The sequence below is a fragment of the Ammospiza caudacuta genome, chromosome 16 (genome assembly GCF_027887145.1).
Source record: "Ammospiza caudacuta isolate bAmmCau1 chromosome 16, bAmmCau1.pri, whole genome shotgun sequence".
NCBI lineage: Eukaryota > Metazoa > Chordata > Aves > Passeriformes > Passerellidae > Ammospiza > Ammospiza caudacuta.
In genome coordinates this window covers 12,185,174-12,252,946 of record NC_080608.1, presented here as the reverse complement: position 1 = coordinate 12,252,946, position 67,773 = coordinate 12,185,174, and the positions used below count along the sequence as shown (strand labels likewise).

The following is a 67,773-nucleotide window of genomic DNA, read 5'->3' as shown; positions in this document are numbered from 1 at the left end:
CTCTGGAGGACCCCCCCATCCCATCCCATCCCATCCCATCCCATCCCATCCCATCCCATCCCATCCCGTCTCCTGTGACGCAGGCGGCTTCACTCCCAGACGGGCGGCGCTCGCCCCGAGCCCCAGCCAAAGAAAGCCCCTTTGTTCAGCTGAGCCAGCAGGGCTGGCTGACCCCAGTGACCTTCACCACCCGAAAACACAGTCCCTGCTGTCCCATGGGTCAGGGCAGGCATGAGGACAGGGACGGGGACAGCCCCGGACACCCCTCCTGGGTCAGGGTCAGTGCCCAGAGACACGGGCATGGGTCATTGAGGGTGCAAGGGCATGGAGCTGCTCTGTCCAGCCAGGAGGGATGGGCGGATGGATGGAGGGATGCTGTACAGCCAAACCTTTCATCTCATGCTCTTTGAGACGGGCAGAAATCACTGGGAAATAGTGGAGCTGCCAAGCTCACCAGGGTGGGATGGGGAGCGGAGCTGGCGCTGAACAAGCTGCTGCTAATGAGAAACAGGTGGAGAGCCCAGCATCCCCCCCTCCACCCAGCCTTTCTCAGCCCTCGGGGTCAGCCTGTATTTTCTTAAGTCCTGATTGCAGAGAAATTGGAGGTTTGTGTGCCAGTGGGTTCTGTGTGCTCCAAAGCAAAGGGAGCCTGACAGGACCTGTGTTTATGTTTGGGAATGATTGGAGACTGTTCTGGCACTTTGCACCCTGGCTGAGCAGGGCACAGGACCCATGGGACGATGCCTGCCCTGATCCTGCTCCAGCAGGAGCATCCCAGCTGGGAATGGCAGCAGCCCATCCAACAGCACCCAACTCATCCCCGGTTTGCATGCGGGAGAAGAGGAACCCTGAGCTGCTGAGCCAGAGAGGAAACGAGAGCAGAAAAATGTGATAAACAGCTGTAAAGCCCAGCCCTGGCTCTGTGCTGCTCCCGCCGTCGCGGGTCGGCCCCTCAGACTGTTTATGGAAAGCCCAGTTTGCCGAGAAATCCATCTCCCGTTTCCTGTTGATCGCTGGGAGCCAAGGTCCCTCCGCCAAGGGCCGCGCCGCCCGCGCACGTCTCGCTGTGAGACCGAGCAGGGGCTGAGCACGGGGCAGTCAGGAGCTCAGGGAATGGGGAACCACTCCTGGGGGGCTGCAGAGTCCCCTGGGAGCTGATCACAGCTCTCTGGTGAGACACAGCAACCATCTCAGACAGAGAATTGGGAATTCTTCCTCCAACTCCTCAGCACCGAGGAGTGTGGGTGGGATGCTCATGGCCACCTGTGGACATGCAGGGCTGGGAGTGCCCATCCCGTTTCCATCAAGGATTCCTTCACCCTCAGTGCTCACCAGGAACATCCAAGGCCCCGGGCTGGGGACGGGTGCTGGGTCCCCCCTTGCCTCCCTCCCTTGCTGCTGGTGGGATCCCTCTGGAGGCCGTGCAGGAGCTGCAGCTCACTCAAGGCCAACCCCATTGTCGGTGCAGCCGTGCCGGGGGGAGCGGAGCCAGCCTGGGACGGAGCCGGAGCTGCAGACCCTGCCACTCATGCCTGAGTCATCAGCCCGCGGGAGCTGAGCAAGGCAGGGCCGGGTGCTGACCTGAAATCCAGCCGGTTCTTTTCTCTGAATCAGGGCAGGGAGGGAGGGAAAAAGGCTGGGGGAAGGGGGGAGCAGTGAGTGGGTTTTGGCTGCTCAAATCTCCCCTTTTGTCAAACTGCTCCAGGGCCAAGGCGGTGCCACAGAGATGGAGAGAGGCTGCAGTGAGTCACAATGGGGACAGACACAAGGAGATGACAGCCTGCAAGGAAAAGGAAGGGGCTGGGAGATGTCAGGCGTATGTGTGCCCATGTTTTCACTGGGCTCATCCCAACTAATCCTTGGAAGAAGAAGAAAGAGGGGAAGAAGCAGAAAGAGCTTTCCACCCCCGGTGCCAGGTCCCCTCCCTGAGCCGCAGTTCCCGCTGGGCGGGGATGGGGATCTCGCCCGGCATGTGCCTGCTCCAGCTCCAGCACGGGGCCAAATCTGAGACAAGAGACATTCCCCCAGGGACAGCCCCATCCCAGCAGAGCTGCGGGCCAGGGGCAGATCTGGATCCTGCTGGCTGGGGAGGATGGCTGCACACCAAAACTCATCTCTGAGTGGTCGAATGGCTCAAAACAAGCCCATCCCATGGGCAGCTGGACCTCCCCTCCCCACACCGTCCCCTCCTAAAACCCCATCAGCAATCGCTGTTGCAGGAAATCCTGACTCCAGCCCTTCCAAGGGATTTCACAGACCCCCCAGCAACCCCAGCACCGGATCCAGGGAGAACACCCACCCCAGGCCCACCCCAGACCCACCCCATCCCTACCCTGGGCTGCTCCCCACGAGCAGGGGGGTTCCCCCATCCCAGCTGGGGAGCTGGGGACCGTCACCCATGTGGTCACCAGCTGCTTGGAAACATTTCCCTGGCTCCGAGTTATGTGAACAGATTTTTATAATTATTAGCCTTGGTAATTTACCGTAAAATATTTATTCTGGCTCATTCCAAGGCGTTTGATTCGTGTTGGGTCCGTACGGCTTGGGGGGGTGTGCGTGGGGAGCCACGCGGCTGCGCGGGGCTGGATGCTCGCTCCCTTCCTGTATAAATATCCACATGGATGTGTGTGGCCCGGGGAGGAGACCCTGGTGGCAGCCGGGACTGGGGGTCCGGCTCACTGTGCACCTCCAAACCCCCTCCTACTGCAAGCCCAGCACCCCCAGCCCTGCCGGACACGGGCCAGGGGAGGGTGCAGGTGATGTCCTGCACGGAAGGATGAGGGGGGAAAGCACCCGCGGTGAGGTGGGTGGAGGTGGCAGGAGGGACCAGGGGAGGGCCCGGGGTGGCAGCGGCGACCCCAGCACGCCTGGGTGGTCGGCAGGGCTGGGCTGCTCACGCCCTGGATGGGCTGGGAAGATGGAGCTGAGATGGGCTCTGTAGCCCCCAGTTCGGGAGGAAAGGACACCCCGAGCCTCCCCTGCCCGCCCCGGCGCTGGGACCCACGGCACGGCTCCCCAGGCCCCGCGGGCTCCGGCAGCGGCGCCCCCCGTGATGCGCGGGAGGCTCCAGCGGTGAAACTCAAGCCAGATGTGCAGCAGCGGGAACTCTTTAACATTTCCCTGCTCGGTGCCTGCAGCTGGAAAGCCCCTCCAGCAGCCCTGGCTCCCGAGCTTCTCCTCTCTCGCTCCCCAAGTGTGCCCTGAAAAGGAGCTGCAGATGCTGCCCCAGGGAGGAACAAGGGCAGGGACACACGGGGGATGCTCCAGCAGCTCTGGGCAGTGCTGGGATCATTGCGGGGGGCAGCAACCCGAAAGCACCAGCAAACAAAGGCCACCGAGTCCCCACGGGGCTTAAAATGACAAGGAGAAGTATTAGAATGGTTGAAAATTACAGATTGTGTGGGCTGAGTTCCACCCCCACAGCAGTGCCAGCCCCCTGACAGTGGGAATGTGCTGGTACCAGCATGGGATTTGCCTCTCTGTGAGCTCAGACAAGTTCCATCTGCATTGACGTGGCCAGAAGCTGGATTTGCTCAAGGAAAAGTTGCCAGGATGGCCAGAATCACACACATCTTGTCACCCTTTGCCCCCCTCAGAGTCTGGGGCCTTGTTTAGTGTCTGCCTTTGCTTTTCTTTAGGGCTCAGCATCCCCCCACACCCTTTCCTCATCCTCGGCCTCCTGACGTGGCAGGACACCCCAGCCTGCCTCCCAGCTGGCCCCTGCATTATTAAAGTAGATCCTCCTTATCAGCCTTTATCTTTTTCCACTCATGCAAAACCTGCCTGGTTCCAGCTTTGCCAGCCATCAGTACCTCCAGCACTGAGGACTTCGGGTCGTCCCTTCAGTGCTGCCCCTCAGTCCATCCCCTTGTGCCCTCTGGGGGTGACAAACCCAGTGCTTCCCTGCCTCCAGAGCCCTGGGAAGGAGCCCCTGCTGCCCCAGGCTGGAGCTGCTCCCACACCTGGTTCCAATAACAAACAGGGCAAGGGACAAAGGCGCCTTCAGGAGGGCAGGGGGATGCAGGGAGAGGGGCAGTGCAGGGCTGGGATGGGGGGCAGGCTGAGGGGGCACCAGCCCAGCAGCTCTGGGGGCTGGAAGGGCCCAGCTGCCCATGAACACATCTCTGAACAAACAGCACTCACACAAAGGGGTTAACCACAGCACCGGAAAGCTGGGATTAATGGAAATTGGTTATAAGAATTTTCCCAGATGGAAGAAACATCTTTTTGTCATCTGTCCTTTGACATTTCAAGTCTATTTTGCATCCCCAGCATTTTCTGATTTGGGCTGTGACATTTAAAATGGGCAATTTGTGTTTACAGTCTTAGGCGTTGTAAATACCTTATATATAAATGGCTTTGCATGTATAGGAGACATTCTATACATTTGTATCTTTGAAACAAGAGCTATAAATCTTTACAGGAAAATGTAGATCTACAAAACCATTTATATCAGCTTTGTAGTCAAAGGGTAGATGAACATGAACATGTAAACAAATACATTGACTTTTTCAGACACTGGGATTTAGTCTTGTTTTATCACAAAGTGTAAATATGTCACTTTAAAATCATGAGAGGCATTAAAAGAAATATTTTGCATGGCTTTTATTCAAGGACTTGCTGACTTGCACGGTTCCCCCCTTCCAGGCATCATTCCCCTCCAATCACAGGTCCCATGACAAGGATGCAGCAGGGTCAGGGCTGCAGAGCCAAGGTCACATCCCAGCAGCTGTGGTGGGGATGCAAAGGGACACAGCTCTCCAGGGGGGCCTGGCAGGGCCACAGTCCCCTCCCAGCACACAGCACTGTGTGACACCACCTGGGGCCTCAGGAGGCTTTCAACAGCCCTGAATCTGACCTTCCATGAGGGTCCCATCATCCCAGCAGGAGCATGACCCCAGACAGAGCCTCTCCAGCAGCACCTCTGTCACCTCCCTGTCCATGACAAGATCCCCTGGGAGGCCCCCAGCTTGCAGCAAAGGGCTGTGGAAGGAGGTGAAGCCATTGCTGTGCTCACAGTCCTGCCACAGTATGAAATATTTGCAGTGTCTGCTTTACCCTCACCTGGGCTGGGGACACCTTTCTCAGGGAGCTCCTCATGGTCAGGGATCTCTGTTACTGACTGGGTGCACACACAGCCTGTGAGAGAGCTGTGTCCATGGCCTGTCCTGACTCCTGCATGGATTCCAGAGCCAAGTCTTGGACAGCCCAGTGCTGGCTGGGCTCTGGCCCTTCTGTGTGCCTCTTTGGAGGAGCAGGGATGGGGGAGTGACAATGACATGCCTTCAAGCTAAATCTGTGGTTTAGATATAATTTGATTGAAATAATTCTGATTTCTGTTGAGTCTCATTGTAAAGCTTGATTTAAATGTCGAGGCTCAGCAGGCTGAGAAGGCTGGGGAGAGCACAGAGTGAATGGAGGAGGAACCCATCCCACCCATAAACTGCTGAGCACCCCCACCTCCATCTGCTTTGGGGAGCAAACACAGGAGATGGCTTTCAAGTCATCCAAGAGTTCTGTCTCTTGTCCCCCCACCCACCCTGCTCACCAGATGATGGAAGGCACAATATCCCTCTGCAGGGGTTTGCATCCCAGCAGCCACAAGGAGCCAGGGCACTGCTGGCAGCAGGCAGGAGGAGCTGGCTGGGTGAACATGGACCCCAAAAGCTGCCACTGCCACCTCATTCCCTGCAAAACCCCTCTCCAACCCCTCCTTCCCACGGCTGGGGGTCTCAAATCAAGTGAGGCACCTAGGGGTGGGATCCTGGTCTGGTCTGTTCAGCTGTGCTGGGGACAAGGAGAGGGTTAGGGGGCCACAGGTCCCTGCATTCAGTGGCACATCTCTATCAGTAACCCCACTGCCTGCAGCTGCAGCCTCCAGCCCTGAGCCCAGCCAGGTGAGCTCTGCACCCTGCTGCCACATCATCACCATCATCATCATCATCATCATCATCATCATCATCATCATCATCATCATCATCATCATCATCATCCCTTCCCAGCACTCTGCTGCCAGCATCCCTCCTTCCCTGCATCCCTCCTGCCCACATCTCTCCCTGCCCATGTCCCTCCTGGCCCCTGTTTGGGCTGTGGCACCACCAGCACTCCCTGACCCCCTGAGAAGAGCAGCCCAGGCACAGCTGTGCTCCCTGTCCCTCCTGCAGACATTTCCAGCAGGGATTCCCTGGCACATCCCAACAGCCAGGAGGACACAGGACACGTTGGGGCACGGAGGTGGGATGTGTCAGGACGAGGATATGGGACGTGTCAGGGCACGCTGCAGGATGAATCAAGGTGCAGAGTGCAGCCATCAGGGATGAACTCAACCTCACAGCAGTTTGTGGGCTGGAAAGCAGCCCTCATCATGGCCACTGCATCCTGCCTGCAGGCTGGGGCTGCCAGGAGCATCCTCATCTGCTCCTCTGGGAGCCCCAGGGAGCTGCTGACTGCCACAAGTGCCCCATGCAGCTCGTGGAAGCTCAGAGGTGGGCAGGGGCTGCCGTGGGGTCTCTGGTAGGGGGCTGCAGGACAAGGCTGCAGCAGGGACAGCCCAGAGAAGCCCTGCAGTCCAGGGGCAGTGAGGGTTTGAGCCTGCTGGCTGCAGCTGCCCAGCCTCTGGCCCTTGCTCAGCCCAGAAAGGATTTTGCCAACTTTACACATTTTTGGCAGAAGCTAAAAAACATCACTGGTGCCAAGGCAAGGGGAACAGATCCTCCCTCACACAGTGCTCTCCTGTGGCTGTGGGAGGGCAGAGACCTCCTCATCCTCCTGGACACCCCGGGGCCATGGCATGGGGCTGAGCTGTGCTTATGAACCTGTTAATTAACAAGCAATTAATTCAGGACTAAGCTGAACACCAGCTGGGCCCACCTGGGGCAGCCCAGGGCCAATATGTAAGTTTCCTTACACATCATCTGGGGCTGGAGAATGCTTCTTCCTAGGCATGGGGACACAGGAATGGAACCGTGGTGGGTGCCTGGCCAGGATGTGCTCCAGGGAATGAGCTCAGGGAATGAGCAGCCTCCTCTCCTGGGCAAGCAGCTCCATGGTTCCCCCAGATCTCCCCCTGCAGCCCCCTCTCCTCCCTCCATGCGGCTCCTGCGGCACCACACGTCGTTTGTCACTCGGACAGGTTCAAACACAGCCGTCTGGGATTCATTAGGCTCCGTCTTGGTTTCCTGCGGCGCTCGGCAGGGGCCGGCCAGGAAGGCAGCGGGGAGGCGGCAGCAGCAGAAGGGCGGGCAGGCTCGGGCAGGCAGGGAATGGAGCGTGGGGCAGGGGGGAAAGGCAAGCAGGGACCCCCGGCCCCACAAATCCCTCCCCAGTGCTCAGGCAGGCGGTGCTGGATGCTGTCCCGGGAGGAGGAGGAGGCTGTGGGAGCTGAGCAGCATCCACGGATCCGGGACTGGAGAGCTGCTGCCACCTCGTGCATGGAGAGCTGCTCCCACACAGCCCCTTCCAAACCCCACAGAGATGGTCCCAAAGGCAGCCAGGACCCCCAGGGGCAGGGCGGGATCACGCCAGCGAGCAGAGACACAGGCAACAACAGCAAATAAAACCAGAGCCCCCCCATTTATTAGCAGTTGGTTCAAGAGGACCCTACAGCAGTGCTTGGGAGCCTCCCCAGCACAGCCCCCGTGGCCCCAGGTGGGCTACAAGGTTCCTGTGAACGTCCAGGTGGGAATGCTGCTGCCAGCAGGGCAGTGAGACATCCACCCCACTGCCCTGGCCCCACTGGGGCAGCACTGGGCATGGCCTCCCTCCCATGGAACTGCTGCCATCCCCATCCACCCCACTGCCCTGGCCCCCTCGGGCAGCACTGGGCATTGCTCCCCTCCCATGGAACTGCTGCCATCCCACACCCTGCAGGGCAGCTCTGTCCAAGGGGAACTGTGGGCCCACATCCCAGCAAACCCGTGGTGGCTCAGTCTCCTCTCTCTGCCAGCAATCCCAGGGCGTGGGAGAGGCTGCAGCTCTGAGCAGCCCCACTGGCATAAAGATGTGTCTCCCACTGGGAAATCTTCCTGTTTCCCCTCTGACCTTTGTCCTTGTCATGTCTAACGACCAAAGAGACCATGTAAAACCCTCGGGGTTTAGGTACAAATCCTGGCACTGAAGAAAAAACACCTCCCTGCAAAATGGGAACCAAATGAACACCCCCCCACCCCACCCCCTTAAAACCCAGCATTATTAAAATACTTTCGTTTTTAATATTCAAGAGGTTTGAAGTTCTCTCAGCATTCTTCTGATTGCCTTTATCCCAATGTCTGCTCTGTCCCCGAGCTCTCCTCCATGCCAGGGTGTGCTGGGCACCACTTGGCTTTACCACAGGAAACACCACGTGTGTACAAGAGTACAGGAAGGGCTTGGGGGTCATGAGCAAACTGGGACCAGTATGCCCAGATCAGCATGCCAGCCCCTTCTCCTGCTAGGCCACATCCCCACCACACTGCCCATGGAGGGGGAGCCAGAGGCTGAGGAGCTGGAATATGATGACAGAGATGACAAAAGAAATTGTGCCCCAGTCTTTGAAAGGAAAATCCACCTTGTTCTCAGCTTCTCCAAGTAGGTGCTGGGGGAATCCAGCAGACTCTCCTGTTTCCTGCCACGAAGCTGATGGCAGGAGTGGGTCTGGTTTCCCCTGTGCTTTGGGTCTCCACCAGCTCCATCCCTCTGCTCCAGCTCAGCAAAGTCACCACAGTGCACCCAGAACAGCTCCTCCACCCTTGGACCAGGAAGTGAGGGACAGCTCTGGTGCTGCTCTCAGGCCCAAGGCAGCTGGAACCCATTTTGAGCAGAGAAAGGGGGGATTTGTGCCACTTCCCTATGCCAGAACAGGGTGGGAAGTGACGAGGAATTAAAAAGGAAAAATAAAATGAAAGAGATACAGGTGTGAGGCAGGCAGAGAGGTGGGAGCACAGGGATTGCAGAGTTGGATCACTGCTCAGACAGCCTCCAGTGGAGCCCTGTGCTCCTGGGGGTCCTCTCCAAGCCTCTGGTGCAGCCATACGCTCCTGGGGATCCCCTCCAAGCCTCCAGTGATGCTGTGTGCTCCTGGGGTCCCCTCCAAGGCCAGGTATTGCTGAGAAGGTCCTGCTAGCACAGGGTCAGCCCCGCTCAGGTATTGCTGGGGGTGGCAGCAGCAGCTACCTGGTGCTCTGCAGCTCCTCCCGCAGCCAGGTGGGCAAAGTCTGCCCCATTTTGTACAGGAGCTTGGAGAGCTCTATGTTATGGTCCCTGTAATAGTCCCGCAGGAAGGAGCGTGACTGCAACGAGAGAGGAAAGAGGAGAGTCAGGGGACCCGCCTGGAGCCCACCAGCCCAGCACAGCCCTGCTCAGGGCCAGCCCAGGAGGCTTTCTGCATACTCACATCCGAATCCATCTCGGGGTACTTCCTCCCTTTGCTCTTTCCCAAGCATTTTGTTTTTCCTCCATCCAGAAGCTGACACCAGAATCCTTTCTTTGGATCAAACCTGCGAAGTGAGAGCTCTGCCTTAGCCCTCTTATCCCCCTCACACCTTCCATGGACATCCTGTCAAGCAGGTCCCACTGCTGTCCAGCCCTGCACAGGGCACTTCTCCACCTCTGGAATCCACAGCCCAACTAACATCTTGTCATCAACTCCCTGGTACCACAGGACCCCCCTGCAGCTGTGCAGTAAGCAGTCCACCAAGGCTCATTCACTGCCCTGATGGAGCAGAGTCTACCTGGGTTTAATTACCATTTTCTGTGACACTTTTGTCCCTGGATGCCCTCAAGTGCCCTACAGCACCTGAGTGGACAAATACATAGACAAGCCATGGCAGAGGTAAATTATTATTTCTCTCTGGAGGCTTCCCACGGTGGGGTTTAATGGAAGGCTCAGAGCAAGGTGGCACCAGCAGAGGTGCCACACAGCCAGCAGCTCCTCTCATGCATTTATGAGGAGATGGAGTGCCAGGGCTCAATACCATCATCTGTGTCACAAATGCTGAAACCTCCTCCACGAGCCCAGGGCTGCTCTTGGGCTGCCTGCAGTGACTTTACTGTAGTGTTTGGATAAGTCTCAGGTGAAAGCTCAGCCTCATGCAGCTCAACAGCAGCTCTGTGGAGAGGCCAGGGCTGGGGGCTGCTCTGGGTCCGTGTCCCCAGGGCATGCAGTGCATGGGAGCAGTGGCAGGGTGGAGGAAGGAGAAGCTGGGGAAGGACTCACGCCAGGGTCTTGTGATAATCGATGAAGTTGGTCACACCGAGGAATTTCTGGACTGTGTCCATCACTTTGGCGGGTTCTGTTCGGAGCAGCTTGCCATCCAGCACCAGGATCTGCAGGGAGCAAGGCACAGGGGTGAGGTGTCACTGGCTCCAGCCCTGCTCTCCTGAGGCAAGAGGACACCTTTAACACACCTTAGATCACCTTGGAGCCAAATCTGCCACCAGAACACCTGCTAAATACCAAAGTGCCCTGGTGCTCCCTTACACTGGCTGCTGGAAAATGAAATGCAACTAAAGCCAGGGCCAGGACACACCCAGGACAACATCAGAGCTTCTGCTCAGGGCTACCCAACCCACAGGCAGCTGGGATTGCAACACAGCAATTACACTAGCAGCAGGCAACTAATAAGACTTTATAAGGTTAATCAACAGTGGAAAAATCATTCAGGGATTGATCCCATGCTCTCCAGCAGTGCTGCACTGTGTGGGTCACAGCAGGGCTGCCATCCAGCTCCCATTTTCCCTGCAGACAGCCTGAACTATGGGCATCTTCACCAGCTATTTTTGTCCTGTTCAATGCCATGGTGCCACCAGACAGGGCAGCCTCAGGGCTCTGTGGCCAAGAGTGAGGGTCAGTGTTGGGTGACCCTGCAGAGCCACCCACAGCCTTCTGCCCCCACTCCCTTTCAACCCTGCTGTGGCAACCCACACAAGGCCATCACTGTGTGCTATCCATCACCAGGCTCCCTTCTTGCACAGAACCTCTCCTCTGCCCCTTCTCCAAGTGCTTTTACTCCTCTCCCCGTAGTTTGAATGGTCTAAGAAAAACAGCTCCCAGGGGAAAGGATGCAAGATCTCTTTCCCCCACATCCTTGCGTGGGTGAGGGCTGTAGGACTGGTTGCTGTGACAGTGTTCACAGGGGTCTTAGGATGAGGGAAGAGAGGAGGATCTGACTCCATGTTTCAGAAGGCTTGATTTATTATTTTATGATACATATTATATTAAAACTATATTAAAAGAATAGAAGAAAGGATTTCATCAGAAGGCTAGCTAAGAATAGAAAAAAAAGCAATAATAACAAAGGCTTGTGGCTCGGACAGAGAGCTCACTGTGATTGGCCATTAATTAGAAACAACCACATGAGACCAATCACAGATGCACCTGTTGCATTCCACAGCAGCAGTTAACCATTGTTTACATTTTGTTCCTGAGGCCTCTCAGCTTCTCAGGAGGAAAAAATCCTAAGGAAAGGATTTTTCATAGAAGGTGTGTGTGCCAGGTCGCTGCCATCCCTACCTGGTTGGCGTGGTAGCTGCTGAGCCAGCGCTCGATGTGGGTGGCGTACCAGCCCGGCACCAGGCAGCGGCTCTGCAGCGCCCGCAGCCGCGGCCCCGCCTCGGGCCCCGCCGTGATCACCTCGTGGAACGTGTACTTCAGGGCAACCACGTCGTCGTGAGCTCGCTGGTGCTGTCACAGAATCACAGAATCAGAAAATCACAGAATTTCTAGGTTGGAAGAGACCTTTAAGATCATTGAGTCCAACCCATGTTCTAACACCTCAACTAGATCATGGCACCAAGTGCCTCATCCCAGTCTTTTTTTAAACACATCGAGGGATGGTGACTCCACCACCTCCCTGGGCAGATGATTCCAGTATTTGACCACTCTTTCTGTGAAAAACTTCCTCCTTAATTCTAGCCTGTATCTCCCTTGGAGCAGCTTGAGACTGTGTCCTCTTGTTCTGTCTGTTGTTGCCCGGAGAAAGGGGGCAGGAGCAAGGCAGGTTTGTCCCCAGGGTAACCCAATCCTGGGCTGCCCATGAGGTGCAGCAGCTCCCAGGCCACCACGATGTGTCCTCATTCAGCCACAGTCACCCCACATCCCAAACCAAACCCACAGGGCTGCCCAACCCAGGGGAGAGGCAGAGGCTGACCTGATACCAGGAGTAGGCTCGATCTGCAGGGTTGATGAGGATGGTGATGATTTTGGCCTTGGACAGCAGGGCTGCAGCTCGCCGAGGAGCCACTTCAGAGTCAAAGTAGTTGGCACTTTTCTCAAAGTAGAAGTCAGAGGTGGTGTTGGAGGGGATGGGGAAGAATTCCATGTACCTGGGGAAGGCACAGAGTGAGGCTGGCAGACAGGCACCACAAGATGGCCCTAGCACCGCCCTCACAGGTGACATCTCAGACACTCAGAAGGGAAATCTCACAGCACCACTGCCCGCCTTCCCAAAGTTATGGGCACTCCCCTATAGCACAGTCCCCACAATGCAGAGACCCACCAGTCAATGCCCTTGTGATAGTTGTGTCCATTGAAGAACTGTATCTCCTCAAAGGTCTCTGAGCTGGGGTAGTTGCTACTCAGGTCCGGGTGCATCCCCAGGAAGAGATAAAGGGCAGTGGTTCCTTTGGACAGAGAGAAATAGGGAGCTGACACAGGCCAAACCTCCCTCCAAGCTCTGCTTCAGGGCAGGAGGGCTGACAGAGGCTCTTTGTGGGTCCTGCCAATCCCCCCAGCATGCTCACAGAACTGAAGGTGAAGGGAATCACCTGTTTTTTGAGGCCCAATGATGAGAAGCTTTGGGAATCGGTCACAGGTCTTTTCTTTGGACCAAATGTCCTTGTGTCGTTTGTCTTCGCAGGGATCCTGAAACAGTGTGGAGGATCAGATACAGAGCAGCCTGGATGGGACCCCACACCACTGCTCAGCCCCTCCAGTCTCAGCAGACACAGGGGAGGCCACCCTGCTCAGCAGGCAGGACAAAGACTGGGCTTATCTCCAGGTCCACAGGACAAACCCCTTTCTGGCACTGCCTGCAGAACCAGCAAGAGGTGAAAAGGCACAGCTTACAAAGGGAACCAGAAAGAAATCCAGGTTGGAAGCTACCTGAGGCCCAAAGCAGGGCCAGCTGCACCCCACTACCCTCTCCCAGCACAATAAAAAAGGTCACCCCCCTATTATAGGCACAGGGGTACCTGCCACAGTGGGTCCTTCTCCTCGGAAAAGATCTGGAAGTATTTCTGTGCCAGCTGCACAGGGGGCAATGTCTGCAGCTTCAAGTTGGTCCAGGAGTTGAGGAAGCGGACCAGGTGCTTGAAGGTGTACAAGCCCAGGCGGTCGTTGCCATAGTTGGACAGGTGGGTCATGAAGATGCTGATCTGAAGTCAGGACAGAGCAGGGGTTAGTGGAGCCTCACCCAGCAGCCATCCCACAAATGGCCCCACCCTGGCTGAGGACACTGGGGACATCTCCCGCAGCAGGGCCAGAACAGCTCTGCAAGACATCTGTCTTTCTGTCCCTGGGCAGTACTTACAGGGTTCAGGAGGACAGTCAGGAACAGTTCACCCCCGTTGATGATTTTGTCCAGTTCACTGGAGCCACCAGGGTACTCATTGTAGAAAATGGTGTGTGTGAACAGGCCACAGGTTTGCCGGGGGAGTACCTGAGGCAGGGAAAAAGATATGGATGGAACAGGTGGGAGAACCAGGGTAATGAAATGGCCACATGGCCTCTCCCAGGCTTTGAGAGCTGGGTCTCCATCCCTTCCCAAAAATAAGGGGGAACCTGGCTTCAATCCCTCAGAGGCCAGGACCAGTTCCACTGCCCCACACTACCCTTGACTTGAATCTGTACACAGAAAGGAAGGATGTGGACAGATGGAAACACCAAAAACCGTCCTCACACAAGCTTCACCCATGCAGGATGAGCAAGGGGGAACGACCCCCTCAAACTGGAGCTGCACAGAAACCACGTCCCGAGGTGCTGGTTCTGGTGGGGGAGGCAGGAGAAGAGAGGCCCCAGAGACAAAGGGCAGCACCCACCATGATGCCATTGTGGATGAAGCCACGGCGGTAGCGGGCGGGTTTCAGGTGTGGATATTCCTCCGTGCTCGTCACCCTGATGGACCAAACCTGCTTCCAGGCCTCGTACAGCTGCACGTGCACAGGGTACACGCCCGAGTGGTGGGGGGCCACAGCGTACCCCATGTCTGTGGGGATGCCATGCTCCTGCAGAGAACAGAGTGTGGAATGGGTGACTGTGGAGACCCCAAAATCTCAAACCAATCCCTCTCCATTCCCAGCTACAAAGTGTCTATTTGTGCTTCTGCATCCTCTCCTAAGCCTGGCTGTCTCCACAAAAGGGAGCCCAGGAGCAGCCATGCTGGGTGGACACCCACTCCTCTGCTTCATTCAGACCATCCTCATCCCTGTCTTCTGCTGTCACCCACAGAACAGCCACAGCCAAGCTGTTGTGTGAAGAATGAGGAGGTACAGCTATATAGGTCTGCAGATTGGTTTGTATCAGTAGACACAAAACAGCCTGGAAATTCTGAGCTGGAACATTGCCCATCCTAAGTAGGAAAGGTCTGGTCTCTCTCTAATTAAGCACTTGTAATTATCAGATAATAAATTCAAGTTAGTTTGAAGATCCCTCTCTTAGGCCACAGGATCAAATTATTAACAGGTCTGGCTTTACCAGTTTGGATTCAAGACAGCTGTCAGTCAATCACAGCATGAACTGGTGTCAGTGTCACACAAAGGACAGCACAAGACCAAGCTGAAGGTCAGAGGCTCCCTTTAAACCAAACATGTCCCTGACAGTCCAGCCTGTAGAGGGAGTTTCCACCAGCCAGAGCCTCCCAGCACAGCCACGGCTCCAGATCCCACATCATCACCAGCACACATTCACATGGTGCCAGGCTGAGCATCCCCCTGGGCTGCACCTCTGCATCCCCACAGTTCCAGGCCAGGTGAGCACAGCTGCAGAGCACAGCCCTTGAACAGCCACTGGGGCAGCTCACTGCCACAGCAACAAGTTGGCTGCTGCAGATAAATCCTTTAGCTCTAGTTACTGGAGTACAAATGGATTTACCCACACAGCTGCAACATGGGGGACATGACTTAATGTCACCAGGTCCCTCTGCTCCAGCAAGAAGGGGGTATTCCCTGGGAATCTTCTTTGCTCCTCTTCTACCATCCTCCCCTCACCACAAGCAACCCCACAGGAAGCATTTTACTCACGACAGCGAATTTCTTGTTTAAGGTCATCTGCTCAGCAAGAACCGACTGGTTGTGGAAGAGGTGAGGCTGCATGTGGCTCCACATGTGGGGGAACCACCAGAACTCCTTCACGTAGGACAGCAGCAGGTCATCACCTTCGTCCTCAGCATCAGTACCTGTGGCACGACACTTGCTGTCACCACTGAGCACAGAGAGCTGCGTGAGCAGCTGGGGCAGGGGGAGGGCCAGCCCCTCTTGGTGGCCAGGTGATGGAAGAATAGGGTGGGATGCCTGAGGACTCTCCTACAGCCCAACAGCATCCTCTCTGAGCACCAGCTGTACAGCACCCAGGAGAAGCGGTGCCCTTGCCCTCCTCACCTGTGTGGAAGAATTTCCCTGAGTATCCCAGGTTGAAGGTGAAGTTCGGGATGTGGGTGCGCAGCTCGTTCTGGGTGTCAAAGAGTGCCTGGGACAAGGGGAGAGAAAGCAAAGTGTCTTCAGCATGTGGCCTCAGGGACAGCTGCCACATCAGGGCAAGCACCAATGTCCCTGAGCGCTTTGCAGAGGGACTCTCAGAGGGAGAAGGGAGAAGGAAAGTCCATCTCTGGAGCACCCCTGAGCAAGCAGAAGAGTCCAGCCCTGCCCACCCAGCCAGGAGAGCACAGACACACCTTGACATCCTCCACCTTCATGCGTGTGCCCTCCTTGCCCACAAAGATGTCATCGATGTCCACCAGGATGTAGCGGTCAAGGGGCAGAGACAACCTCTTGCCAGTCAGGAAGGAGACCGAGTCCACAAAGACCAACTTGTGCAGCCAGAAGTTGAGGTTGTTGCCAAAGAGCACCCTCTGAATGCCATCGTGGAGGCCCAGGTCCTGCATCACGGTGGTGTGCAGGGCAGCATCCACGCTCATGTGAGGGATGGACTCAGCTGACTTGGTCTTGGCCAGGAGGACGGGCTCGTAGGTGGAGTGGTTGGACTGGAAGACAGTCCAGTCCTCCCCGGGGAGCACACCCTTCTCCACCTCACTGGGCCGCGTGATGTACAGCAGGGGCGACTTGGGGTTGATGCTGCAGTCCTTCAGCGCCAGGTTGGAGTGGAGGAAGAGTGGGAAGCCCTTCAGCTGGGCACTCAGAAGGCTGTTCTCGTTAGCCTGATGGGGAAAATGGGAGCTACAGGAGATGGGACACTGGGGACAAGGCAGGGGCTCACCTGGGGTGAGCTCACCAACAGCCACAGCAACAGAGGCAGCAGCTCACCACCCCTTGAGATCCAGGTTCTGGGTTCTCTCTTTCCTCTCTGGAGAATGGGGTGCCCTCATCCCCCTCACACACTCAGTCCTGCTCATGTCCTATGTGCAAAGTGCCCCAAGGCTAGGAGCCCTGCGCAGGAGAAGGGCTGCTGAGCAAAATATCTATTCATGCTTTTGGCAAACCCCAGCAAGGGTCACTGCTAGAAAACAAGTGCTAAAAGCAACTGGACTGATCCCAGAAGTGTGTTTTTTTCCTCCCAAAATCTCCAAAGGCTACACAGCCCTTCCAAAGGGAGAGAGCTTCTCTGCTAGAAGCCTGTGCCCCACACCAACTCATGCTGCTTGTAGAAAGCATGGGGAGGGCAAAGTCTCTGTGGGGCAGCAGGACACAGGGCTCACATCAAGCCTGGCCATGGGATTTGGTTTGCCCCTTGTGCCCCCTTACCTTGAAGAAGCCGATGATGCCCACGCCGTACTCCACGCAGTACTTGTCCAGCAGCTCCCGGTTCCAGGCGTCCAGGTTGACGTACTTGAGGATGTTCTCGTAGATGATGAGCGCAAAGCGTCCCCGGTCCTTGTCGGTCAGCGTGGGCATGTCCCCCTTGCCCGGAGCAATCTCTGTCCTGTATTTGAAGCGACTCGACTCCAAAATGGCCACAATCTCCTGGCCCAGCTGGGAGTAGAGGCTCTCCACGAACACCAGCACCAAGGGGTCCGTGCGGGAGGAGTCGGCCACCTTGAGGGTCTTCAGTGGCAGCAAGCGGGAAGGGGCGACCTTGGGCTCGTCGCAGTCCGGCCCCGCCACGTCCCCAGAGGGCTCCAAGCCCCTTTTCCACCCATATAAATAATAAGCAGAGACGAAAACACTGAGCAGGCAGAAAGCAAAGAGCAGGAGCAACACCACCTGCGGAGAGAGCTGCCAGATACCCCGCCGGGCCCTGGCCAGCACAGTCATCCTTGCATCCGCTGGGTGAGGTGGGGTCCCTCTCCCCTGCCCGCCCCCTCCCCTCACGAGCCCCGGGGAGGGGAAGAAGCAAGCAACCAACCAACAAAAAATCAGGTAAAATCAAATTGAATACTACTAATAAATTAAAATACTAGAAGGCTGCCTGTGCAGGCTCTCCCCTCCAGCAGTCCGGCGTCCCTCGCCGTCTGCTTCATGTCACCATGGCAGAGGCACCAAGAGTCCCTGTGCTGAGCCAAAATTCTTGTGGTGATGGCAGCAACAGCAGCAGCAGCAGCTCCATGGCCTCAGTGGGGCGAGGGGGCGGCGGGCGGCCTCGGCGTGGATCCTGCTGGGAATGTGGGCATGGCGGATCCCTGCTTCCCCGGCTCCACACGGCACCCTGAGAGAGAGAGAGGGGTGGGATGAGAGGGCAGGGACAGTGCCAACCTGCTGCTGTTGTTTCTGCCAGCCTGACAGCCCCAGAAGAGTTCTCACAAGCTCACTGGCGTGCCAGGGCTTGCACAAGAATGCTGTGGCACCAGGGATGCAGCAGGAGTGCGGCACACAGCCGTGCCGTGGGATCCGGGCTGTGGGTGCACCTGGAGTGCAGGTGCATCACCAGGTGCTATGGAGGGGAGACCCCAGACCCCAGTGAATATCTGGTACCTCAAGCCATTCTTCCCTGTGCCCAGCAGGAGCTGCACTCTGCTGAGGAGAATGGGGGGTGGTCTGAGCCCCCATGGCCCAGCTCGGCTGGCAGGGAGGGACATGGGAGGGACATGGGGAGCCTGCCAGTTGGGTGGCTCAATGCTGAGCCACGAGCCGCCAGCCAAGGTCACCGAGATGGGAATGCAGGAGTGACCACATGGAACCAAAGGGACCTTGGGAATATTTTTGTCTTCCCTGTGAAAGGCTCATTTGAAAAAAGAAAAGGAAAACAATAAGCACTGCTTGCCAGAAGGTGAAGCCAACTAGGGGACAGACTGATGAGGCCAATGCATTTAAGGAAAAGAAGTGACTCACAGCATTGTCCCCAGACGCATTACCAGTGTTGGGGACAAGGGCAGGAGTCCCTGCTCCTCTCAGGGAGAGCTCCCTGTGCCCTGCCAGCACTGTGGCTGAGCACCCTTCCTGCTGACACCCTGACCAGCCGGGCTCCTAACAGGATTAAATGTGGCTGGCTGAGCAGCACTGTGGATTACAGGCTGGGGCTTGGCAGGGTAATCCTGTCATCCCTGCCCTTCCCAGCAGCAACTCCTGCTCCAGGCAGTGCTTCCCAACCCTGCCAACATGGCACTGCTTCAGCCAGCCCTCTGTAGGTGCTGCTGGCAGCCAGTCTTCTTGCAGCCTCCATCACTGTCTCCTCCTTCACCATCTCCAGGACACACCAGCAATCTCCCCTTGTTGTCTGTGCTGGGCATGGTGGAACACTTGGGTTTATTGATTTGTAATTTATTTTTGTGCACATGGATGATGTCCAGGCAATCAAGAGAGATTGCACCTTCTCTCCTTAGCCCCCCTGAGGTGCATCCTGTCTATTCCGCCTCAGTCCTTCTGCCCCTCCAGCATCCCTGAGACAACAGCACTGCTGGGGTTTTGGGACAGGGCACTTCTCCAGGTCTGCTGATTTTAGGGATGTGCTTGTGCAGAGGCTTCCCTGCACCTCCCTGCCTAGGGATGCAGTGAGCTGGGAATGCATTATCCAGCACCTGGCTGTGCCATCCCACTCCCTCTCCATTTCTTTCATCTGCCAGGAGGAGAGGGTGCTGGCAGCTGCATTCCCACAGTGACAGGCAGGCAAATGGCAGCAGTGGGTTTGATGCCAAGCACCAGAGCCAGCAGCTGATGGACAGGACTGTGTGTCCATCCTTGCTCCACCCTCCATGAAACAGGGAAGAGGGCTCTGCATCTACATCACCTGCCACTTCCAAGAGCGCTTCATTAGTCCATTCTCTCCTAAGAGCTTTTAATTACAGGTACTTAATGATCAGGCTTTGGAGACAGCATCCCTGGCCAGACTCTGGTTGAGTCTCCCCAGGCTGCCACGTCAAAGCCTGCCCAGGCAGGGGGCCAGCACTGGACCCCCAGAGCAGCCAGGTGAGAGCTGGGGCTGGGATTGGCAGCATCCTGCCCCAAGGACCTGCCAGTGTGGCAGGAAGCAGGCAGGAATCCTGCTCTGCCAGTTCACTGCCAGAGCAAACCCTCCATGGGGAGCATGCCAAGGGCTCTGGGGTGATGCTGCAGGGTGGGGATGCTCCTGCCCAGGGCTTTCCCCTGCGCAGTGGGTGCTGGCTGCATCCTGCCCAGCAAACCGCTGCACAGCCCCAGCAGTGGTGGGAGAGCTCATTGCCAGAGAAGGAAGCAGGTTCATGCCCCAAAGCACAAAACAAGTCCTTGAGACCAACAGCTTTTCTAAAACAAAAACAGAAACAAGATGGTAAAATTTAAAAAACCACAAGACCTGGCAAGGTGATAGCCAGGGTCAAACTTCCTTTTAACCTGATTTTTAGATGCGGCTAAGGTGCCTTTTAAAACCACAGTGGTTATTTAAAAGGCACCAGCTGGAAATGTCAGCCTGAGTCTCACACACAGACCTCAGGCCCCCAAAATCGGTGCTGGCAGGCTCCCATCTCCAGGCAGGTGCTCAGCCACAGCTGCACATCAAGGACCCCCGGAGAAAGAGCCCTGGAAAATGCTCTTTTCTCGTGGGTCTCTGAGCAATGCCCTGGCACAGACTCCACTGGAGAGGAGGCTCAGTGAGGAGGCTTAGCCACTGTGCTCTTAATCCGGCTGCCCTGACAAACACAATCAGCATCCAAGCAGCTTCCCGGCGTGGCTGGGAGCCCGGAGCGCCCCGCGGAGCCGGATCCAACCCCAGGGCGGGCACGGAGCACAACCAGGGGACAGGGAAACCCTTTGCTTTTCAAATCTAAGAGAGCTGCAGGAGGAAAGGAAAAATGTTTTAAAAGCTTTTCAAAACACACCCCCTGGTGCAGTTTGGGGATGGTGGTTTCCCCCTGCTCAGAGTTATTTTCCACAAATGCTGCCTGGGGAACCACTGCACCCCAGAAAGTCAGGGAGGCACCAGATGGGATGAGAGGGAATGAAACCATCTCCATTAGTGGCTTACAGCACTCTTCCTTTAAATTCCAGTGAGACTTTGCAGAGATGCAATGGAAGGATTGAATATAAGCAAGGAAGTGCAAACATATCTGGAGGACAAGGAAAGGTCAGTGATCCCAGAAGACAACCACAGCAGGGTTTGATTTATTGGGAGTGGAATAGGTCTGACTGCAGGTGCAAGCAGTGAAGATCAGGCAGTTCACAAGTCCCATATGTTGGATAAATCAACTGTCCCAAGCCCATGGCTCATAAACAAGAGGAGAGCTCAAAACCATGGGTGTGACAGAGCAAGAAATTGCTCACACATTTCCTTTGTACTACTTTGGAAAGGGTGGAAGAGGAAGAGCAGGCATCCACTGTCATGCAGAAAATACTTCAAGATTCTGTGCAAGAACCTTGGTCCACAATTCTAGGAGCTCCAAAACCTCCAACATTCAACCCACAAAGATGAAGCCACATCCTAAACATCCCAGCCAGATGGGTCACCCTGCTCCTCTCCTGCTGGCACCCTTTGGGTGGGCATCCCTGGTTCTCACTCCTCATCAGTGCAGGGAGAGGCCCACCACCGCTGATTAATCACCTCCTCAGCACCGTGCCAGCTCCACTTCTCCATGTGAGCCAGCCCTGGGGGTTAAGCATGGATGGAGGAGGATTTAGAGGCAGGATGCTAAATTGCATTGCACAGCTCAGCGATTTGCAATCACTCCTGCTCGCTCCAACACTTCCCTTCCCCTCTCCGACCACTGCAGGGAATGTGGATGGATGAGCCTCACCTACACATCTGCTGCGCTTCCCACTTGAAAGCAAAAGGCTACTGGAAGGTCTAAATTTGGCCAGGCTGGGGATCAGGTCCCCAGCAGGTGGATAGTGCGTGTCCAACCCCATCTTCTGTCTCTCCCACATCTCAGGAACCCCTGCCAGCATCCCCAGAGATCACCAAGTGGTGCCCTGCAGCCCTGGGAATAAGCACTACCTGTAAAAGATGCACAAGAGGCAGCTAAATTATTATTAATAGGTTTAAGTTCCCTCTAGAGGGAATCCCCTTCACTCACTGGTAATATTTAGAGGGCTACAGATCTAAAACCACTGAGCTAAGCATGTCCTTAGAGAGGAGATTAATGCCATCACATTATTCAGGAGACAACTGCAAGCTCAAGACAGGGGAGGTTGCTTTGAAAATTAAAAAGTAACTGGCATGGAAAAATGGCCTTTAAACACCCACCTCTGCACTGCTGCCTTTATCAGCTCTAAATGACAGTGATCCCAGCTATGACTGGAAATATTTGCAGGCAGCTGGAAGCACTGGCAAGGGAAGAGAGCTATCTCAGGGTGTGAAGGACCACTGGCTGTCCCTGTCCCCATCTCCTCCCTCCCCAGCCACAGCTGGACCCACTGACCAAGAGAAGGCACAATCAGGAAATGATCTCCTTTATTGTGGTGCATGGTGGGGTGATGATCCCACCAGGATGCCCCTGGAGCTGGGGCACAATCCCTGGGTCACAGGAGATGAACCATAGCAGCCCAGGAAGAGAAACCCAGCATAAAAACACTGCAAAACCAAGGTGATTCCCATGTTCTGACAGCCTGGATGAGCCTTTAGGACGGGCCCAAGAGACCTGGACAGCTGTAGCGACATCCATTTGCCTCCTGCCAAGCTGCAAAGCCTGGGTGTCTGGGCAGGAGCAGACAGAGAGAGGAAAACACAGAGAAGGACACAGAGGAGCAGAAAAGAGCTTGTCCCAGTCACCCACTTGCCAGAGGTTTTGTAATGCCAGATAAGGAGCATCTTAGTAGTAATTACACAGGCTGCTTAAGTGCTTTGCAAACAGTAGTTACAACCTACCAGGGAGAAAAACACCTTGCTCTGGGAGAGGGACAATCCCTGTGCTCCTTTCCTGAGGACACCAGCCTCCCACCAGTCCCCAAGAGGTGCCAAGTTAAAAATGGACAAGGGCAGCCCCAGCAGCTGCCCCTGGGATAGGCAGTGACAGGCAGCCACTGGTGCTGCTCCCAATGCAAACACACATGGCTCAGCTTCTCCCCTTCCTGCACAGGCTGGGTATGACCAGACACAAGGCAGTATCAGGAAAACTCATCTGTGATTTATAAAGTCTGAAGAATTTCCACCCCAGGAGGACTTCAGCAGGAAAATCCTCCCTTTTTCTCAGATCTTTTTTGTTAAGATCTGATTTATAGAGCCTGGTCAGAAATGAGCAGTTGGACCATTCACCTGGATTGCCAAATTAAGCTTCCCCCTGACACTCACTCTGCTCTGGAAATAAACCTCTGGCTTTGCCTGCCCACCACCTTCCTGTTCCTGGGGAAAAGAAACCAATATGAGCAATGAGACCAGTGAAAGTGGTTAAGAATTTTCACTTTAAAAAAATTTATTTTTAGTCAAAGTGTCCAGCTCTGGAAGAGGCATTTTTTTTCACCCACAAAGCCCTGTTAGCACTTCAGTTTTACTGCAAAAGATAAAAGTAATGTTTTTCTCAGGTTTTCTTCAAAAAAACAATCATGAGAACAGCTCATTGCCTGCAGAGGGATGAAAAAGCAAGGTTCAGTGTGTGTGACATGTATATGCTGAATTTTTAGGGGAGAAAAAACCTGATTTTTTTTTTTTTTTAATCTAAATCCCTAAAAACTGGGTTGTTTATGGAAGCCCATGATTAAAACTTTTCATGGCAGAACAGCTGGTAAGCCTAACTGGTGGGTTTCTAAGACTAGTTCTAGCAAACCCCACATCTCAAACCCACATCCCAAGGTCCTGTCCCTGCTAATCCCCATCTCCCACTCTGTTCCCCAGCCCCAAGGTGCCCCAGCCCCATCAGTGAGGCTGTACAGAGGAATCCTCTGCAGAGGTCACCCCATTTCTGATCCTGGGGCAGCAGTGGCTCCCACCCTCCTTGTCCTCAGCACTCTGATCTGGACCAGCACTCACCATCTCCCAGTCCCCACATTAAATCAGTCTCCTCCACAAACTAGGCCAGCAATTAGTAGCAGTCATTAGTTTTCCTATGCCCCAGGAGCACTGGGGTTGGGCAGCTGATCCCTCAGCACTGATGATCCCCAACACCACCCCAACAAAACACCCCAACACTCCTCAGCCAGGTTATGGTTTGGGTTGTGCCACTGCAGCCCCCCCAAAAAAGCAGAAGCCCTTCACAGGTGACTCCTCCTCAGGGGTGTTTTTTGTCCTTGAATCCTCGCGAACAGCCTCGGAGCAGAGCTTGGGGAATTCTCCCAAACCTTAATTGAAAGAGGCGCTTAACGAGGAGAGTTTCTTTTGTCTGTTAATTGAAACAGGTTCTTACCGACAAAACTCCCCATGAATTTTAAGTGGGTTCACAGGGGGAAAAAATCCACTCAATGAATTGGGTTTTCCTGCTCCGTTCCTGTGGCTTTCCAAGCACCCAAGAGCCTTTCTGGATAATCGGGGTCTGAATCCCAAGCATTTTAAAAGGGAAAAGAATGAGGGGAAAATAATCTCACATGCATTTTTATATTTCACTGGAGTGGCAGCCTGCCCTCTCACAGGCAGGTCGCACAAGGACTCTTACCTAAAAAACATGGACTGAAAACCCCTCGATGCCACCTTTTGCTGCCTCTGACACTTGGCTTGGGCAGACTTTCCCTGCAGAGATGCTGGTCCTGCCACGAGCGTGAGGGTGACACTGGATCTCAGAGAGCCTTGAGGCAGCAGCGATTCCCTGTGCTCAGCCATGGCAGCACTGCCAGCCCCACAGGATGGGCCAGCTGCTTCCTTTTCTCGACAGCTTCCCAAGCTGGTAGGAGAGCAAGGAGAGCAGAGCCACCCTGCCAGCTGTTCAGGGGAGCACAGGCTGCCCTGTGAGTGCTAACCCAGCCCCAAACCAGCACTTTTGCAAAGCAGAATCCATAAAACCACAGCATGGACCAGCTCACACAGAGCAACCCACCCCCTCTGCCAGTGCCCACATTCCAGAGAAATCCCTGCAAGGATGGAGCTGCTCCCTCCTCCCAGGGGCTCCCCGGGATGCTCCTGTCACACCACATCCATCCTGCCTGATGTCCCAGTGCTTTGCTGAGCTGCCTCTGACCTCCACTTTGCTGCAGACACCGCCAGGAGCCCAAATCAGCCTCAGGGCCCTGTGCTGGCAGCCAGCATTGAATGAGGGGTCAGGGCAGCCCCTGCCATGCTGTGGGTGTGTTCCAGGGGGGGCTCCTGGGGTGGCAGGTCCTTTGGGAAGGGCTGGGCAGCACACACTGACGCACAGGCAGCAGCTTCCAGGGCCAGCACGCTCCAAGGTCATGGCCAGGACAGGCTGGAGGTCAGATCTTTTATTAGACCAATGGACACAGTTGGAAAAAGCGACACATTTTGGCCGCTGAGGCATTTCTCAGCCCCAAGAGCACATCTGTTTTTTCCTAAAGGTATTAGTTAGGCTAATAAAAGACATTACCTCTGCATGTAAACTTTGTCACCCTTCAAATGTACCAGAGGCTGCAAGGCTCAGCAGCTCAGGGAAAACACAGGGAGCAGGAACAGAGCACAGGGGACACTTGTGAGATTTGTTTTGTTTTCACCCCCTAGAACATCACTGGCAAAGGCAACACTTGCCCCCAACAAGCAACTGAGCTGCCTCTTGCCTCTCCTATTTCCAGACCCAGGTCTGAGGGTGCAGGAACCTAATGGCATGTCCAGGATAAGTATGTTGCTTTGGTTTGGTTTCTGCTCTAGCATCAGCCCTATCCTCTCCTTCTCTGCAGGGGCTCCAAGGCAAGTGAATGCTCAACCTGTCATGCCCCACCTGCACCAACTCCTCCCCTCCTGGCCTCAATCCCACTCTCTGACGCAAATCCATGAGACCAGCAGCGCACCAGCACAGCAAGGGATGGATCAAGCCCGATGGAGGAGACTGAAAATTACCTGAGCCACGTGTCCAGGCATTGACAGCACTCAGCCATACTTCAAAACTGTGGCTAACACTCTTTAATGCATCCCCTTTCTTTAGCCTAGGGCTGTAGGCCTGTACAAGGCTGTGAAGATGCAGATAGTGTTGGAAGGAAGGGGAATACTTGGTGGAGTGCTGACAAGTGGCTAAAAGGTTACTACTTGTAGCCCTGTATCTGGATACCTGCACCCAGCTATCTGGGTTTTGCCAGACATGGGAAGCAGAGCCAGGACAGCAGCAGGCTACCCCAAGGAGCAGCAACATCCTAGGGGCTGCCATCCTTCCCAAGCATACCCAGAGCTTTGGGGTGAGACACACATCTCCCCATGAGGCAGAGGGAGCTGAGCTGGACATCCCTCACTACATCCAACCCTCAACATGCCCAAGCTCAGAGACAGGAGACACTTCTTCCCACTTTACATTAGTGAATGTAAATTCCAAGATATTTTGGGTTCCCTGGCAGAAGCAGGGCAACAGGACAGAGGTCCTAGAAGAGAGTCCTGACCTTTCCAAGACAACCTCCAATTCCACAGCTTTCACCAGACCAGTAGCAGGGCTGAACTCACGACATGCCCACTCATTAATACCAGAGCAGTTCCTCTTGGGATACCTCCCATTTAGGGATCTCTTGGCCTTACTAAACCCCTTTAGGAAGGCTTGTGCCACCTGAAGGTTGTGCAGAAGGTAGTGTCCTGTTTCTGGAGGCTGCAGCAAGGTCCTGCTGGTTTTGGAGAGGGCATGGAAACTGAGGTGCTCCCAGTGGCAGTCCCCTGTCACTGCCCACAGTCACACAGGGATTTACAGCTCAATATTGATCAGTCTTCTGCCATTACAGACAGTGGCTTTTGCAGGAAAACAACATGAATCACAAGCTACAGGCCACCATCTCTCCGTGTCTGCAGGGTGAGACCCATCCAGCCCTTCCAGGGGCCTGGCATGAGGGCTGTCCAGCTCCTCCACACCTGGGGACAGAGGGGGCACAAGGGCATCATCTCCCATTGGCACCTGCAGACTGGGCACAGCCCTCAAGGCTCACAGGATGGTCTCCAAGAAAGCAGCATCCTATTTTCCCTTCACTGAGGTCCTCCTGCCCCTGTGTCAAGTTCCAATACCACCAACATACATGTGACAATGGCACAAAGCAATGCCACCACCTCAGCCAAAAACACACAGGGAAGTCAAGGGCTGTCCTGAAGTTGGAAGGGTTGGAAACATCAGTGAGAGACTGGCAACCCCTGTCCTCTGAGGCCATGAAGCAAAGACAAGACACAGAAACGTAGTATCTTGCTTCTCTTGTCTGGAGTCCTAACCTTATTCTGGCAAGCTCTACCTCAACAGCCAAAAATAAAAACACAACTCATTAACGTACATCTAGAAGGCAGAATTACACAAAAAACCCCTTTTAAGTGAAACCCTCCATGACTCTGCCCCAGAGTACAAAGAGCCAAGAGAGCATCTCCATCTCCAGCATGCAGTCAGAAGCTGGCCAAGATGGGAAACTTGGTGAGACCACAGCCCTCCATCCTCAGCCCAGCACCCAGAGATATCCCAAAATCAAACCTGCTTACAAAAGCAGGCACTGATGGTGACACTCTGCAGCAGGGACACACTCTGCAGCAGGGACACGCTACTGAAGAAAATATTAATCATTGCCTCTTCATTCCAGCCTGGGTTTTGACTTACGAGGTGTCTTCTTCCTTCAGTTTAAATTACCACCAACAGCGAATTAAATACATCCTGTTCTACAGTACTGACAGAGACACACAGGAAGGGGGGAAAAACCCAAAACAACCTGTCAGGAAAAGTCTGTTTGCCTGGATGCTGGTGGCATGGATTTTCCAATGGATTTTTTTTTCCCAAACAAAATCATATCAGAAAACCAGCTTCCCAAAGGCACAGGAAGCGGGAAGGGCTTTGTGTGTGTGAGCTTCCCCAGCAGCATCTGTGCCCTGTGCCAGCAGCTCTAGGTTGGAAGGGGCAGATTTGGGGGGCTGTAGCTGGTGAGGTGTCATGGCATGTACTGGGGCTGGGCAATGGGTGGCATGGGGAGGTCCTGGCTTCCCCATACCCACACATGGATGCCCCAGCCATGGAGGGGCACTGGGAAACATGAGCTTCGCCTTCACTATCCTTGCCCAAAATGAACACTGACACAGGCAAAGGGAAGATGCTCAGTCATTTTGCCAGAGGCCACCAGCATTGGGGTTTATTTTCCTGCCATATCAAGCCCCGCACGTTTTTTCTATTGTTTAATTTCCTTCTTCTCCACCCACGGCAAGTTCACTCAGAAGAGAGGAACTTATTTCCTATTGAATTTGTCCTGCTTGTTTTATTTGGAAAAGGGCAGCTTCCTCAGCTGTGGTCCCCATGTGCAGCTGAGAGGAGCAGGCACGGGGCTGCTCACCTCCCCATCTTCACCAGCCCAGCCCAGTAAAAACCACAGTCGAGATGTGAGTAACAAAGGTGCTGCTTTGCTGCAGGAAGAGCTGCTGTTCCAAGGCTGCCGGTGACAAAGGGGCACTGCAAGGCGCCGGTTTCCCAGCCCTGCAAGCACCGTTAGTGGGAAGACAACCATCCCATGGTGTGCTGGGGCAGCAGCTGGCTGGGATCATGAGATGGAAGAGTCCCGGTGCTGGGATATGACTGCAGTGCTGGGAGGGAGCACCAGCCTCGATAGAAAGCCAAGTCTTCCAGGTGATGCCAAAGGTCGCCCAAGCTGGTGTGGCTTCTGTGCGGCCGGGCATCAGGGGCTGCCCCCATCTGCAGGGGACAGCCTGGTGCGGTGGTTGAGGCAAACCCAAAAGACTTGGGGAGATAATACACACAGCAATGCACGAGCGGCCCAGGAGCTCACCAGCGGGGGAGAAAATGCCAGGACCTCTTCAAGAGGGGGTGGTGTGGTGCTCCACAGGAGCGCCAGCCAGGCTGGGCCAGCCGTGCCATGCGCAAGGTGTGCACCTCCAGGTGTCCTGGCCGCGCTGCCCTGGCTCTCCGCTCCCGCACGGTTTTATCCACCTCCACTCGCACTGCTCGGCAGCGGGGACACCCCAGGCCGAGCACCCGCGCCTGGCACCGTGCTGCAGCCTGGCCTCGGCTGCTCCCGGCGGTGCCCGGAGCGGCGGGGCCACGGCAGCCCCGGGCACGGCGCGGCCTCGCCGCCTCCTCCGAGCCCCGAGACCCCTCGGCCTGGCGGGGCCGCGGTTCGGCTCGGGGAGCTCCCGCCGGCCCCCCGCTCCACCCGGGCCGGCTCTTCCCGAGGGCACCGGGCCGTTCCGCCGCGGGGCCGGGCGGGGTGTGCCGCCGTTGGCGGGGGACGGGAGCACCGCCGGGCCCGGTTCCCGGCGCAGCCCGGCCGGGGCGGTGCGAGGCCCGGCGGGCCCGGCCCGCGCTGCCGCCCGCCCGCTCCCCCGCCCGCCCTTTGTCTGCGCCGCCGCCCCCTCGGGCCGTACCTGCCGCCGCCGGGCCCGCTCCGCTCCGCTCCTCTCCGCTCCGCTCCGCTCCGCCAGGCCGCCGCCGCCCGCTCCGCCGGCCCGGCCCCGCTCGGCGCGTCCCGCCCGCCGCCCGGGCAGGCACCGCCCCCGCCGCCCCCCGCCAGCACCGCCCGGGGGCCGCGCGGGGCTCCGCGGCTCGTCCGGAGCGGGGCTGGCCCGGGACAGCGCCGGGGGCAGCGCGGGGCTCGGGGCTGCCCCGCCCGCCCAGCGCAGCCCCCGCTCCGCGCCCCTCCGGGCCCTGTGGCCGTGAGCAGCCGGGCGGTAATCCCCCGGCGGGAGGGCTCAGATCCCCGCGCCCCGGGTGCCTGCGATGATCGTGGTGCTCGGCGATGCTCCCGCCAGGCCCTCACGTTCCCACTGTTTGCCGGGATGAGCACGATGGGGTGTCCAAAGGGTATGGCCCAGGCTGTGTTTGGTGTAGCTGGGGTGTCAGGCTCCTACCCAGAGCCTTTTCGTCCTTCCCCCAGTGTGCACACACCCTTTGTGTCAGATTTCTAAGGCCGGTCAAACCTGAGGTTGTCCCCAGCCTCCTGCCCATCTGCAGAACCCAGGTATCATTTCAGGGTGCTGGGATCACATCGTTTCAGCTTTTCCTCCCTGTCTTCAAGATAAGCTCAAGGGCCACATCCAAGTTACTGGCTGGCTGCCCCCAACTTGCATGCACACAACACAAAATTCCCTTCATTCCTCAGAGAGGGGGGAAATTAGCTGCTCCATTCCTGCCCTGCCCTTGGAGGCTGCTGGCGACTGTGCCGGCATGTGGAGACACGCTCAGGTCCAGAGTTAATCACCCACTTGAGCCGCCCAGGTCTGCCTCACTGCCCACGTTAGAAGGGATGTGGTGCATTAAGACAACCCTGTCCAGCCCATGGGGACAAGTTTCATGTCCAGCCCGTGGGGATGATATGTGGCAGAAGGTCTGCTCGGTTTGGTTAAGGCAGCATACCCTGGGAGAGCTTCCGACTGAACAAGAGTCGAGGAAGCAATTTCAATCAAATGCAACAAGCAGATAAACAAACAAAAGGAAAACAAGAAAGGAAATTGAAGGGAAATAGACACAAAGAATGGCAGACTATTATGGTTGGAAATTTTCTAAGTGTTCATTGAAGTCAAAGACTTCTTATCCTTAAACATTTCACTTCCCTCACAAGCATTTTCTCTGAAGATCCCTGAATATTCTTCAAATGCCAAAGTTACTTGAAAGCTCAGAAAACAAAAAGGGACAAACAGCAAGTTTTTCAACTGTGAACTGCTGTAAAGGGTATTAAAGGGATTATTTTTTTTTTCAGCCTTAAATGATTTGCAAACTCAGCCTGAAAAAAGTATCTCCCCTGGGAACAGCATCCTGAGGCCACACTAACCTCCGCCAGAGGAGATTCATGCACAAATCATTGAGCAAAAAGCCAGCAATGAGTAATCAAAGGCACGCACCAAACTCCAAGAACAATCTGCAGAATCCACAGTCTCAAGCGGTAAAGTTTTCCACTGAATAATTTCTTCTGAGAAAAAGGAATTTGTTGAATTCTAGGTCTTCTAGGTCTGGCATTTGTGAATACCTTTTTTTTTTTTTTTTTAAGAAAAAAAGACTCACTGGAAACAGAAAACTGCTCAGAAACGCACTGGGATTTATTAATACCAGCTTTGCCATTTTACATGAGTATCAGGTAGCTTTTTTTTCTTGCCTGTCTTCTGTTTGCAAACACAAAGGAAACCAATTCCTTTCCTGCGTGCTTTAAGCTACAGGCTCTTCTTCAGCACATCTGTCAGAAAGCAGTTCAGCAGCTTTCCTCTGCATTGTTTCCAATTTATTAATCAACACTTCCAGCTCCCTACTGAGTTACAGCCACATTATGGTCCCCTTGAAGTCCATGGCAGCACTTCCACCAACTTCATTAGGACCAGAAACTCGCTCTTGAAGTCTCTGCCAATTCCTTAAGTGCTTTAACTTCAGTGTTAGAGATTTTTGTTTTAATCTTCCTACGCCTGTTTCTGACACATCATTTTATATGTGTGCATGCACCAACTGCCCTTCTTGAAACTAAAAATGGCCTTAAAAGCAAATGGAAAAGTTTGGGATTTTTTTTTCACCTGTGAATGATGGAATTGGGACCCTGAATGTTTCTTTGCCATAGCTGTTAGAGGAGAGATGCCATCCTGAGGGGTCTGTTAGAGAGCCCCAACTGCAGACTCTGCTCCCTATTAGGCAGACAGCTGGGGTTCAGCCTGCTGCAGGGGGAATTTTGGCCTCTTCCAGTTCCAGTCTCTGTTTCAAGGCCACCAGTAAGGCCACTGGTCCATGGCTCATGGGAACGACTCACAGCCATGGAAGCAGTGATATCTGAGCACCAAAAGTTCTTTCTTGTGGGAAGCCTGGAGCTGGGGCCTTTGCAGGTCAGGCCAGTCACTTGCCACTGACCCCACTCAGCCTGAACCAGTTTACCCCAAGGCCAAAGCCCGGCAGGAGAAGATGTTAGGAGCAGCATTCCCCTTTGCCTGCCCTTTTTTGTTTAGTCACCAGCTGAGTTATGAAATCCGCCTGCAGCGTCACCATGTCTGTGGGTTTCCCATGGGCTGGAGAGGCTATTACCAAGGAGCAGCTGGAATGTTAATTACCCATTAAGGAACTAAATCTGGGGGATTTCTCAAAGCAAATACACATCATCTCTGGCACTAACCCCACAGTGGCCTGAGCATCCTTCTCAGCCAGGCTGGAGGACGCAATCCTTGCAGCCCCTGCTGGAAGCCCCTCCCTTCTCATCCCAGCCAGGGAATGCTCTCAGCGCTGTCCTCAGCAGCAGGACGGCCTGGCTGGAGCTGGCGTTCCAGCCCCAGGAACATTTTGCAGGGCAGGCAGCTCCCTTGCAGACACACCAGAACTAGTGCAAGGCAAAGTGAAAGGGAAGAATGTGTCCCAGGGAGTGGAGAAAACTCCATCCTGCACAGTGGAGCAGTCTGTCTCCCAGCAACTTTGGGGCTGAGGGAAGCACAGGATTTTGAACCAGTGGGTTAATTCTTTTAGCAGCTCATATGGTTATTTCAGCCTGTTGCCCATAAGCTGAGGCTTGTCTCTTTGCCTCTGGCTTGCATCTGTTCCAGGGGGAATATCCATAGTCTCGTACAGTCCTCTTGGAGGACTGTCACAGGCAGAGCAGCACATGTGGCTCCGTGGGGACAAAGCCAGCCTGCCTGGCTGCCTGTGCACACCTCACCAGCCCCAGGCTCCTCCTCAGACAGGGCACCCACAGCACACATGCCCTGACACAGGCTGACCTCTGCTGCTGACTCTTTCCTTCCCCTTTCCTCCAAATCAGGCCGCTGCCACCAGAGCTCCTGGCTAGAATTACAGCAGCTCTGCTAATGTGTATTTTAAAAGCCTCTCCTTCAATATCCAAACAGGAAGAACCCTGATGCAGTGGCAAAAGTGTATCGAGCACAGGAGCAAGTGAAGGTGTTCACAGGGTCAAGACCGGGGTTACAGTGGCATCCCTGAGCACAGAGAGCTTTCCCAGGGAAAAGTCCCAGCAAGAGTGGGGGCGGTGCAGCCGGACAAGGAGCCTTCAGAATCAAATCTCTTTTTCCTGCTGGCAGCCCAGAGGTTTGCATCCTGGAATGCTTGGCCAGAGGAAGGAAAAGGTATGGGAAATCTGGATGAGCAATATGGGCAAGTGGATGCTACCCTAAAAACACATAGCACCCCACAGCTGCAGAGGAGATGGGCATGAGAAGGGAGGCAGACATTTCTGATGGGCCAGCACCAAATGCTCTCAGTGATGCAGAGGTGCTGGACCCTCCCTGCAGATGTTTCCAGGCCTTTGGACTGCGCAGCCTCGCTAGCAGTGCTGTTATAAGGAGCCTCCCTTGTCCAGCTGCTTCTCCTCCACCAGCCCACTCTGAGCACAGTTCTGGATGCAGATCTGAAGCTCTGTCAGGCATTCCCATGGAGGGACCATGGGTGCTCCTGCTCTGTCACTCACACCCCAGCCCATGTGGCTCAGAGCTCTGTGTTTTCCAGAGGCAGCCCAGCACCAGGTGGAGCAGCTGGAAGCAGGGCAGGATGATGCCCAGGAAGCATTTCATCAGCTCTATAAATTCAATTTTGTTGTGCCTCTGTTCTGAAGGTTTTTGGTGTTCCCCATCCTTACCCTCCTGAGCACTTATTAAATCACTTGGAAACAGAAAATATTGCCTTGTTGGACTACCTTTATGTAAAATTTTACAAACTGACATTCTTTTTGAAGTTGAACAAATCCCCTCCATCACAGCTCAAGGGTATTCCTGCACCATCACTCATGGTTCACAGCTGCAGTCTCTGCTTCTCCCATCCGCTGCCAGAGCTCCTGAGAGAATCACCGTGACTGAAACCTCTCCCATCAGCTCCTTGACAAAATACGCCACTCACACATATTAAACCACCACACACATCCCCCTGTGGGTGAATTCCCCACCAGCTCCTCGCAGTCAGGGCTCCGGCGGGGACAAGCAGCTGCCTGCAGACCCCCAGGACCCCTCACCATGCTCAGCCCCGACAGGGAGCGAGGGAGAAAGGCCTGCGCCCCAACCCGGCTGTAGCCGAGCCGGGGCACAGCCGGCTGCAGCGGCGTGGCCGGGGGGAAGCAGAATGCTTGCTGGAGTTACACACATTTCCCTCCGGTTGTTTTTTAAACCGGTTCGTTTCCAAAGCTCTCCCGGGCCGACTCCGTCTGGAGCGCAAACACCCCCGGACCTGCCGCCATCTTGGGGAGGGAGCCGGGCGGGACGCCGCCATCTTGGGGAGGTCGGGCCGGCGGGAGAATTGATTGTGTGCGGGGCAGAGGCGGCCGCGCTATACCGCAGAGATCAGCTCGGCCCGGCCCGGCCTCGGGAGGGACGGTCACGGTTTGGCCCGACCCGGAGAGATCGGGATTGGGATGGGGACACAGCCCTGCGCCTGCGGCAACGGACACGCCGCCTCCCGCCATCCCTTCCGGGTGAGGCGGTGACCCACGCCCCCTGACCCCGCCGCTTCCTTTCCGCGGCAGCCGCCGGAGCAGACGGGCAGGTGAGTCCGGGCCGCGCCGCATCCGCCGCCATCCGCCCGCCCGCGCCTCGCCGCCGCCTCCGCGCCCGCCGCCCGCCCTCGCGGGACCGGGGCTGCGCGGGGCAGCGCGCTGGGCGCGGGGCAGGCGCGCCCGGTGGAGCGGGGCCATGGGCCGCGGGAGAGCCGCGGGCTGGAGTAGCGGAGCGCCCGGCTGGGGCTGCAGGGCCCCGGGCCGGCCCTCCCCCGGATCCTAAGCGGTGGGGGCCGCGGTGAAACGCGGCGCGTTCGTGGCTCGCAGCTCGATACCGGCGATACAGCGTGTGCTGCGTGCTCGGTGCTCCTTGCGGGCCTCGCTGGGCTGGGGAGAGCGCTGTCCGTGGAGCCCGTGCGCCATGGATGGGTCGAGGAGGGGATGTGGTGCTATGGAAGTGGCCGCGCAGATATTGCTGTAAATCGATGTTATAGTGCTCAGGGCAGTTGGTGGAGAGGGCACGGCCGAGGGTGATCTGGGTTGTGTTTGGGTTGGGTACCTCGGTGCAGCGGCCGGACATGTCCCTTGTGCAGAGCGCCGGCTGTAGCAGGAGTTTGGCAGGAGAGGGCAATAGGGAACCGTTTTTCTGCGCTTGGGAGCGGATGCACAAGATCCGCGGCCATCAAACCGAGCACAGCCGAGTGCTGCTCCTGCTGTCTGCCAACTCTGAGGGTGGGCTTCGGGAGCAGGAGACTTGGCTGGGCTAGTCCTAATGATGTGGTTGGGAGACCAATAATATGGAAAAACCCAAGCTGGTACTTTAAAGGTCTGCAGACTCAGGGCTTACTGACAATACCGGGTCTGTGTAATTGTTTGTTTTGGTGTTTTCTTCCCATAAACCCACTTAAACAAAGGGAAATGCTCAGCATTGCTGGTTATCAAGGAAATGAGCTCCCTTGTGCACTGCTGTGTTGGGACTTGGGGACATCAGCTGCCATGGCAGGAGAGATTCCACTTAACAGCTGTACATGATGACCTGCGTGCCAGGATACAGCAAAGCTGGGAATTAAGGGGTTTATAAGAAATGTACCTGTGTTTTGCCAGTGGTAACTCATTTTTTCTTGCTTGGTAAAAGGTTGAAATAGCAGGAATTTCATAAAATTCTTGAACAATGCTGAGAAACTGCTGACACTCATACATGTCTTTTGTTGTTGCTCAGAAATGGCACCTCGCAAGGGCAAGGAGAAGAAGGAAGAGCAGGTCATCAGCTTGGGACCCCAGGTTGCTGAAGGAGAGAATGTGTTTGGCGTCTGCCACATCTTTGCCTCTTTCAATGACACCTTCGTCCATGTGACTGATCTGTCTGGCAAGTGAGTATGGGACAGGCATCACCTCCCTGCAGTGCCCAGCTACTTTGGGTGTGAAAGCAGAAAATGGGTTTGGCAAGAGGTTCCACCAAATCCTTGAGTTTCTGCTGAGCTTCATGCACGGTGCATATACATGAACTGGGTGGCTTGGTGAGCTCATCTGATCAAGGTGGTGTTCAGGGTACTGTGTGGCTTATTGATCTGGTAACATTGGAAATAATAGGTTCTGATTTGGGGGAGGAGCAAGGAATGGCTTTGTTTTGAGCATCACCTTTTCCTTCTGTAGGGAAACCATCTGCCGTGTGACCGGTGGGATGAAGGTGAAGGCAGACAGAGATGAGTCCTCTCCCTACGCAGCCATGCTGGCAGCCCAGGACGTTGCCCAGAGGTGCAAGGAGCTGGGCATCACTGCCCTGCACATCAAGCTGCGTGCAACTGGGGGCAACAGGTACAGCAGCAGGGCTGGGGCACCGATGGGGATATGGCTGTGGGGGCTGGTGGTGAATGGGTGGGGAACACCAGGAGAGTGGTTTGGTATGGGGAAAGTGTGGCTTTCATATTCCTGGCTGTTTGTAAACTGTGTTCAGCTTCTGGGTCATTAAAGGGGTTGTTGGTTCTGACTCTCCTCCAGGACCAAGACTCCTGGACCCGGTGCTCAGTCAGCCCTGAGAGCTCTGGCCCGCTCTGGAATGAAGATTGGCCGCATTGGTGAGGAAAAAAGGGAATATTTAGTGAAATGATGGCTCTGCTTGATCTTAACTTCGGGTCTTTCTTCGTGGTCACTTAGATGGCGTCAGTGAAAGAATTTCATGTAAACAGATCCTTAAATTGACCAGTAGGTGGTGAGAGCAGCACTCAGAACCCAGGTTTCTGTGTGCAGTGCAAACCCCAGCTCGGAGCAGGTTGCTGCTCCTCCTCTGATGTCACATGGCTGTTCTGGCACCTAAAAATACCTTGTTGGTCTCGGTGACTTAGTAATAATGGAGTTCTCCAGCTGTTGTAGGGAGACTCCTGAACTTTGTGGGGAAGTCACAAGATGCAGTGGTGGTGGTTATGCTGAAAATTCTTCAAACGTCCTGTGTTTCTTTTGAACTGCTGTGGCTGCGTGGTTTAAGTGGGATGGGAGATGGGACTTTTTGCTTGCACAGCGTCAAAGCCCTCAGTACCCAGCCTGTGGCAAGTTCCTAGATCCCTTCGCAGAGAGTTCCTTCTGCACATGTGCAGCTCCTGTGGTGTCCAGGTGTTGGGTGATGGCTGTGCCCAGGTGGTGTCTGGGGTGCCTCTGGAAGGTAACTGTGCTCTGGATTCTCTCCCTGCAGAGGATGTCACCCCCATCCCCTCCGACAGCACTCGCAGGAAGGGCGGTCGCCGTGGACGTCGTCTGTAACCAGCGCAGCACCTTCTGTTATTAAAGCTCTCTTAAACCTCGGTTTGGCTCTGTGTTTCCTTACTGGGGTGTGCTCAGAAGCCAAGGGGCTTCAGGTAATTCCATCCACAGATGGCTTGTGCTGTGGAGTGAGGCCTCTGGCTTGGAGGGGGAACCAGGCTGGCTGCTCCAAAGCTATAGGGGTCTTGGGCTTCATATAGTAAAAGCTGCTTTTGAAATGAGTCATAACCTCTTGCATCTCCTGGAAAAGAAAGCTGGACTGGGAACGAGCAACTGCTGCTGGATTTTCTGCAAAATGTTGCTTAATGCATCACTTCCCCTTTCTCTGGAAAAAGTCCTTTCTCTGCCTGGATATCTGTTCCTAAGCCAGCATTTCCCTTGGCACAGCCATAGTGATTTATTTGTTATTTTATATGTGGCCATGGAAAATATTAGAACAAACTTCCCTTACTGCCTTAAACATGCACCATTTGCCATTCAGATCACTTTTCCTGTCCTTAAAGTGGTGGTTGAACTCCACAAGGAGAAGGTGTCAAAAATATGAAACCAGAAGCAGCTCAGCCAACATGGAGCTGAAGGAGGAAAGGGCAGGAGAGAGGAGGGAACAGGGAATGGGGCACTGTTACCAACAGCTCCAACTCTTTTTTTTGATAGGCTTTGTATGCTGTGAAAGCTGTTGCTGTTCTTGTTGGCCACGCAGGTGTGGCACGTCTGAGGGCATGTGGGGTTTTTAGTATGTTTGTTGCTATTTTGCTGGTTGGTTGGTGTTGGGTTATTTTGTTAGTAATGGTTTTTACACGATGAAACGCCACAGTTAGTACAAGATTGGATGTGGCACTCTGTCATGGTTAAGTTGAGGTGTTCGGGCTGGGTTGTACTCAGTGATCTTAGAAGTCTCTTCCAGTCTAGTGATTTGTGTGTTCCATGTGAGTTACTCTGTCCCAGGGGACATCACCATGGCTGTTTGATGGGGCACATCTGGGGAGAGCTCTATATCAGAAATCCAACACAGGACCTTTGCTGCAGCAAAAATTCAGCAGGCTCTGCTCATCTGTCAGTGCAGGGGGACGTGTTTCCACTGACTCCCTCTGCTGCCCGCCCTGGTCCAGGCTGGTTCAGCCTCTACCACATGTAGAAAGGGGAAGGTGTCTGCTCCACAGGAAGGTGGATTTGCTCTATTAACCCTTAGTCCTTGGAAGCTGGATCCGTGCAGGTGCACACGGGGCTGGCTAAACTGAGTTGCTGTGCATCCAGCCTGTGCCATGTGCTGCCCTGGCAGTGCTGTGCCATGGGCAAGCTGGTGCCTGGGCTCACTGCACAATTAAAGGTTAAAATTGCTTTGACTTCTTAGTTGACCTGACGTCTTTGAAGCAGTTTCCTGTGTTGATGCATAACCCCAAAGAGGAAATGATGAATGAGGAAGAGAAACCAAAGCCCCAGCAAAGAGCAGCTTCCTGGCTCATGTCCTGGGGCTTTCTGTAGGGAAAGGCCCTCCTGTCAGAGTGGCATGGATGGATCTCCTGGCTCTGGACACTCCCTGGTCTCAACCAACTGGCTTGTCTTGAGTGATTGCCTGCCCACCCTGTGTCGCCCTGGCAGGGATGCTCGTCCTGTGGAGGGCATGGGGCTGTTCAGGGGCTGTGCTCCCTCCCCAGACACCGTCAGTGGTCACTGGTTAGCCCTGTGGCTCAGCCTTTCCCCTCAGGTTTGCCCAGGGCTGGTCCTGTGCTGCTGAGGGTATCACCTCAGGATTGGTGGGAAATGTGGGTGTGTTCCCCAAACCTTTGTGCAGGGTCTGGGGCTGAGAGCTGTGAGATGAGGCCCAGCTGGTGGTGAATGGCTTCCTGTGAATGCCCACTGGGTTATTCCCCCTCACTGCCTGAAATAATTACTCTGCTGGCCTGGTCCTCATCAGAGTCCTGAAATCACTCCTTGCTCCAGATGGCTTTTTTGTCCTCAAAAAAGACTTGTGAAATTTTTGATGGGCAGCACCAAACACAAAGCCTTGGGGTAACAGGGTGGTGACAATTCATTGCCAGCCTCAGGCAATGGGAGAGTGAGGAGGGTCAGACAGGATGGAAGCTGCTCTCTGAAAGTCTTTGTCTTCCCTGGAAAATCAGTTCACAGACTGAGAACCCACCACCCTGTGGCTATCACAGCCCTGGGCAGAAAGTTGTGTGTGAGGCATTGAAGAGCTGACTGGAAATGTCTGTGTGTGGAGCAGGGGCTGACTTGGGGCTGGCATTCCTCCTCCAGGCTGGGGCTCAAGGGGCTCAGCCTGCCTGGGAGGGGATGTTGCTCACCCCCAGGTTGTCACCCACGTTTGTGGTTTGCACAGCCGGCCCAGCTCCATGGAATTGCTGGGGTTTTGTTGGTGAAGTTCCTGTTCTGACTTTCTCTGGTTCCCCTTATGGCTGAGGCTGGTCACGGAACGCACCAAGAGCGTGGCCTCCAGGCAGGGATTGTGGCCCAAAAATGAGGAGCTGAGTGTGGGCTGGGGCTGTGAGGAAAACCAGTGTGTCCCCCAAAAGTCCCAGTGCCCATGATGGCAGAGACAAAAAATGTATGGAAGGCTTTTGTGTTCTTTCTTCCCCCCCACCCCTTTCTTTTTCTTCCTTTTTTTTTTTTTTTTTTTTAACTTCTCTTTCTTCCATTTTCTCTAGATATCCTCTCCCATTTTATTTTCTTTTCAAACCCCTCTGATGGTTTCTAAACACAGCTTTGCTACAGCCTGGGGTGAGGCTGATGGACACCCTGGGGCAGTGCTGTGTGAATCCCTGGGTGCCCAGGCCTTTCTCAGCTGGGTTGCAGGGTCAGGACCAGGCTCCAGGCACCAAAACCCTTCCCCTGTGCGGGGCTGCAATTTCCCACCTGCAAAGCAGGAGCATAGTCTCACCACGTTTCCTCCAGGAACAGCATCTGCCAGGAGACCCCACCCTACCCCTCTAAGTGCTTTGAAATGATCCCTTTGCTTGCGCTCCTGCCAGCTGGGAGGCTCAGCAGTGAATCGGGAAAAGAAATGGAGTGTCTGAACATGTCCCTGCTCGCCCCAGGAGATTTGCCAGGTAACCCGTGGTGCCTGTTTAGGTAGGGTGTGGCAGGACTTTCACCTCCACATTTGCAGTTTCACTTTTGGCTGAGCTCTGGCCATGGTTGTGCTGAGCCCTGATGCTGGAGCCAGCTTGGTGCTGGGCTCAGTGTGACCTCAGCCCAGCATGGACATGGGGGTCTGTTACCCTTGGGTGCTCTGGGACATTGTGTAACACCTCCAAAAACAGCATTATGGAGTGGCTGCTCCTGCCCATGTGGCCCTTGTGGGGCTGTGGGGGGCTGGAGACCCTCATTGCCCCACTCCCACTGGTGCTTTTGCATCGCTCACATTGAGGGGCTGTTTCTTCTCTCTTGGCTGTGGGAGTTCAGCCCTGGAAGCTGCTGCAGGCAAAGCAAAGAGGGTAATGCTAGAAGGAAGGAGGGCTTGAAAGCCGTTGATCCTTTAGTCACCATCCCCTCAGCCTGAGAAGCGCTGTCCAAGAGCCCCCACACAGGGAGGGTCCAGAGTGACCCTCAAGGAGGGGCTTGAGCCCAAGTGCAGTTTTTCCCCAGCAGCAGGGGAGGGGGCCAGGAAGGAGGGGTGCACCCTGGCACTGTGCCCCCACGGAGGCTCCTGCTCAGCTTTTGGTGCGGGGGGTCCTCCCCATGGTGTCCCACCCCCCTGTCCCAGCTCTGCACCTCACTTCCTTCCTCACACCTTTCCTCTCACCCTCCCCACTGCCACCCCCCCTTTTCTCACCTCCTGCCCCCCTGGGGGTACCAGAGCCTCTGGGCCCCTGGCACCGGTGTCACCAGCGGGGCACGGTGACCTGCTGGTGGCGTGGGGTGGGCAGTGAAGCCCCACAGAGCGGCCGTGGAGCTCAGGGCTGTGTCCAGCATCATCTCTGAACTGGAGACCTCTGCAGCAGAGCTCTGCCTGACAACGAGTGATGCAAGTGCCAGCAGCCAATAGGACATTTTTTTTGGCTTCCCCCCCCGGGTGTCAGGGCGGGGTGGGGACCCGAGGGTATTTCCAGAAGCCTCTCTCGGGGTGCTCATTCTCTTCGGGGACCCCAACGGAGCCATGGCTGAGGAGCAGAGGGACCTCATCTCTGACCGCGCCAGCGGTGTGCTCAGCGTTGGGGACACCCAGAGGTGCCACTGCTGGGACACGGGGATGGGGCACACGGGGAGGGCAAAGTGGGCACAGCGAGGACGTGGAACAGGGGGGTATTGTGTGGCTGTGGGATGGAAGGGGATACAGTCGGGTCAAGGGGACACAGAGTGACTGTGGGGCAGGGGATGGGGTGTAGGCTGTGGGAATGGGGCACTGTGGAGCTAAGAGGGCCATGGGAGGGTCTGTGAGGCAAGGCAGGGGCACGGGGGGCTGTGGGATGGGGAGAATTGGGTGGCTGTGGGATGGGAGGCATGGGGCGGCAGTGGGAGGAGAACATGGGGCGGCTGTGGGATGGGGGATTTGGGTGGCTGTGGAATGGGACGGCACGGGGTTGCAGCGGGATGAAAGGGGTCACTGCACCGCTGGGCCAAGGGGACAGGGCGTGGCGGTGGGGGGGCCAGGCTCACAGGGTGGGGCGTGGAGCCATGGCCTGAAGCTCTGGCGGAAGCAGCTCTGTGGGAAGAGGCTGTGGGACGGGCAGGATGAAGGCGTGGCCATGGGGCAGGAGCGGACCCTGGACCCGAATGGCTTTATGGGGCTGACCCCCCCATGTCCCAACTCTTCCCCATGTCCCAACCCCCGCAGGGGGGGACACCCCACCCAAAACTTGCAGCCAATCAGAAGCCCTAGATTTGTGACGTCACCAGTCACCAGGCAGACGCCCGCGCAGCGCGTCCCGCTCGGGACTTGTCCCTGGGCCGGGCAGGGTCCGCTCCGTCCCCGGGCCGCGGGGACAGGGGGGGACCTCCGGGCACCGCTGCGCCTCGACAGCGCCACATTCAGCCAGCGGGGCAGGATCGGGCACAACATTTTGAACAGCATCCCATGAGTCGTGTCCCCTGCCCCATGGACCAGCGAGATTCCTTCCAAGCGGCTTCATCATCCCGCAGAAGGCGGTGCCCAGAGTGATGCCGTTCCCCAAAATCCCCTGGCAGCGCCCTTCGGTCCCCCTCCCGTGTCCCCCCTTCCCCCGCCCCCACTGTGGGTTTCGCTTCCCGGTGTGGAGGGGTGCTGAGGTTTCACTTCTGCTCTCTGCGATGGGGGAATTTGCATTTGTCTGGCTGCAAACCCCCGGGAGGGGGAGACAGCAGGATGTCACCTGCCGCTGCCGCTGGGCGGCTGAGCTCCCTGTGCGTGTCCCGCAGGGCTGCGCTGGGGCGCAAAGCCGCCTTCTCCACGCTCTCCATCCTGGTGGCGCTGCTCATCGCCGGCCAGGCTGTCACCGTCTACTACGTGTACCAGCAGAGCGGGCAGATCAGCAAGCTGACCAAGACCTCCCAGAACCTGCAGCTGGAGGCTCTGCAGAGGAAGCTGCCTGGCAGTCAGTAGCCCCATGGGCAGGGAGGTGGAGGGGGAGAAGGGATGAAACCCTCCGGGACCCTTCTGGATCACCCGGCCCGGTTGGGTCCCCTCACAGTTCTCCTTCCTCGGCAGATGCCATGCCAGTGAATAAGATGAAGATGGCCAAGGCAAACACACCTCTGGTGATGAATGTCCTGCATCCCGCATCCTTTGAAGACCTTTCGGTAAGAGAAGTCCACCACTGCTTGGCACTCCTGCTGCCCTCAGGCCTTGCTGCCGTGCTCACACTGCCCCTTTGCCTTTTCTCTTAAGTTCAAGGCTCCTGCTAGCAACAAAACCGAGGACATTGTGAAGCACCTGCTGCTGGTAAGGTCCCCTGCTCCCTGCCCTGGTCTGAGGTCTCTCAGGTGCTCAGAGCTGGTGGGAGCTCTGATCTCCTGCAGCATGTCTGGCTGATCCTGCAGAACTCCAACCCCCACCCTCCCACCTCATTTTTCTTTGCCCTCACTGTGGTGGTTGCTCTACAGCAAGGAGACCCCAGCAGGAAGTTCCCAGAGCTGAAGGACAACCTGATGGACAACTTGAAGCACCTGAGAAGCACCATGAATCATATGGACTGGAAGGTCAGTGCTTGTCACTGTCATCCTGTCCCACCTGCCTCCTGTCCAGGAGTGCTTTGGGAAGGGACATTTATCAGGATAAACAAAGTCTGGCTTTAGCCAGGCTTGGGCTGCTCCCACCCAGAGGAGGGAATGGTGTTCGCCACCTTCCCTGTCAAGCCAGAGCTCAGGACATGGCTGCCCTGGGGTGAACTTCCCCCATGCCCATTAATGTGCTGGACCCTCTCATTGCAGTCCTTCGAGTCCTGGATGCACAAGTGGCTGCTGTTCCTGATGGCCAACAACCCCCAGGCTGAGGACCGCAAGACAATCCCAGCAGAGAAAGGTATTGGGGATGGGGCTGCAGAGCTGGGCACAGGCAGGGAGATGCTGGCATGGGATATCTCACATGGACCTATTTGTTCTGTGGGGAACCCTGTTTTGGGGCTGTTGGAACATCACAGAACATCTCTGCCTATAGGGTGAACAAAAGGCTGGAGCCCCACCCCAAATCCTCCATCCCTGGTCAGACCGAGAACCTCAGAAAGGTCCCTGAGCAGGGCTTGTTCACCTTTAATTGTTTGTAGACAGAATCTCCTGCTGAGGGGAAGGCCCTGGGGACTGATGGAGTGTCCCCTGTGTTTCTATTGCCCTAGTGCTAACTAAGTGCCAAGCAGAGGCAGCTTTTGGGAGTGATCTGCTGGGCCACTTCCGCCCCCAGTGCGATGAGAACGGCGACTACCTGCCCAAGCAGTGCCTCCCCTCCGCTGGCTACTGCTGGTGCTGCTACAAAAATGGCACCAAGATTGAGGGCACTGCCACTCGGGGAAAGCTGGACTGCCCTGGTAGGTGGCCAGGGAGGGGATACAGAGGAAGGAGTGCCTGGACTGCTTGGGAGTAGAGCTAGGAGAGGTGGGCATCCAGGCTTCAGGGAGCACCCCTCACCCATCCAGTGCCAGTATGTCGAGGCTTTAAGGGACCCCAAAACCCACAGCCCCCCGTGGGTAACTGGAGCAGAGATGTGCAGCCAGGGCTTTCCATGAGCCCCCCTTGCCCCCCACTCAGCACTGGGTGCCCTGCTGCCCTCAGAGGGATGGGGGTGGGTGATGGGGCAGCCCCAGGGTCCAGTACCCACATCCTGCCCTCCCTTTGCAGGCACTGCTGCTCCCAGTGGTGCTGCTGGCACCCCAGACCCAGAAGAGATGATCTTCTCTGGGGTGGACATGCTTAAGCTGACCCCAAGCAAAGGTGAGTGTCCTAGAGCCCCCAGAGTCCTGGGGACTGCTGCAGAGGGGATTTGGGAAGTCCTTGAGCTGTTTTACTGAGTACCTCCTCTTGTTCCCCCACAGAAGCGTAGAAGAGGATGCCAGCAGCTGCCTTCAGCATCCCTGCTCCTTCAGCTCCTGATTAATTTTTTCTTTTTCTGCTCTTACATTGCTTTTCCAAGGCAGTTAACAGTTGGCATGGCTGCACAGCTGCCACCACCATCAGAGTCCCCTCAGAAGGTGGTTAGAGCAGGCTGGAAAATTATTTCAACCACCTCAGATCTATAAATCCCATTCTCTTTGACTCAACCTCCAACAACACCCAGGCAGCAGTGCAGCTCACCCCTGCTGAAGAACTTAAGCTTCCTTAGACTGAACAAATATTAAAAGCAGCCAAATAACCCCCACCAGCTTCTTAACTGATTGCTGTAGCTGGAGTCCTGTTAGATTCCAGGAGTAAATGGGTTTTTATTGTGGAGTGCTCAGGTTTGTACAGAGATTCGCCTACAGCCTCAGCAGTGGGTAACCATAGGCAGAGGGGCTGATTTTCCTGACTATATCTGATTGTTCCTTTACAAATGATCTCACAAGCTAATAATCTCAAATAAACTTTTGAATAACAAAGCCTTGTAAGCAACTCCAGCAGGGCTTCGTGTGCTGTTTGCAGCTGTCTGAGGTTATAAAGAAATGAAACTTAACAAAAAAGAGATAACAAAAAATCTCTGCAGGCACTTGGATAGCTGTGTCTCCACCCAGGACTGGCTGTGTTCCTTGTCCCATCCCTTGTTTGGTGTCATTGGGGCCCTGGGGTCCCCCTGCCCCAGACAGGCAGACCTGGGCTCTGCTCTCCCACCCATAACATCCTCCAGAGCCAGCCAGCTCTGAAGAAAGCAGCTGAAGAAAAATCTGTCTGTTGTTTTTTTTTTATTTTGTATTTCATAAAAAAAAAAAAAACAACACAAAAACCGACTCTGCCTTGGCTGAGAACAGCTGCTGGACACAACTGTTCAGTGCAACTCCAGGGACATGATAATCACTGCTGTCAGTGTTAGAGTGAAAAGGAAACCCAAGAGCTTTCTTTGTAGTAGCAAAAGGACTGACACCACAAGTCACAGGAGGAGGGGAAAAAAGGTAAAAGTTTTTCTCAAAAATATAGCTCTGTGGTAAGAGAAAGGGATGGCTGGGTGTCAACAAGGGGAAAAGCAGTTTATGCTCTGCTCTGGTCAAACTGCCTCCTCCACTTCCATTCCATTTGGAGGGACTATAAACACATCTCTGAGCCTCAGGAGGGCAGGAGGAGGCAGAAAGTTACACAACTGTTCTAAAAGTCACAGTTAAAAGAAATTATAAATTACTATTTTAAAAAAAGTTGGAATTCTCCAGGTGAGCTTCCTTTTCCTCTCTTCTGTTTGATCTTCACCCATAAATCTTTAATCACAGGAATGCGGTACCTTTGGGGAGAGGAGTTAGAAGTTAGGGATGGGGAGGAGGAGAGCAGCCTTACAGCTGAGCAGAGCGTGGGCAAAGGCAGCTGGTCCACTTGCAGGTGGCTACAACATCACCATCCAATCCCATCACTTTTCCAAGCTCCCTGGGGTCAGCAGGGACAGACAGACACTGCCAGAGGTCACTCATCTCTGCTGTGACAGAGGTCAGCAACACCCAGGCTGGACATCTCAGCAGCTACAGAGTTGAGGTCACACACATCCAGAGAAGCCAGCACACGGCTGCACGACCTTCCTCACACTGCTCCACTCCCTGGCCCTCTGATCCAAGGCCAGGCTGGCTCAGGGAGCTCTCAGAGGGCTCTTTTTGTCTTCCCAAATCTGGCCCAGGAGTTCTGAATGTGGCCAAGGTGACGCCGCTCAGGGTGCCAATGGCCCGTCCCCACAGGCCATGTACCTTCTCACAATTCTTCAGGATCAGCTCCTTTCTTCTTCTAAAATGGAAAGGGGAGAAAATACATCAGCATCATTTGCACCACAGACATGAAGGACCCAGCAAAGCCAGAGAGGCTTCATGGACATGTCCCTGTAGAGGTGGCAGCCACCACAAGGAACATCCTGTAGTCTCCCTCTGTCACCCTTCAAGCCCTTGGGATGGGATACAGAAGTCTACCAAGGCCTCAGGAATCCAGCTTCTGCTGAGAATGAGATGAGCAGGCAGCTGGAGAGCAGCACTTGCTCCTTGGACAGGGCCAAGTCCTTTGCCACCAAAGGGTCCCTGGGTTTGAGCATTCCAGGGAGAGGAATCTCCTAGGGCAGCAATACAGGAACAAGGCCTTTGAGTCACTCTAGCCCCAACCAAAGGACAGGGTGTCTCCAGACTGACCACAGTGAACTGTGGGCTTCCCTGCACTGCCAGCAAGGCCAGGACATGGCTCTGTTCACTTCTGCTGGGGTGAGCACCACAGCCCAGGGTGTGACAGATACCTTCTTCTTCTTCTTGTGAACCTCAGCAGAGCCATCTGCTGCAGGCTCCCCTTCCAAAAATGCTTTTTTGATCTTCTTTTCTTTTCCAGTCTTCTTTTCTAGGAGTGAGAAAGAAAAGCCAACTAAGAGAGGGACTCTGGTATTGTTAAAGGGAGCAGAGACTGGTAGGAGCATCTCCAATAAGATTTTGATCACATTCAAACCTGAGCAAGATTTCCAGAGCAGGAATTGGGTGAAGGCAGAGCTCTACCCACAGGCAGCTGCACCCAGGGATGTTTCCCCAATACCCCTGAGCCAGAGCAGCTTGATCCCACCATCTGTGCACACACATGGGTGGAATTACACAGAATTCCCTTCTTTCCACCTCCTGCTGCCCACCTGCTCCAAGGAATTGCTTCAGAGCTGGTGTAGATGGACACATGGCAGAAATGAGAGCCAGGGGAGTTGCTGACACAGGGTGGACATGAGGTTCAGCTCAGCACAAGAGGCTCCACTCATCCCTGTTAAACAGCTCACACAAGGGCCAACAGACAAGTCTGTCTCCTCCAAAAATAAGGGCTGTGTTTCAGCAGAACAGAAATACCATCAGACCTGGCCCAGCCAATTCACATCCTCTCTCCCTATTTTTTCTTTTTCTTTCCTTTTTTTTTTTTTGTTTTCTTTCTACCAAATCTAGCACAAAACCAGCTCTGAATTGCAAATACAGGCTGCACTGTAAAGAAAAAAATGGTCTTTGGATTAGGGCAGAGAGCAGGCCACTACAGAACAAGCTGTAGAAGGGTCAGAAATGACAGGATAAGAGGAAATAGCCTCAAGTTGAGCCAGGGCAAGTTTAAGTTGAATATTAGGAAAAAAATTCTTCACTAAAAGGGCTGTTAGAACACTGGAACAGGCTGTCCAGGGCAGTAATGTGGTCACTAATCTTGGAGGCATTTAAAAGATGTGTAGATATGGTATGTGGGGACATGGTCTGGGGGTGGGCCTGGGTTAATGGTTGGACTTGATGATCTTAAGAGACCTTTTTCAAGCCACGTGACTGATTCCACGAGGGAAGCAGCCAAGCAGGAAGCCAATGGGACAGTGGATGCTATCTGCAAGGCACTGCACCAGAGGCTGAAAGTGCATCAGCTGCAAGAACCTACTGCAAACTAGGCCCCAAGTGTAGATGCTTACTTTTAGCTGATTTTTTCTTTTCCTTGCTGCCTGCCTTCTCCAGGTCACCATCTGCCTTCTTCTTTTTCTTTTTGGGTGCTTCTTCATCAGCCTGCCCTTTCCATTTCTTCTCCTTGGGCTGCCCCACAGCCCCATCCTGTCCCGTCAGCTTCCGCTTCTGAGACGTTTTCTGCTTCTTGTTCTCTTTGTCTTTGCTCTTGGGTGTTTTCACAGCCTTGTCTACTGTGGAGGATGGTTTCTTTTTCTCCTTTTCTTTTTTCTCTTTTTTCTCCTTTTTTTCTTTTTTCTTCTTCTTCTTCACTTCCAAGCCCTCTGCTGTGTGCACTGCAGGGACTTGAGCAGCAGTGGTGACCTCAGTTTCACTCCCTGAGCTTGGCTGCTGTGGCTGTGGGACGGAGGGCAGGGCATGTGATGATGCTGGGATCACTTGCACCCCTGTTGCCCCAACATTGTTCTCTTTCATGGCCAGGGTTTTCTTCAGTGAGGAAGCTTTGAGGCTGGCATGACCTGGCTCTGTTTTTCCTGCCGCCTTCTCTTTGCTGGAGGCTTCTGTAGCTTCCTGCCCTGAAGGGGGGTTGTTTTCTGCAGAAACAGAGAAATTCAGGAAGCATTCATTACACAGACTAGTCACAGGAGGATGGAAATATGCATTTGAAGAGGAGCATCCAGTTCTTCTCCCCCAAAACAGCTAAACTTGCTGGCATCTGTAGCAGAGTCAGAGAAAGATGCCTCAGCCTGAAGTGGGTGACAACAGCCACAACAGCTTTGGCTGTTTCACGAGATGGGTGAGCATAGATGGAGCAGTCCTTCCCCAGGACACCATCCCCAGTGACTGGGGACATCCCAAGGTGGTGGGGGTCTTCACACTGCCTCCTGCAATCACCACCAGTGGCCAAGCCCAGAGCCCCTGGGCCCTCCTGAGCCCCTATATAGATAGCTCTGCCTTCCTCAACAGCCCTTTACACAATTTCATGATGTCCCCAAGGGACCAAGAGACCCATCTGAACTTCTAGAGCAGGCCAGAGTTCATCTGAAGGTGCCAGGGTCACACCAGAGCAGAAGCAGCTTTCAGCTCCAAGTTTTACAATTTGCCAACAAACCAGGGAAAGGGTGGGACATTCTGTTTCTCCACAGGTTTTCTCACTTGCTTCCTCTCGTCTGCTCTCCAGACATGCAGAGGAGCCCACACAGCCCAAGGGGAGGGTTGAATACCAGCAGATGTTCTTGAGGCAGTGTTTGAGCCCTCCACAGAAGCCAGCAATGCAGTGTACACTGGCTCCAGGGAGAGCCCTACCTGCTGCTGTTCATTACTGAGGTTAAAGCTGGAAGAGGCAAAGGCACTGAGCCTTGCAGGCAGCCAGCACAAGCAGGGCTGTGCTGTGGCCAGGGAAGCCAGCAGACGGCAGCAGAGCTCCATGCTGGGGTTCCATGGCAGAGACACACTGGGAACAGGGCCCACCCTCCCCAGTGCCACCCCCCTGTGCCAGCACGGCTTTGCTCCAGGGCCAAGCAAATTCCCAGCCTTGCCAAAGGAGACCCACCTGCTTTGTGGTTTGCAGCCACCTGGTTGTCATCTGTGTCAGAGTCACTGCTGTCACTGCTCGAGCTGTTGGCCAGGGCTGCCTTCAGGGAGCCCTTGGTGAGGGAGTTTGCAGCACTCACAGCTGCCTTCCCTGGCCCCACCTCACCCCCAGGCTGGGGGAGAACCGTCTTTGGTGCATGGGGTGTTACTGGGCTCTTGGAGAGGACTGGGTAGCCTGTGAGGAGGGACTGAAACAGCACAGACACACTGAGGAGTCACAGCAGGGCAGCCTCCCACACACCAGACGTGCAGCTCTGTCTCTGCTGCTATTATCCCCACACTTCAAGTGAAGGGCCCACCTTTGGCCACGTATGGAGGCAGCTCTGAGAGCCCAGGGCTAGCAGGAGAGGGGCCAGCAGTGACAGACACCAGCTGAGCCAGAGGTTCTCCTTTGTTCTCGCCCAGCAAGGCAGGCAGGCTGGGGGAGGCTCCTGGCCATCACCCACGCACACTTAATGCTCTGCAGATGTGCTGCACGCCCTGCACGTTACTGACAAAGGCAATTTCATGGACATGGCTTAAGTTACAAACTAAAGTGGGGGGAAAAAAATCCCTGCTGCTGTTGGCACTGTGCAGCAGTTCTGGTTTAACCCTTGCAAGGCACCGTATCCTGCTGTCTCTTCTCCCAGGGAAGGCACCATGAACCCTGGACCCAAGGCCTGGCTGCCTGGGGAAGCATTCCAGGTTCAAAAGCTTCTCTCTCTCTCTGCCAAAAGGTCTTGCTCACACCACTGCACTGGAGAACCACCACTTCTCTGCTGGCAAACCCACCCAGCACCCCATCTGCTATGGCTGGGAATTCAGTCTCTCAGTCATATTTGGGAGCCAGCTGCAAGACCCCAGAGAATCCAGACTGCTCAGTACCATACCTGTGATGCTGCATCCTCCTCCTCCTCACTGGACTCTGAGGAGGAGCTGTGGGCTGGCTGGGTCCCTCCTGGTTTCTGCAGGGAGCCTGCTGGAAGAGCAGAGTTCCTCCTGTTAAACCACTGCTGCCTGGGCTGAGCTCACCTTCCCAGCACAGGCACTGCCACCAAAAGCCCTTCTACCTCCAAAACCAGGGGAGTGCTCTGCCAGGCTGGAGAGGAGAAATGCCTCTCCAAGCACTGCCAACCTGCCATGGGGTAACAAAAGGCTGTCCCCATTCCAGTAGCACTGAGAGCATCTTCCGGAGAGAACTGACCAGGTGTGGAAGAGTCCTTGGGTGCCTCCTCCTCCTCACTGTCAGAGGAAATGCTGCTGTCTGAGGTGTGCTCTGCATGAGTGGGTGGCACAGCCTGGCTCGGGTGGGTGTCCTGTCCTGGCTGCCTGGCCTTGGCAGTGGAACTTCCTGGGATGGCAGCGCTGGCAGGAGCAGCTTTGCCCACTGGAACCGTTTGCTTTTGGCTGGAAGCAGCAGGGACCTGTGGAGAGGGAGATGAAATAGATCTGAAGGAGGAATAACTAACTGCTCACATCCATAAACTACAAGCAGCAGCCCAGAGTAGATGGGTTTGGAGCACCTTGGCCCTTCCTCAGCTGTACTGCTCCAGTTTGTGTCAGTCAGCCCAAGCCAAGCAGATAACTGCTATCACAAAAGGAAAGAAGCAGCCAGAGCCAGCTGGGAGCCAGGAACAGCAAAGGTACCAGGGCTGCCCTCTGCTCCTCTGCCTCATCTCACAGCAGGATCACTGTGGTCAGGATAGGGCAGCCCCTCTCTCCCAGCCTCATGAACACTTCCCTCAGCTGGGGATGTGGCACCAGCCCCAGGCTGATCCATCTTCTCCTTCTCCCCAGGAAAGTCCCCACCTTGATCTCCTCCATCATTACCTGTCCTGCCAGCACGCTGTGCTCTGAGGCACCAGTGTTTGAGCTCTCAGACACTCTGCTCACTGCAGGGACAGCAGGGGCTTTTGTCCTCTTCCCTGAAGGCAGGCTGGCATTTGCCTTTGCAGCCACCATGCTTGAAACTGCAGTTACTTTGACATTCTGCTGGGACAGACTCTGAAAGAGATGAGAAAGAAAATCAGGACAGAGCAAACTTGGAGGGAAATGTTACAGAGGCTTACACCAATCCAGCACCAACTCCAAAGCCTTTCCATCATTTTCAGCACAGCACCAAGACCTTTTGTTTTTTAATTCTCTCCTTTACAAACCAGATCTGCCTCCCATGAGCCTCTGGCACAGCCAGGAGCAGAAATGAGGGCCAGCACCCCAAAAGTGCCAACAGCAGTAGCTCAGAGCCCCAAAGGCACCTACCCTGAAGGCAGGCAGGGGAAACGTGCTGTGCTTGCAGGCTGTGAATCCCTACCCACTGCAGCACCAGCAAGTCTGCAGCTGTAAACCTTTGCAGAGGGGGCATCTGGACTCCCTGATGTCTTTTACACTCTAAAAATCACACAGCAAGAGTTAATTGGCAACGGAGATAAACAAAGACACCAGCCACAGGGAAAATCTGCCTCCAGGTCCACAAGCCAAAAGACAGATTAGGGGTCACATTAACAAGAGCAATTTTGTTGCCTCACATTTAAAACCTCCCATCAAACTGACCATAAGAGGGGTTAAAAATAGAAAGGCCAGGGGCATGGAAACAGGCACTGAGGACAGGACCATGACACAAATGGCAGCAGAAGAGGGAGAAGGAGCCACGGGGGAGCACTCAGCCTGCTGGTTTGTGTTACTGACGAGGCTGGGTGAGCAGCTCTCTCCCTGCAGGTCTGTGACAAGCTGGGCCTTTGTGGGCTGACATTTCCCCCACACATCATCTGCCTTGGGAAGGAGCAGGCCCTGCTGGCTGTGCAGCCCAACGCCAGCTCTCGGCCCTCTCACACAGAGCTCAAGTTACAGCAACTGCAGGATTGTATAAAACCCCAGTAATATAAACATGCTGTACTCAGGGACTGCTCAGGATGGCTGCCTGCCCATCAGCTGGAGGGAGAGTGCCTTTGCACTGTCCACAGCCTCAGGCCAACATGGGGAAGGGTTTCCTGAGTGCTCATAATGTCCCCCTCCCAGCAAAGGCATGTGTGGGGTATGAGGTGTGCTTGGCCACCAAGGCCTGGGCTCAGAACACCAGCCAGGCCACCCCCATGTGGAACAGCAGCCATGTTCCTCAGTCAGTGGGTTTTTAATGTGGTTTCCTGGGCTCAAACTGCAGCACAAGTGCAGACAGCCCCAGGACAGCTTCACACCAAGGCAGCTCTGGCCCCAGGGAGCTCAGCCACAGCTCTGCAGGACTGGCATGGGGACACAAAGAGACTCCAGTGGGACAGCTGGGATCAGCTCCATGGCACTCAGGGGAGCTCTCAGCACAGATATGGGGTCACCTTCCCTTCTCTCCAGCTGAAAGGCAGCAGGACTGCTGTGCTACCCTCCGGGCAGATCCTGCCATCTTCCCAAGGCTTGTGGAAAAGAAAAGCAAAAGAACTTCAGAGGTCTGTGAGGAACCAGGCAATAGGTTGCCTTGGAGCTACACAGGTCATGGAAAAACTCTTCCTGTAGGGATTTGGCTGCTTTTCCAGCCTAAATTCCTGGGGTAGAGCAGAGGGGACAGAGTCCCAGGGAAAGCCTGGGCTTGTGTGTCTGCTCACGTTCCTGTCAGAGCACTCACACTCTCCACTGCTCTCACACACTGCAGGATTGCTGTGGTCAGCAAGACCCACGGACACAGCCAAGGAAACCCAATCCAGCCAAGGGGAGGCTGCTCTGCACTGCTCACCACGTGCACAACCACCACCTCCCAACCCCTGAGAGTGCAGCACTACAGCCCACACAGCCAGGGGGTCAGCAGCTCCTCACCTGGGAAGGAGGGACTATTTCATTCTCTGAATCTGACTCCTCACTGGAATCCCCACTGCTGTCCACAGCTGGTGGGGCTGTGGCTGGTGCTGAACTTGGTGCCTTTTTCACGTTGGTTGGTTGGGGCACAGAATTGGTTTTCACTGCAGGAAGAGTGTAAGAGATTGTCACTGTGAGAAAGGATTGCCCCTGCTCTCTGGGGCTGTCCACAGCAGGAGCTGCTCCACGTGCAGGGGAGAGTAAGAAACCCATAAGGATGCAGGTGAGGGATCCTGGCTACTACCAGACAACTTACCAGCTGCTGGAGGCTGTCCTTGTGCTGCTGCAGGCTCCTCTTCACTGTCAGACGAGTCACTGCTCCCACTTTCTGAAACCTGGCTTTTCAAGGTGCTCACCACTGCTTTTTCAGGCTGCCCAGCTTTAGCAGCCTGGCTCAGGTTGGGAATAGGCTTGGGCTGGTCTGATAACCTCTTAACAAAAAAGAAACACAGGCCCAGAAATGCAGTATTAGTACAGGTGTTGTTTAGGAGTTTAAATGCAGTTTCAGCTCAGGCTGGGTTTTGTTTTACCCTAACAGAGCTGTTATTAACATTCTCACCCTCCTTGGTGTGTTATGAGTGAAAGGGCTTCAGCCACTGCCTGGGCTGAGCTGCTGTAGATAGATCCCTCTGAATTTAGCAATTTCCTTCTGACAGAAAGCCCAAGCACATTTTACATGAGCACACAGGCTAATAGTGCTTGTAAGCTTCTAAAAGCAATTCTTTCTTGAGACAGAGACACTGGCTGAGAACAGGAGAAGCACTGCAGCCCCAAGACTCCCACTCCAAGGAAGCCATTTCAGCACAACCTAGCCACAGTTCAGGGAATCAGCAGGAGTTGGGAAGCCTTGGGCCATCACACTTGCAAGATTCAGAGACAGCACTGGAGCAGCTACAGCCCAGAGCTGCTGGAGAGACACAGGGCTGAGACAAGGGTTGGGAACACAGGGCAGGCAGAGACAGACTGTGACTCAACTTGGAAGCTGATTTGTCAACAGGTCTAAGAATTTAGAAATCTCCAGACAACAAAACACCTCTGACACTCACTTGGGCTGTGTCTTTGTGCAGCACCTGTCAACACTCAGATGTTTCAGGACAGACCACAAGCCACTTTTCCTGTTGTGTCAGCACCAGGAAGCCACAGTCACCTGTGCCCCACATACACAACTGCCAGGTGAGACTCTCTCTCTTCCTGGCTCCTGTCCAAGGGCTGCAGATCCCCCTCGTGCACACTGAAGGTCAGTGGTGGCAGAGGAGAGGAAGTGCTTGTGGAATGATGTGGGAATTTGCTCCCCTGCAGATACTCCCCAGGCTGGCAGTGCTCTGCAGCCGCTCATTCACTCCACTCGTGGCTCATCTCCGGGCTGCTCTGCCAAGGAGAACATTGTGCTTGCCAGGGCAGGGAGGCCCTGTGCACCCTGCATGTGCTGCCAGCCTGCTTTGGTGCCCCATGAGAGATTCCTGCCCAGCTGCACCATCCCTGCTATGCTGCTAATGCAGTGATACCCCCAGAGCAGAGAGCACCGGCCCTTTGGGAAGATCAATCCTGCAGTGCTTCCTGGCACAGCCCTGCCATGGGCTGCCATTGGGGCACTGTTTATCATCTCCAAGCCAAACACGAAACAGACAACAGCATCTGCATGTTTATCCCATTACAGAACAGCTCTCTAAACGAGCCAAGCACATTTTGACTGCTTAGAGAAACAGAAACCTCCACAAGTGCTTGGGGAAGGGGGGACCACAAACCTCACTTCTCTGTTTTGTTTTGATACCAGTGAGTCACAATCTCCAGGAGAGAGGCCAGCTTTGCATTGCTGAAGAGACACAAGTACTTGAAGCAGTCAGAAGAATTCACACACACTGCTCTGAACGTGCTAACTCCTCTCTGCTGTTCTGAACACTGCTGTGCAAGGGAAGAGCTTACCAAGATTTGAGCCCACTGAGTTTTAAGTACTTCATACCAATGGTCTGGCTTCTTCCTCTATGTGGATGCACAGCACAGGGCTGCTCCATTTCCTAACTTAGTAATGGAGTGGGAAAGAGCTGCCACGCAGGGGCATCATAACACACAGAAAGAACACAACAGAAACCACCATAAGGTTTACACAGCCTCAGAACTTCCTGGGAGGCAGCCAAGGTGCATCCATCCACATCAGATGGATGGATCAGACAGTCTCAGGTGGGATCTGGCCAACAGCACAGCCAAGTTACATCCAGGGAGCAGGTAAACCAGGCAGAGAGCTCCTGACAGCTTGAGAGTCACAGGTACTGAAGTTACTCAGAGAGGAGGAAAATAACTCAAGAGGAAATCATTTTTCCTGCTCCCTCTCCAGCCCCCAAAGCAGGAGCTGCCTGTGGCTCAGTGAGTGTGATGACTCAGCTCCCTCACAACCCATCTGCCACTCGCTGGGTCCATTTGCATCCTGCAGCGCTGCATGACAAGAGGAGGAACAACACTGAGCCACGTGTGCCCAGCACGTTGTAAAATCACACTCCAGCACTGCCTGTGTGAGCACTGCCTGTACCAGCACTGGGACCAGCACCTCAGCTGTGCCACAGCCCAGCCCAGGGGCAACTGCCACCTGCACAGGAGGGGGAACAGTGTTCAAGGAGGAAAAGAGACCCTCTGTCTCTTGGGAGATTTGGCCTCTCCCCACGCAGCCTGCAGTGCAAGATTAAAAGTTACTGGCACAACTTCTGTCAGCACAACCCACGCGGGTTTTCCTGGGATGCTCAAGGAAGACACGGGTTCCCAACACATGGATGCACGTGTACCTCACGCCCACTCCTTGTAAACACAAGCCAAAGCCTGTCTATAGAGGGCTCAAGTGCCACCTTTGGCTCAAAACACTCAGGAAAGAAGCAGCAGAGCAAAATTTAGCAGTTCCAAAAGAAAAGCAGCTCACAGCATCTTTAAGATCAGACTGTCCCCCATCACTATCCTGTCCCCCCAAAATATGCAAACACCTTGTCAACTTCTTTCACTAAATATTCCTGAGTCTTCAGGGGTAAACATACCAATTAAGCAGTTCAATTTAGGCATGATCATTTTAATTGTGCTAATCCACCCCCACAGGGAAAGATGAAGCAGCTTCCAACGCTCTGTATCTGTTTGGATCTTGCACAGAAGCCAGAGGAAGTTGCAGGATACAGTAAGTCAGTGGTTAGCATATGCCCAAGTAGCAGATGGTGAGGAATGAGCTAAGAAGAGTTTGACTGGGAGGACAGGACTGTGGACACAGCTAAGCCCAATGCTTTATCTTCAGTCTTCACTCGTGGTCCCTGCCTGTAGGCTACCAACAAGGGAAGGAACAGCCTGCATAGCAAAAATAGAGCTCCCTTGATGACAAGCTCTTCCTTGCTGACTCTGGCTGTGGAGGGGTACATGTCAGTTTGCAAGAGGGAAGATGCTGAAGTGGTTAAATCAGCAGGTAAAACTTGCTGTTGAAAGCTTCACAGAATCAACACCAGAGGACACAAACCTACCCCAGCACATAAACCCTGCGAAAATGGACAAATCTCGATGGTTTTACACAGGGACCTCATGGCACAGCTATCAAATAGCTACTCCTGTCACCTAGAGCTGAATCTTCACATAAAATCAATCATGCAGGAAGAGAGCAGCACAGAGCCAACTGTGAGAGAAACATCCCCCTCCACCCACCTTAGCAGACCAAGGCTATGAAGACAAAAATGCAGAGCCTTGCTGGCTCTTGCCTGTCAATAGTCAAAGGATGTGTTGACAAAGAGCCTCCCTGCAAGGACACGTGAGGCTCTACCCCTAGCTTCCCTTGCAGACAGTAAGGCTGCATCTCCACAAGACTGCTTTCAGGGCACTTTCTGAAGGCCCCTGCAGCCCAGACTTGAGGCAGGTCTCAGTACAACATGCCTAGGGATGCTCTCAGGAAGCATTGTACTCCTGTACTCTCAGGAAGATTTGCACTCCTTTGAGTTTAGTCACCTGAGTCCATTGTGAGCTCCCAGTCCTTCTCCTTTGGTTTGAGAACTCTGACCAAACCCCACAAGAGAGCCAAGACCAAGATACCTGTGACCCTGCACACAAGGCCACTCCAGAGGGGCAGGAGTGAATAGCTGGTATCAAACCATTTGCCTCTGGTACAACTGTGTGAGAAGAGTGAGGCTGTCCTTGCAGAAACAAGGTACACAAGATCAGTGGCAGCATTTAAGGGATAAACCCTTGTCTTGCATACTCCATGCCTTGGCACTGGGCTGAATGCAGCACCTACCTTCTGGCTGATGGGCACAGGGAGATCCTCCTCTTCACTGGATGACGAGGCAGAGCTCTCCACTGGCTTTATACTTTCAGCAGGCTTTGTGGGAGTAGCAGTCTTTCCCGGTGACGCTTTAACCTGCTTGGGCACTGTTGGTTTTGGTGCTGCCTTCCCTGGGGATGCTGGAAGTGTTTTTGCTGGAGTTGCTTTGACAGAGAGTGATGCTGCTGCTGTAGGTTTCACTGGGGATAGGATGGCATGGGAGGATTTTGGAGGTGGCTTTGTCTGGACAAGACATGAACAGAGTGAAATAAGGCAAATCCCACAGCAGCATAGTTCATTTGCTCAGACTATAATCAAGGGAAGAAATTTCAGAGCCCCCCAGGAAAGGCAAACCCTGAAGGGAGATTAGTGACTGGCAGGACACAAGGAATTCTTTCATCTGGCTTTCTTCATCAGTCTGCTGCTACTACCAGTCCCCCCCAGTGAGGTACAAGGCAGCACTTTGCACTCTCCACAGTAGGGAAGCTGAGCTGCACTACAGTTTGACAAATTAGACACTATTTATTGCAATTTATACCTGAGAAGCGAATTCCACCATGCTAATTTGCCCCTTCAGGTGGGAAAAGAATCACTGGGTATTTTTTTTTTTTTTAAAGTACTGATGGATTTTTCTAAGAAAGGCACAATGGGTTGATTAAAGCTCAGAGCAAAGACACGGAGGTGCCTTTTAACACCTCACGCCTCCTTCCTCCCACCCCCAACATGACTTTGCTACACACTACATGCATTTACAAAATTTTCTTCTCACTGCAGTTCCTAGCCCTGAGAGGCATGCAAGGAGAGGGAGGATCTCAGAGACAGGCACTTGGGTTACCAATGGACGTTTTTCATCTTCACTGTCTGAGGAGCTGCTGCTCTCTGTTGTGTCACTGGGCTGTGCAGCCCTGGGAGCTGCTGTTGATGCTGGTTTGGCATGGCTTGCTGCCTGGGCTGTTTGCTTCACTGCATTCTTCTTCAGGGACACTGAAGCAGCAGCAGGTGCACTTTTCACAGGTGCTGCATTAGACCGCACTGTTTTCACAGCTGGCTTGGCCTGGGAACAGGGGGAACAAAAGGGAACAGGAGAAACAGGTAACACTTTGGAAGAAAATAGTTGAAAGCTCTAACTGCATGGAATCTGTTTTAAAGCCAGCTACCTAGCTAATTTTGACCAGGACAGGCTTTTTCAGACCCATGAGCCGTGGCTTATCTGAAGCAAGTCACTTTTTCCATGGACTGCCTGACTACATCCATCAAATTGCATACTAATCACCTCCTACAGATCCAAGGATCTCCCTCAGCCTCAGGCACTAGAAAAAACTGGAACAGAATGGTTGATGTCGGCAGGGTTTAGTGGGGCTCTCAGCCACATGGCATGTGCTCTGGTTTTGGGGATCTCGAACACCCAAGGTAAGGGGTGCTGTCAGAATAGCCCTGCAGCATTTCCCTCTTCTTCAAAAGAAGGGAAGTGATTTCCTAGGGACAAAGAATCCATGCTGGAGAGGTTACCTGGATGGCTGGAATGACCAGCTCCTCCTCAGAGGATGTGTCCTTGCTTGATTCCTCACTGCTGCTCTCAGCCCCAGCTGCCGGCTCTGAAACACAACGAGGAGATGTCACAGCTGCTGCCTGCTCTGGGCCCCCAGAGTGTGATGCTAATGTGGCTTTTGAAGTCAGGGAAGCAAAACAAGCCACGGAGAGGGCTAAGGGGATTTGCAGGGAAGGGGACCTAGCCTTGCTGAAAACATCAACAGCTTGTTGGGAACAGCTTCTCCAGACAAATGCTGGCCCACAAACACCTCTCCTTGAGTGCAGGTAGAGATGGGAAATGCTGCCTGGCCACCCCTTGACCCTATGGAGTGCTGCCCAGCCACACACAGCTCCCTGCACAGGCACCCAGCCTGGCTGGGCCTCCTCTGGATAAGAGCCAAGAGGAGGATCATTTCCAGAACTTCAATGATCTATTTCTCACCCTCCTCCTCCAACACACACAGACACACTTCAAAGCATTTAAAGATTTCCCTGAAGACTTCAAACCCCAAAACGAATCACTTTGCAATTGGGAGTAAAGAGAAACCACTGGAGAGCCTTTCCATAAAGCTGAAAGTATCAGCAGCATTAGTACTGCACCTCCTCTGGACATGCTACACTGTTAGCCCCAACCCCTGGGTACGTGCTGGGTGCTGCCAGACATCTTAGCACAGGATCTGCTGCTTGAAATGGGAGCAGGCATGCAGCATCCATCCCACGGAGCTCCAGAGCTGGCTGCTCTGCAATGTTCTAGCAGCCTCTCCAAGGAACAAGCATCACTCTGAGCTTTCCAGCAAGGGAGCTGAAAGGAACAAGCTGAAGGCACGTCTCTGATCCAATCTGCAGCAGAGCTGGAGCTCACACACATCTACACCACCCTGCAGGCTCCTTACCTGCTTTGGGGGATGGAGCCTTCGCAGTTGGCGTCTCCTCTTCCTCCTCGCTCTCGGACGAGGAGCCGCTGCTGCTGCTGGAACTTTCTGGTGCTTTGGTTGGTACTGGTGCTTTGCTTTGTCCTACTTTGGCCACAGCTGCTGTGGCATGTCCAGGCTTCCCAGGACCAGGCAGTTTCTGGGCCTTGGCTGGGGATGGAGCTGCAGCTGGGGCACTGGGCTGCTGCTTGCTGGAGAGCACAGTTCTGTCAGCAGCAGAGAGCCCCTCTGCTCTGCCTGCTGGGGCAGCAGCCTTGGCAGGAGAATGCAGGGAGTTGGCAGCTTTGCCACCCACCACAGCTGCTGTCACCTATGGGAAACAAAGGCACTTAGAAGGCTACACACAGATGAGGAGCAAAACTGGAGACAATATACCTGCAACAGCCATGTGGCAAGCAAGGTAAGCCATAGAGCTCTTCAGGGCAATGTTTGGGGGGCAGATATCTAAGAAAAGGCTTATGGCAGCATAGGAGGGTCATTTAAACAGGATTTTCACCCCAGGAGACAATTCTACACATGCTGAGGAGTCTGGGACAGTCCTGGCCCCAGAGTACCACCAGCCTTCACAGCCAGGAGCGTTGCCTTACCGTCACCGCACCTTTCCCAGCCAGATCCTCCTCTTCCGACGAGGACTCATCTTCCTCACTGCTTTCTATATTCACTACCGAGTTTGTGGCCAGACGAAGGCTGGCTGCTACACAGGAGAGAGCCACAGAGCAGCTGTGTCAGAGTGTGTCTCACACTAACATGGTCTCTGGTTTGCAGGAGGGCCCCAGCAGCAGGGCAGGGTCCCATCTGCACACCTGACCCCACACCATCACCACTGCTGTCCCCATGACAGGCAAGGACTTTGCTCCTCCACCCCATCCCTCTCCCAGCCACCAAGACAGGGAATCTGTCAAGATTTGCACTTTTCTAAAGGCTGGTCTACAGCAGACCAGACTGATCTGTGAAAATGTATCAGACACAAGTTTTTGTTAGACTCTGCAAGCCAACACCTCCCACATCAGCTGTACCCAAGATCCATCCCCACCTCAGACAGAGGGCACTGGCCTTCCAGACCAACTATCAAGACCTTCCCTGACCTGTGAAACAGGCCTGCCTTTGCTGGCCCAGCACACACCTGGCACCAACTAGAAGGTGCTCCACAGTGGGCAGAAAGAGGTTCCCAAAGCTTCATCACCCAGCACAACACCCATCCCTCCCCAGTGAATCATAACAGGTTTTTTCTAGCTTCAGCAGACATCTGTGCTCCTCAGAAACTCCACATGAGAAGGGGGTGCTAAATTAGTTGTCCTATTTTTCTGTGAGCACAAACAAATAGCCATCACTTAACAAGCATTTTCTCCAGCCAAGCAAGCTGGGCTGCTCCTACACAAGTCTCCATCCTACCCTGTCAGCTCCAGGGAGATGAAAGGCTCCTACCATTTGCAGCTTTTGCCTTCTCTTTCTCATCCTCTTCTTTCTCTGAGCTCTCAGAGCTGCTCACGGGATCAGGAACTCTGATCTTTTCTGGGATCGCTGCCTCCTCATCACTCACATTTCTTCTCTTGGAATTTGGTGGAGTTCTGAGAGAAGACAATAGGTGTCAAAATGGGGAAAAATATCTTGAACAAATCAGAATATAATTATTCATTTACTCTCAGATCAGGCTCCAGCCTAAGAATAGGCAGTGTAATCTCTCTACAGAGGAATTCCTAAGGGGGTGGGAAATACTTCTCTAACCTCCAAGGGACATCTCCAGTCCTCAGTAAACTTCCAAGAGCAACATATTCCTGCAACACTTAGGTAAATACTGAACCTAGATGATTTTTCTGTGCCCCAGGCAGACTCCTTCTTACTTTAGCAGAGTAATAAAAACATACAGAGTCGGGCTGGTGCTGGATAGAAGGCATCCTACAGAACAAATTCCTTCTCCAGGGGCTACAGTCACAGCCTCAGAGTAAGTGTAGCCTCGGGGTAGGGCAGATATCCCCAAAATACCAGGTTCTGGTATTCCAGAGGGCCAGGAGAAGCCAATCTAAAAGGTACAAAAGCCATTTGAACTTGGGCGCCCAAGTCAAAAGGAAAGCCAGGTTGCAGAGAAGTTTAAGAAAGGAAGTGGCTGGAGCTACAAAAGATGTGTTAGAAAAAGAGGAGGAAAAGAACACATAAGTATTAAACACTTAAGCTGCTCAATTGAGTTAAAACATGAAGTTGGAGAAAGATTCCTCCAGGCTCTAAATCCCACCTGTACCAGGAGAGATGATGTGGCTCAAGTTACCCATGTTTTCATTTGAGAATTAAAGACAACACATTTGCTTCATTACAAGGGTAACAGTGGGAACAAGCTGGTGTGACTCACACATGCAATGCTCCTCAGCCCTAGGACACACAGTTATCAGAAGCAAATATCCTCACTTCTGGGCCAGTTTAGCCCATTTTATTTGTTCATCTGTTTTAAAAACAAGATTAGTTTAGCAATTTGATGAGTAAAGGCTGTGCTTAGTGTCAGAGTGTTCTGGCAGCACAGCTGTAACAGCAACTTTTGTGCAAGCAGGCTAAGCCAAAGGCACGTTTGCTCTTGGAAAGTCCTGTAACTACTCCAATAATCCTTTTAATAAAGCAACAGGGCAGCCCACACAGGCAGCTCTGATCCTGCAGCACCATCCTGATCCAGTGGCAGCTGACAGCACAGCACAGAGTGATGTGAGAATTTGCTGTGAGTGACCAGGAGCTCAGGGACACCCTGTGAGGGGAAGAAATGGTGACTGCCAGCACTGCCCCTGTGGCATTCTGGATCATCTAAGGCCTGCAGGGCTCAGGCTGCTCCTAGGGCTGAGCTGGACCAGCTTTCCCCAGCTCCCAGGCACCCTTCCACCCCCTCTCTGCATCCTCCAAGTGTAAATGCAGCTCTGGAGGGAACTGTGGAACTGCAAATCTCAGCTTCAGGCTCAGTCTGGAAGAGTTTCTGGAGAACAGCACCAGGGGTGGCCTTGGTGAGAAGGGCAAGAACCACAGGGCAGACTAAGGAAGGACATTTTTGGGCTAAAAGCCTAGGAGCAACAGGATGTGATAAAGACAGCTCACTCACAGGAGCACTCCAGGATAAAGACAGTGGCCAACACACCCCTCATTGTGACTCCCAACCAGGCAGACCAGGAATAACAGATGACTTTGTAGGGCAGGATCAGAACAGAAGGGTGATGCTGAAGAAAGAGGAATCAAACCTGATGCAAATGCCCTGTTGCCCCCCAGGTTTAAAGGCAAGTGTCTGGGAGGGTTTGCTGCAGCAGGCAGGACAACCAGCACGTGGGAAGGTCACCATCAGCACCCAGCAGAGCAACAAACTGGGAGAGGGAGGAACTGCAAACCCATTTCTATGCTGCCACATCCTCATGTAGATCCAGCCTTTCTCCTGCTCAGGTATGGAGGACCAGAGCAAGGCACAGGACACTGAGCAGAAAACACCTTGGAAAAAACACCTCCCAAGGCTGCTGACATGGCCATGCTAATGAGATCCTCACTCCAGAGCTCCCAACTCCACAGATTCCCAGCTAACCCAGCACTGAGGCTGCCCCAGGCCTCACAGTGCTGCACTCAACATCCAACAAGGCACAGGGTGGGTGCAAACACCACAGATGGGAAGGCTCCCTCCTGCAGACCTTCAAAGGGGTGTTTGGAACATGTAAGGACTGGAAAGGACAGGCTGAAACCAAGAGATTTCCTCTAAGTCACATCATCTGTGATCTATGCCAAGGTTTAAGTCCATGTAAGAGCTCTGGCATTTCAGCACCTGCTCAACTCCTCTGTTCTCGGGTCAATAATCCTGCAAAGCACGTGGCTTTAAAAAGAAAGTGAAACAGAACTGGAACAGATTTCTTACAGTAAAGCATGACTCTGAGCTCCACAACACTCCAGCATCATCCAGCACAAACAGCATCAGCTGCTCAAAACTAAAGTAACAACTTATCTCCAAGTTCAGAAGATTTTAAACCAGCATAACCCTGAACATCTGAATGAATTGCTGTGAAACCAGCGGTTAGGAGAGAATTCTACTGAGCACAGTTATCACCCGAAATCCTCTGACAACATAGAATTCCAACAAATAGAAATCACTCATGCCACGCAGCCTAGATGTCAGCACAGTCTGCAATCCATTTGATACTCAATCCCTCCTGTGACTTACTTTTCCCAGTGGGTAAAGATGTCCTCGAGAGAGGTCGAGAAGGAAGGGAGCAATTTCTGTGAAAGCAGAGCGAACACCAGTCAAGCACGGCCCAAATGTGACCCAGTTTCGGGATGTGCCCACCGGACAGGGCAGCGACCGCGGGGCCCATCCAAACCTCCCCGGAAAACGGGACCGCGCTCCCGGCACACACCGCCCGGTGAACCCCTCCCACTGCCCGCCCCGCGGCACCCAGGGCCGCGTGTTTCCCCGGAGAGCTCTCCCGGAGCCGCACGTGTTCGGGGAGCAGCAGCCCCCCGCTACCGGAGCCTCTACCGGGCGGGCTGCCAGCGTTCTCCCCAGCCGGTTCGGGGCGGGCCGGCCCGCGGGCACCGGGAGCGCCCGCTGGGTGCCGGGACACCACGTGGGTCCAGCACGGACCTGCGGGCCGCCGTGGGGCCACGGGCCGGCGGCGCGCCCGGCACCCACGTGGCGCTGCCGGTGGTCGGTGAGGGCGCGAACCGGGACCGGGCCGTGCGGCCCCGCCGAGGCCCGCGTTCCGGGACCGCGCCTCCGCTGCCTCCCGCGCGGCCCGGGCTCCCGTTACCTGCTCGCTCTGCGCCTGCAGCTCCCGGGCGGCCCGCGTGTAGCCCCTGCGGAGCAGGTGCTGGTAGATGAGGGCGAGCAGCTCCCGCCCGCTGCCGCCGTCGGCGGCCATGGCGCGGCCCGCGTGCCGCGCCGGAGAGACGCCACTTCCGCTTCCGCCGCGCGGCCCCACGGGAAACGTAGTGCCGGGAGTGTCCGGGGGGCGCCATGTGGGGGGGCCCGGCGGGGAGCGGTCTGGCACCTCACGGGGGTAGGCCCGGGGGAAAAGGGGGAGAAAGGAGGAGATCACCCCATGGTGTCTCTCTTTCATGCCGCCCTGGTGGGAGATGGGGGGAACGGAAGGGCGGGGGGTTCGCCCCATGAGGTTCTCTCACGCCCCATGAGGTTCTCTCACACCCCCTCTGCTGGGGACGGCGCCAAAGAAGAGCGGGGTCCCCTCACGCAGTGCCCGCAGCTCTGGCGGGGCACGGTGAGCAGGGAAAGGGCGGCCAGCCCACGGCGGCCCCTCCACCGCCCTGAGGGGGATGGAGAGCAAGGAAAGCGGGGTCTCACCCCATGGCCGGAGCCAGGCCCCTCACAGCCCTGCGCGGGAGATGGGGGCGAGGGAAGGATGAGCCGCCCTCCAGCGGGGGTGGCACACCGGGGCTGCCTCAGCAGCACCATATGTAATTCTATATATTTCAGAGCAGTTTTCCCTAAGATTCATCCAAAGCGCTCTGAAGGCGAATCCTCGGAGCTGATGCCGAGAGGAATAGCGGATTTGTCTTTACAAATAAGCTGTGGGTCTGCTGGTAGGTAAAGCCAGCTCTGGAAGGCGAAAGAAACAATGGGAAGGATTCCACTGATTGGTGAATGGAAAAAAAGATATTTGCTTTTACAAATAAACTTCAGGTTTGCTGATAAATGAAATTAGACATTGAGAGATGAAAGAAACAATGGGGAAGAAAAACGTCGAAATTCCTTAAAAATTAAATATTAAAAGGGAGAGTTATACATTAGAGGGAAATCTTTGGTATCAGGTGTATCGGGGAGTCTGAACCTCTCAAATACCTCAGCCAATGGGGAAAGAGAGAAGGGAAATGCAGCTGTGAAATTGGGATAAAAAGGAGGCTGCATGCTCCAAAAATTGGTGACATCCCAGGGGAATGCCCCGTGGCCTCTCCCTTTATTCGAATAAAGCAAGAAATGACTCCTCTGCCTCCTTTTTGGACATAAACCTCTGGTGTTTGTGGATTAATTTTCCTAACAGTGCCGAGTGGACTTTGAGCTGCTCGGAAGAGCCACACTGGTGTTTGTGGGGCTTAAATAAGCAAGGGGGCAGAGGGAAGAAGCTGCTCCTGATGCAGAGCAGCTGCTGGAGAGGGGCCTGTGAGGGAGGGGCTGCCCCACCAGCACCCCTCAGCCCGTGCTGATACTTTCCAGGAAAAATCTGGCTCCCATCACTTTGGCAGGGGTTTATTTTTGGAAGGTTTAATAATGTCCGTGGTGCGCCTGTCGTTCATTCGAAATACAGACCCTGTATTTGTATTCCTAGGCAGGATTAAATATAAAACTGGCCTGGCTCCAGCTGGCTGCTGCACCAAACGTCTTTGACACCAGCACGGTCCAAGGCTGTAAAGGCACGGTCCAGGTGGCAGTTTTACAGCTCCTGTAAATGAATCCCAGCCCTGGACAGCCCTTTCTGGGGCTGACCTCCCCCTGCTCCAGCGGTCACTGCAGCCTGGTGTGAGTGTGGCCTCAGCACACACCATGATGGGGTGGCTGGACCACGAGGTGTCCCAGCACAGCTCTGGCTGCTCCGAGGTGACATGAGGCACAAAGTCCCAGCTGGTGGCCTGGTTTGTGGCCCTGCCTGGAGAGGAAAAGCGAGATGAAGCATCCCAGAGCAGAGAGGAGAGAAGGATGTCTCCTGTTGAGGCTATGGATGGAGCTGGGCAAGCAGAGGCAGCCTGAGAAAGTGAGTCTGGTTTCAGATGGAGCCCCTGGAGCCCAAAAAGAGCTCTGTCTGCTGCAGGGATATGAATGAACAGCTTTGGATCTACTTTGACATGGTCTGGAATGGTTCTATACCTCCAGGAATTGCTCAGTTTGCTTTGTTTATTTAAAGAAAAAAATCCCAAATCTGAACACTAACACCATCTAACCCTGGTGATTAGAGGAGCTGCTGCCCCGGGCTCAAGGTCTCTCCTGGGCAGCAAGACTCTCCAAACATCTTGAGACAAATGTCAAGCTATTAATGGAGGCTTGTGTGGTGCAGGGAATTGCAAAAGCACTGTTTGGAGAGGTCTGGACAGAGGCTGGGTGGGACATTACGCACCGGGAGGGTGGCAGGTGACCAGAGCAGCAAATCATCAAGATGCCAGCAGAGAGACAAAGGAGGGGAGCACATCCTGCTGACCTGCAGGGATGGGACAAGGCAAGGAGGGCAGGAGAGGGAGCACAGCCCTGCAGGGTCAGGCTGGAGGTGTTTTTACAGCCTGGCTTTTCCAGAGCCCTCTGATCCCCGTGCCAAGGGACAATTCTTTACAGGGTGCCCGGGGAAAGCAGCCCAGAATCTGGGTGCCAGGAATGCAACCAGCCCCTGCTCTGCTGCATTTTCAGGCCTCCCCCTGTTCTCCCATGGCTCATGCACTAGAAAGCATAAAGGGTTTGGCTTTTACCAACTTCAATAAAACCTGGAAGGGAGGAAGGTGGATGGGCACAGATGGGAGGAAACGCTTTCACAAGGGACTGCTTGAGAAAGGCAAATAGAGGATTTTAGAGTTCTGAGCACCCAAATGGCTTGAAAATTGACTCCATTTTCCCCCTGCCCCCACCAAGTATCTCCTCACTGATCTGCCATAGTTCAGGGTCACCTGAGTCCAAAGCTTCATTCCCTCAAACCACGAATGTGCTCCACAAACCTCAGTGCAGGGCCTGGGAATAACACAACCCACTTGAATGAAGAAATCTGAAAAAAAATAATATATGTGCTGCACCACAATTACAGGTAGAGAAGGTATTTGAGGTGGTTAGTAAACATGTCAAAAAATAAATACAGCTATTCAGTCAGCAAACAGCTGTGTGATTATAACCAGGAAAATCTACCCCAGCCCAAAACCAGCTGAGACCCAACAACATGCGCTTATTAAGGAGTGGTATTTTATTTTGTGTGCACATTTTTTTGGAAGGAGGTTGAAAATATTTTGCCCACTCTTTATTTTAGGAAGGTGAAACGTCCCTGGCGGA

General features: G+C 54.5%; 4 protein-coding genes across 7 annotated transcripts; 2 read left to right on the top strand and 2 right to left on the bottom strand.

The window, feature by feature from the left end:
• Positions 1 to 7,680: 7,680 nt before the first annotated feature.
• Positions 7,681 to 17,750, bottom strand: NDST1 (N-deacetylase and N-sulfotransferase 1). Its single transcript, XM_058815125.1, has 14 exons — positions 16,891 to 17,750; positions 15,864 to 16,346; positions 15,571 to 15,658; positions 15,214 to 15,368; positions 14,014 to 14,199; positions 13,506 to 13,634; positions 13,168 to 13,350; positions 12,742 to 12,838; positions 12,474 to 12,597; positions 12,126 to 12,300; positions 11,489 to 11,659; positions 10,193 to 10,302; positions 9,371 to 9,473; positions 7,681 to 9,266 (listed from the first exon to the last, which is right to left on the bottom strand). The coding sequence occupies exons 1-14, from the start codon at positions 17,398 to 17,400 to the stop codon at positions 9,147 to 9,149; spliced, it is 2,634 nt and encodes an 877-aa protein (XP_058671108.1). The 5' UTR covers positions 17,401 to 17,750; the 3' UTR covers positions 7,681 to 9,146.
• A 16,124-nt stretch (positions 17,751 to 33,874) lies between these two features.
• On the top strand, positions 33,875 to 36,722 carry RPS14 (ribosomal protein S14). The gene is made up of 5 exons (XM_058815376.1): positions 33,875 to 33,977; positions 35,147 to 35,297; positions 35,581 to 35,742; positions 35,926 to 36,002; positions 36,614 to 36,722. Exons 2-5 carry the CDS (start codon positions 35,149 to 35,151, stop codon positions 36,679 to 36,681), a joined length of 456 nt encoding a protein of 151 aa, XP_058671359.1. The 5' UTR covers positions 33,875 to 33,977; positions 35,147 to 35,148; the 3' UTR covers positions 36,682 to 36,722.
• Positions 36,723 to 40,741: 4,019 nt separating this feature from the next.
• CD74 (CD74 molecule) lies at positions 40,742 to 44,678 on the top strand. Of its 2 annotated transcripts, XM_058815181.1 has the most exons (9): positions 40,742 to 40,866; positions 42,034 to 42,209; positions 42,323 to 42,414; positions 42,503 to 42,556; positions 42,718 to 42,813; positions 43,045 to 43,135; positions 43,446 to 43,634; positions 43,945 to 44,037; positions 44,139 to 44,678. In XM_058815181.1, exons 1-9 carry the CDS (start codon positions 40,796 to 40,798, stop codon positions 44,144 to 44,146), a joined length of 870 nt encoding a protein of 289 aa, XP_058671164.1. In that variant the 5' UTR covers positions 40,742 to 40,795; the 3' UTR covers positions 44,147 to 44,678. The 2 variants fall into 2 exon arrangements, with proteins under 2 accessions (XP_058671164.1, XP_058671165.1); XM_058815182.1 differs by lacking the exon at positions 43,446 to 43,634.
• TCOF1 (treacle ribosome biogenesis factor 1) lies at positions 44,385 to 64,657 on the bottom strand. 3 transcript variants are annotated; one of them, XM_058815179.1, is made up of 18 exons: positions 64,547 to 64,657; positions 63,961 to 64,016; positions 61,218 to 61,360; positions 60,380 to 60,486; positions 59,754 to 60,102; positions 58,840 to 58,925; positions 58,166 to 58,384; positions 57,304 to 57,573; positions 53,314 to 53,488; positions 53,019 to 53,161; positions 51,051 to 51,224; positions 50,425 to 50,644; positions 50,111 to 50,199; positions 49,201 to 49,429; positions 47,660 to 48,241; positions 46,487 to 46,584; positions 45,957 to 45,993; positions 44,385 to 45,505 (listed from the first exon to the last, which is right to left on the bottom strand). In XM_058815179.1, the coding sequence occupies exons 1-17, from the start codon at positions 64,655 to 64,657 to the stop codon at positions 45,961 to 45,963; spliced, it is 3,084 nt and encodes a 1,027-aa protein (XP_058671162.1). In that variant the 3' UTR covers positions 44,385 to 45,505; positions 45,957 to 45,960. The 3 variants fall into 3 exon arrangements, with proteins under 3 accessions (XP_058671162.1, XP_058671161.1, XP_058671163.1); XM_058815178.1 differs by having other exon boundaries at positions 44,385 to 45,993; XM_058815180.1 differs by having other exon boundaries at positions 44,385 to 45,993; positions 50,111 to 50,196.
• Between the last annotated feature and the right edge of the window lie 3,116 nt (positions 64,658 to 67,773).

Excerpts from the sequence above, each read along its gene's own strand:
- NDST1 (XM_058815125.1), bottom strand. The coding sequence starts at position 17,400 with ATGACTGTGCTGGCCAGGGCCCGGCGGGGTATCTGGCAGCTCTCTCCG. Across the intron at positions 12,301-12,473 it reads TATCACAAGGGCATTGACTG|GTACATGGAATTCTTCCCCA; the intron begins GTGGGTCTCTGC and ends TGCCTTCCCCAG. Across the intron at positions 11,660-12,125 it reads GAGCCTACTCCTGGTATCAG|CACCAGCGAGCTCACGACGA; the intron begins GTCAGCCTCTGC and ends ATTCTGTGACAG.
- RPS14 (XM_058815376.1), top strand. The coding sequence starts at position 35,149 with ATGGCACCTCGCAAGGGCAAGGAGAAGAAGGAAGAGCAGGTCATCAGC. Across the intron at positions 35,298-35,580 it reads GTGACTGATCTGTCTGGCAA|GGAAACCATCTGCCGTGTGA; the intron begins GTGAGTATGGGA and ends TTCCTTCTGTAG. Across the intron at positions 35,743-35,925 it reads CGTGCAACTGGGGGCAACAG|GACCAAGACTCCTGGACCCG; the intron begins GTACAGCAGCAG and ends ACTCTCCTCCAG.
- CD74 (XM_058815181.1), top strand. The coding sequence starts at position 40,796 with ATGGCTGAGGAGCAGAGGGACCTCATCTCTGACCGCGCCAGCGGTGTG. Across the intron at positions 42,210-42,322 it reads GCAGAGGAAGCTGCCTGGCA|ATGCCATGCCAGTGAATAAG; the intron begins GTCAGTAGCCCC and ends CTTCCTCGGCAG. Across the intron at positions 42,814-43,044 it reads TGAATCATATGGACTGGAAG|TCCTTCGAGTCCTGGATGCA; the intron begins GTCAGTGCTTGT and ends CTCTCATTGCAG.
- TCOF1 (XM_058815178.1), bottom strand. The coding sequence starts at position 64,657 with ATGGCCGCCGACGGCGGCAGCGGGCGGGAGCTGCTCGCCCTCATCTAC. Across the intron at positions 58,385-58,839 it reads TGGTCATTCCAGCCATCCAG|GCCAAGCCAGCTGTGAAAAC; the intron begins GTAACCTCTCCA and ends CCCTGTTCCCAG. Across the intron at positions 50,200-50,424 it reads CAAGGACTCTTCCACACCTG|CAGGCTCCCTGCAGAAACCA; the intron begins GTCAGTTCTCTC and ends CTGCTCTTCCAG.